Raw genomic sequence first — 72,089 nt, 5'->3', positions numbered from 1 at the left:
CACCCTGAAGTACCTGGATCTGCGCATAAAGTTCAGAGTGTAGTATGAGTACAACCGACCCCATGTACTCAATACGTAACAAACCTAACCTCGGGATGAAAGCAATGACGAGCTTAGAAGAAAGTCAGTGTCCAACACCAATAATCAAATGACAATTCATAACATAATGAAGACAGTAAAAGTAAATAACTCAAAAGATATCATGTTCAGCTCGTTCACAAATAAAGAAAATTAGACATGCTTTCCAAGTATAACATTCAAAGCTCAATCTTTTTCCGAAATCAATAAAACATGAGTTTGACAAGTAAACTTTAAATTTCCAAACTTTCAACAACAGACATGACATTTCATTTACCGGTTAGCATAAGGAAAATACATCACTATGCTTACATATTAAATATACATGTCAAGTCAATAACATCATAGTGGAATCTACAATTACACTCACTCTCAGTGCACCCACGGTGCCTGGCACAAGTGGCCCTCACCATCACACTCAACATTGTATGGGGGCACAAATGTCCCTCACCAAAGCACATATATAACTCTGTGCATGCGCTCACTATGATATCAGACTCTAGAGGGACATATCATTGCCCAAGAGCTAACCATCAATCAATGTAACCGCTGCAGCGTGCAACACGATCCAAACATCACTCTGTTGTGGCGTGCAACCTGATCCAATATAAGTTCACAATATGACTTTATGGCCCACATAAGCCATCAACCGCTCAAGTCCCAATGGCTCACATCTCATAGAACTCAGCCCAAACAATATCACATATAGAAGTCAACAATAACATGTGATTATTTATATAAATAGTGTACAGAGACTGAGATATATCATGCGAATGAAGAATTATGACTGAGAATATGGCTACAATTAAGGCAAACAGCTCAAAACAACGAGAATAGCCCTATCATGTCTCAAACAAATAAGTACATAGCCTAGACATGATTTATAACATGAATTATAGCTCAAATTATAATTCAAGTAGAAAGAACACGGATATAAAGAGGCACGAAAGCAAACTAGTCTACTAGCAGCCTAACGTCCTCCCGGATCATGAATACCCAAGTGTACGCACACACGTCTGTCGCCTAGTACGTGCGTCACCCCCAAAACATCTCTAGTGTCATATTTCACAGGGAATAATTATCCCCAAACCAAGTTTAGATATATTTGTTACTTCAAAACGCATGAATTAATACGATAAAAATCCCATTCCCACACGAATCGACCTCCGAATGACTCGAATCCCTTCAACTATGGTGAAATCCTCTCCAAAATGGCCTCTAGCTGAGCTCCACAACTCCAAATAATGAAAAATAACCAAACCCTTCGAAATATAAAGTATGCCAAGTGATTTTCGCATTTACGGACAATCTGCCGCATCTGCAGGTCCGTTTCTGCGGTCAAAGGCCCGCATCTACGGTCCTCACTTAAGTCCCGACCTCCCGCTTCGACGGTCTTCCCCCACGTACCTACACACCCACTTCTGTGGTCACCCATCGTAAGTGCGGTCTCGGTCCTGCGCCAAGCCTTCCGCATCTGTGGACACAACTCCTCCAGCCCACTCATGCATTTGCTCTGTTAGGGCCGCATCTACGACTAGACTTCTACAGGTGCGAAAGCATCAGACGCAACAAAACTTCAGCATACACAATAAAACAATATCCGAAATTAATCTGAAATAAGCCCGGGGTCCCCGGGAACCTATCCAACAACACCAACCAATCCTGAAAATAATAAGAACCTATTCAAGGCCTTAAATCAAATCAAACAACATCAAAACTACGAATCATACCTCAATTGAAGCCTAATAAAGTAATGAACTTTCAACTTCCAAACCTCATGATGAGCCATATCAAATCAACTCGGAATGACCTCAAATTTTACATAGAAGTACAAAATGACACAACGGACCTATACCAACTCCCGAAACCACAATCTGAACCTGATATCAACATAGTCAATTCTTGGTCAAACATATCAACCTTCCAAATCTTCAAACTTTCCAATTTTATCCAAAAAGCACCAAATCAACCTACGAACCTCCAAATTCAAATTCGGGCATATGCTTAAGTCCAAAATCACCATACGAACTAATTGGAACCATAAAACACCATTTCGGGGGTTGTCGACGTAAAAGTCAAACTTGGTCTACTCTTACAATTTAAGCATCCCACCTTGAGACTAAATGTACCTATTCAATCCAAAACTCCCCGAACTAAACCAACCGATCTCGCAAGTCACGTAATCACAAATGGACATGTGTAAAGCATCAAATAGGGGAAACGAGGCTAAAATACATGAAACGACCGGCTGAGTCGTTACAAGAATTTATAAAATTGAGATTTAGACCTCAAATTGAGGTCGAATTTCAAAATAATTTACATATTCAGGCTCGGGGGTGAATGGATAATTGGAATTTTGTCTTCATTTCAAATTTCGACCACATGGGCCCAGGTTGACTTTTTGTTAACTTTTTTTTTATTATATTAAAAATTGAACCTTTATCATACGGGGGTAGTTTGTAGAAATTGTTTTGACTTGTTTGAACAATAATTGACCAAATTCAGGTGGTTTGGAGGCTTGTTTCAAAGAGAAAACTATGTTGGATTGTTGATTGTGTTTTGGGAAAAAGTAAGTGTCATAGGTAACCTTTATTTGAGGGAATTAGGACTTTATTGGTCTATTTTCTGCGTGACTTAAGTATGGGGATGACATATATGTAAGCTGATGAGTGTATATACGTTGTAATGGATTCAAGCATGCGGGGTGTATTACTTAATTGCAAGTCTTTAATTATACCATGTCTTCATTTATTCTATGTTTTTACTTGTTAGGTGCTTTGCTTTCTATATGTCTTTACTTATTAAATAGATGCCTTCACTTATTACATATCTCTATTTGCTCCATGCTTCCATTTATGCATGCCTTTATTTATTGCATGCCTTTACTTGTTATCTGCTCTTACATATTATTAGATAGATGCTTTTACATGTATCATGCCTTTACTTGCATATTTGCCTTTACTTGCTCCCTATTTTACTCTACTATATTATATTGGATTGTCTTAGAGTGTAATTACCCGACTGATCATTTTGAGGATTTACACTTCGCTCGGTGGTTTGAGGGCATGAGTAGCTCTGTATGATGTATTATGACTTATGTGTATCATCGGTTTCGGTGTTAGGGTGATTCGAAATTAGTTTTGAAGGATACATTTCATGTTTAAAGTTTTAAGTTAGAAGAGTTGACCAAGTTTCACTTTTGAGTATTTGACCTCAGATCGAAGTTTTGATGGTTTCTTTGGGTTCAGATGGTGATTTTGGACTTGGGTGTATGTCCGAATTCGCATTTGGATATTTTTATAAGGTTTCAACATTATTTGACAAAAGTTGGCAATTTGAAGGTTTGTAATATTCATAAATTTGACTGGGAGTTCACTTTGATGATATTGTTGTTTCAGGAGTTGGAATAGGCTCGTTATGTCATTTGGAACTTGTATGAAAAATTTGGATTCATTCCGGGTTGGTTAGGCTTGAATCGGATGCTTGTTTCGAAGTTAAAAGTTTATGAACTTAAGAGATTAATCTTGATCGACGATTCTTCGTTTTGATGTTAATATGTGTGATTTGAGGCCTCGAGTAGGTCCATAATATATTTTGAGACTTGTTGGTGTGTCGTACGGGGTCCCAAGGGTCTAGGGTAAGTTTCGGACCATTTCTAGGCCATTTTTATTTGCTGGTTTTTGGCTACAGCAGTGTGCATCGCGATCGTGGACTTTGGGTCGCGTTCGCAATGAGTAAAATGGAAAAAGGGCACCTATGAGTCGCCTTCGCAGAGGGTTCTTTGCATTCGCGTAGAAGAAATGTTGTTGTCACTGAGCTGACTATGGAAGCTTATATCTTGCAATCTATAAGGAATTTGGACATGATCCAAATATAAAAGTTGTATCCCTTGGTGTTTAGTTTTCAGAAAATTAAACCATTTGTCATTTGATATTTTTTACAAAATGTTATAACCATTATACTAGAGGATATCTGGAAGAGTTTGGCAAGCTTGTTGGAATTTGATCATCATGATCGAGGGGGAATGTTCGCGATCGAGAAGGGTACAAATTGATCTGGAATATTTTTTGAATTGCGATCGTAATTTTCGGGACAGTGATCGCAAAGAGGGACCCATGGCAGTGCATTAAAACATCAAATTTTGGGATTTTGAGTTCATTTTAGCATATTTTGAGCTATGGAGCTCGGATTAAGGCGATTTTCACCACATGGATTTGGGTAAGTATTTATACTCGGTATTGATTTTATTCTGTGATTCCATCTTTATTTTTTGCATTTGATTGATGATTTCACAAAGAAATTGGGGGGTTTTATCTAAAATTTCATGAAGTGAAATTTTGAGTTTTGAACATCGATTCGGAGTCGGATTTGAGTGAAATTAGTATGGTTAGACTAGTAATTGAATGGGTTCTAAGGTTTTGTGAGTTTTGTCGGGTTCCGAGGTTCAGGAACAAGTTGGATGTTTTGGTTGACTTTGAGTAAAAGTGTAAAGATTCAATCTTTATCATTTGGGATTGTTTCCTTAGACATTATTTGATGTTTGAGTTGCTTTTGTCTAGTTTCGACCCGTTCAGAGGTGGATACGCGCGAGATAACATTTCTAGAGTGTCGTTTGGCTTGCTCGGTATTTGTCTTCGCTTGTTTGAGGTAAGTATCTTATTTAAACTTGGTTGAGGCACTAGTTGAGACAAGAGGGGTTGCTCTGATGGTAAGCAACCCCTACTTCCAACCAAGAGGTTGTGAGTTCGAGTCACCCCAAGAGCAAGGTGGGGGAGTTCTAGGAGGGAAGGATGCCGAGGGTCTATTGGAAACAGCCTCTCTAACTCATGGTAGGGGTAAGGTCTGCGTACACACTACCCTCCCCAGACCCCACTAGTGGGATTATACTGGGTTGTTGTTGTTGTTGTTGTTGGTTGAGGCACTAGTTGTCTGAATTATTTGTGATAGCTACGTGCTATGGGTGCGCGCATACGTGGGGTTGTAACCCATGTGCTGACACCGGAGGTATTTATCCATGCTCGGGTTGCGTTTAGGCTATGATAAGCGTAGAATTGACTAATAAGCTTTAAGCTATGTTATTTCTCATATTTAGGACATTGTGTGAACTATTTGAGCCGTGTTTGAGGCTACATAGAGGTTTAATCCTTGAATGAACTTGATAAATGCTATCTTGTGATGAAATTATCGATTTGAGCTATGATAGCACACTTTGCACATGCCTACAATTTAGCATGTTGTTTATACCAGTCCAGAAGCATGAGATTTGTTGATTTGTTATTCATTCATCATATATATGTATTCTTGTTAATTTGCTCATGTGTGATATGATTGGACTGGATGCCTGTGACCACGTCGGGCTAATTGTGTTGTTATGCATGTGACCATGCCAGGCGGATTATGATATTGTGCATGTGACCATGCCGGGCGGATTGTGTTGTTATGCCTGTGACCACACCAGGCGGATTGATATTATTAGCACGTGAGTTGTCCTCGCAGCACATGAGTTGTCCGTGCGGATCCAGATATTGATATTATAGCATGTGAGTTGTCCGTGTAACACGTGAGTTGTTCCTGTGGTTGATATTATTAGCACATGAGTTATCCCTGTAGCGTGTGGATATAGATCCATCCCCATAGGGTCACCCTCTTATGTTTCTCTCTTGATGGTGTACACGCGGATTGTGAGAAACAGACGGGTTTCTGGTTGATGTGAGCTCCAGGAGAGCTGGTTACAATTATTGTATTGGGTTGCGCGCCGCAACGGACTGATATTTGGTTATTGCATTTCATCTTTACTTGAAATTTCCTAGACCGTTTTCCTAATTTTACTTGCATATCTTCCTTATATGCTGGATTGTTGAGTGAGCAGAACAGTTAAGACAAAGAATTGTGAGTATCAAAGTGGTTTTACTTGAGATTTCCTATTTTGATCATGTATTTGTTCTATAGTTGTTGAAATTATGAACTGGACAGGTGTTAGTGAGTATTATCTATAGTTCTTGCTTCTTTTACCTCGCCAAGGTTAGTTAGGATACTTATTGAGTACATGGGGTCGGTTGTACTCATACTACACTTCTGCACCTTACGTGCAGATCTTGGAGTTGTTGCTGCTGTTTATGGCGGGAGCTGTCATTGAAGATGTACTCGCGTTCCGGTTATGGCTATCACTTGTCCTTGATAGCTTTAGATTTTAATATTGTTCATGTACAATCCAAACATATGTGGTAATTATTTTAGTTCAGGTTTTGTAACTCTAAATCTTAGAAGCTCAAGATTTGTACTACCAGTCCTTGGGTTGTTGTATAAAAGTTCAGTTATTTCATCATTATTTTCTCATTAAATCTCATTTGAAATTGGATTATTGTTAAATTGGCTTACCTAGCGGATTGGGTTAGATGCCATCACGACTAATTAGATTTTGGGTCGTGACATAGAGAATTTAGGAGTTTTAGTTCCCATTTTATATTACATTGTGAGATTCACCGTAGTTGGTATTATTATTATATATGTGGCCGGGTTGCACGCTGCAACAATATTATATATATGTGGATCTGATTGCACACTGCAATAATATTATATATATATATATATATATATATATATATGTGAGGGGGGGAGGTTGGGTTGTACGCTGTCATAGTATTATCATATATGTGGATTGGGTTACACGCAACAACAATATTGGTATTGATATGTAGATCGTATTGCGAGCCGCAACGAAGACCATGTATTGTGGTTATTCTTGATTGTTAGATTCTGCCACCGTGTTGTGTAGGGGGGAGGTTGGGTTGTACGCTGTCATAGTATTATCATATATGTGGATTGGGTTACACGCCGCAACAATATTGGTATTGATATGTAGATCGTATTGCGAGCCGCAACGAAGAACATGTATTGTGGTTATTCTTGATTGTTAGATTCCGCCACCGTGTTGTGTTGTAAGACTGTGAGGTGACGATATTCTGGGACCCTCTATCATTTACTTTCCCGTTCCATTTATTATGTAGTTAATCATTCTCTATCTAGTTATTCCTTCTCTGCTTATTACTCGTATATTTATAGTGAGTGTCTTGTCAAAGCACCGTCACTAATTCATCAAGGTTAGGCTCAACACTTAGTGAGTACATGGGGTCGGTTGTACTCATACTATACTTCTTCACTTTGTACAGATCCTGGTGTTGGTCCCAACAATATTCAGAGGTGATAGCTCGGACCCTTCCTCCCAGGAGACTTGAGATAATACTGCTTGGCAATGGCAGATCCTGAAGTCCCCTTCCTACCTTATCTACCTTTTATTGTTCCAGGCAGTATTGTATCTCCATTTTAGACTTGTATTTAGCATTATTAGTGGCTCATGTAGTTGTGACATCAGATTCTTGGGATAGTCTTAGACGGTGTTGGTTGTGCTTTTATTATTCGTTATGCTATTTTACCCTTTTATTAATATAAATATCTCTTTTATTGGTAAACTGTTTTAGTTATTGTGCTAATGTTGGCTTGCCTAACAAGTAGATGTTAGATGCCATCACGATCCCACCATTAAGATTTTGGGTCGTGGCATAGCTAGTATCCAGTATCAAACCGACAAAGTAAACAGTACAAACAACATAATCTTAGAATATTTAGGTACTAGAAATGAAATGTAGAAACTATTGCAAGAGACTTGTAAGTGATCAACACCAATCATGCGTTGAGGTATTCCTGCCTCAAGCTTTACATTACTCAGCATTTGGAGATCTAGCGCAGTTCTTTGCAGAATACTAATGACCATGTTAGTTGTAAGATGATAAGATTACTTTGTATTTTAAAGGAATCAACCTACCAAAAGGGTCCTAATAATCCCATTTAATTGAGAAATCGGCTATGTAACCAACTCACGAATTGCAACAATTACTCTTAGCCTGATGGGGATCTTATAATCTTTATTATTATCCATTCAGATTCACACTTATCTCTATCTTGAGATCATTTACCAATTAACTAATCTTTCTTTATCACTTACTAATTAACTGCCTTTCTTTTTTACTAATCAGATTGATCATTCTATTAGACCGACAACTTCATCGGATCAAGGATTCTTTCATGAACCAAATTCTTCTCAAGGTTGTGATGGTACCTAATCCCAAAACACTATAGCATAACCAACAAATCCGAATACCATAGAAACATAACTAGTCTAAACATGAATAATATCATAACATAAGTCTAAATCTGATAATACACAATTGCAGAATAACCAAATACAACCCAAGAAGTTGTTGTACAAATAATGAGCGAGTAAAGACAGAAAAATACAATGTATGAGGTAAAATTAGTTGATAACAGGTGGTCGAATGGTAATGCGACAAATGGAATCGAAGATAAGTAAAAGATGAGTCGTGAAACAATTAATACTAGATGCAACGTTTGACCGGTACCAGACAGATTCCGAAGGGAACATAGTCGACGATAGAAGTTCAAGGTTTGATATCGGATAACATTCAATGAGCAGCCGTTACAGAAAATATTTGCTAGCATTCAATGAACAGCCGTTACAGAGATTATTTATATTCAAAGCATGTCGTTATATTCTCATCAATGACACTTTTATTCTCATTTAAGAGAAGCTAGATCCTATGATCTTGTTTCCCAAGGTAGAGCTATAAATAGTGGGATTAACAGCCATTGTAGGGACATGAAACATTCTGCACACAAAAGCTATACTTTACTATTTTTCTCTCAATCTAACAATTTTTTAATCGCTTTATCATTACTTTCACTTATGCTCTCAGAAAGATCGAGTTCAGAACCAGGCTTGTTATCTTCTTTAATTTCAGTCGTTAAATCTTATTTTTTGTTCTATTTCTTTATTATTTTTGTATCAAATCGATTTGCTTGTCTATAAACTACATTATAAATTTAAATGTACCATTTTATGGGTAAACATAAAATAGTCTCAAAATACATAAATGTCTCAAATAAAGGACAAGAATATAAAAGAGAAAAGATGACTTCAAAAACTGTTGAATCCAAGCAAAGCGGCTCATCACGAAGTCTCCAAGTATCAGCCCGATGCTATCTCCTGCGTTCCACTAGTACCAGGAAAAAAGTCTGCAATAAATATGCAGAAGTAATTATATGAGTATAAGACTCTACGTCTACTCATGAAGTATCAAGTCTAACTCCAACAAAGTAGTGACGCTATTTTGACAAAAGATACTTTATGACATGTGCATTCAATATAAATAATAAGGTGTGCGGTCAAAGAAAAAGATAATAAGCATGCGTTCTAAAATAAAATGATAAAAAGTATATACAAATGCACCAAATTCACATATAAAGAAAGTATGAATCAAGTAGAATTTATATGAAATAATAAGAGCCTATATCAGGGATGTACAATAAAGACTTCACCTTTACATCAAATTGACATTTTTTTGAATGTCTAACAACATGCTAACAAGCCTCATGTATGTGCATAGATGACTTGACTTATATCACAGATGATAAAGATTAGTGATCCTGGCTAATTGGGAATTATACTTGATATTCTAAGTACGTAGCACGGGTACTTCCTTGTGGTTCTGCTAATTTCCTTCCGTTGAGGGTGATAAAGCAAGCATGAAGGATAACTTTTTCTTGCTCAAGACTCAATAAAATTTCTTTATCTTTGAGCAAAACTGTTATCCCATAATACCTTTTTAACGTTTAAAATCGGGAATTTTATTAAATAAATAGAATTAAATCTAGAACTCATTGAAATATACGTTATTCTTCACCAAATTATCGAGTATGAATACTACATAAAATAAAGTAATAATAATATTAGGTACAAATGTGAATATCCGCTAGAATTTTCTAAAGTCCGGTGTTACAAGTGCATGAACAATCTAATGGAATATACAAACCACTACCACTACTGTCCGAAATAAAATAGACAGAAATAATAAACATCATAAGAAGGAAACTGTGGATGCTTCAGATCGAAACATGGAGAGCAGCTCACCACTAAACCCTCGAGAGTGCGTCTACGTGCCCAAATAACCAACGGAAGTACGAGTCTCATTACCTGCACTAATAATACAGAAGTGTAGTTTGAGTATGTAAACCAATGCGTACCAAGTTAGTAAGTAGTCTAATCTCGAATTAGTGTTGAGGGGTCGACTTTAACACTTACTAGTGGTCAAACAATAAATTACACAAAGTAGATAGCTATGGAACACTAGAAGTATCAACGAGACAGATAAATATCAATAATAAAATTTCCAAACAAAACTTATTACGAGATGATCAAATACTATAACTTGTCTCGAAGGCACACACTAGTTAATGCCAATACCAAATTAAATCTCAAGTATACGTACGAGTCTGCCGAGGCGAACGACCCGATCGCATAAGAATAGTATCACATGATACCGCTGAGGCGAACGGCCCGATCCCATAAGAATAACTCACAATACTACCGAGGACAATGACCCGATCGCAAAAGAATAATTTACAATACTGTCGAGATGAACAGACCGATCCCATAAGAATAATTTAGAAGACTGCCGAGGCAAACGACCTGACCCCATAAGAGTAGAGAAACTCTCTCACTCGCAAAGATACATGTGAGTCGATAAGACAAAGAACTACCATTCATCAAATATTTCACAAAGTCAAAAGTAAAAGACTCGGTCCATAAATTTATTCTACTCTCAATCTCGGTCATAAATTTAAATAGTTAAATAAACAAGATTAATTCAAATAGTACATCTAAAGCATGATGTTGACCTAAGTCTACCTGGACATAAACATGAATCTAGCTACGTACGGACTCTCATCACCTCATGCGTACGTAGCACATAAAACAATTAAAATACACATGGGGATAACTCCCTCTTACAAGATTAGGCAAGAGACTTACCTCGCTTCCAAGCTTACTTCTCGGCTCTCAAACCTTACTAGTCGCCTCAAATCGATGTCGAGCAATTCGAAATTAGTCAAAGGCCGTATAAATGAATAAATATATTCTCAAAAGTTCATAATTTAACTATTAGAGTAATTTTTCAATGTCACTCCCCGACATCGGGGAGCGCGACCAGCGCTCAACTGAGATATCCCAGTTAAGCAAGCCTGTTAGATGCCTTCTACCCAGCCTTGCCCATTAACAACATAAGAATCGGTACAAGTGATAGACATGAGAAGAGTCAAGTGTTCCACATTCTTTTTCCATTACTAAAGGATATCCATTTATGATTTCCAAAATATTATAAGTTTATATATATGATGAAAAATATGTTTGCCCAAATACCAACACTTACTAGTTTAATTTCCAATATCAAACACCATCCAAGACCTGTCTACGGAGCCTCTAAGTACAACAGAAAAGTAGTATGAAAGTGTCGACAATAAGGCCCTGGCTATACCTCAGAACATAAAGTACAACGTCAAATAACATGAAGCCCGGAACAGAGTAGGGCTCACCAAAATCTGCTGAATAGAGAGTAACTGCTAATGAGGATCAAAACTGTCCGCTGACGAACCACCTGCATCCATTGAAGATGTAGCGCCTCCGGCAAAAGGGATGTTAGTACATATGAAATAGTGCTAGTATGTAAAGCTAAATGTTTTCTTTCAAAATAGAATGCCAATATAAGAAAGGGAAAACCATAGAAATAACAAGTCAAAACCAACAATGTCCAAATGCCAAGTTAAAATATAATAATTTTAAAATTACGAAAATAATATATATTTTTGGTTGGGAGATCATTAGTACCGATATACCACCATGATTTTAGTACGGAGTCCGATCACGCCTGATCGGCTAGGCCATATCCCCACAAACAATGTGGTTTGACATGTGATGCGGAAAAAAAGTGTTGCCAAGAGTAGTACCACTATGTGCGCAACATGGCGTCCGATCTCCACCCGATTGGCTAGGCCGCCTTCCCACATATGCCGTGTGGGTTGATTTTCCAATTCACAGCTAGTATCAATCTCATCCCAATTGAGGGGAATAATCACAATCACATCAATATTTCAATCTCATCCCAAATAAGGAAAATAATCACAATCTACCCCTACACCGGCACGTATAGTTTCGGGTGTGGGCCTTATGACCCACCTTTCCTCGGCTTGCTAATGATACTCCCAAAAACCTTTTATTTTTGCACACAAGTAACACAAAGTACAAATATATTTTATATTCACACACACACCTTTTACACACACCTTTTGTGTGTGTATGTGTGTGATGACCCAAAAGGTCATCTTATATTTTAGAACTCGAATTTGTGCTCTAAAGCCTTAAAAATCTCATTTTTAACCTCCTTAATTTGTGTGCGCAGTCCTGGTAGGTTTCTGGAAAGCTTTTATGTTGAAAACGAATGAAAATAAGAATTTTTGCCTTAAAAAATGATTTTAGTTAATTTCGGTCAATATATTTGATAAACGGGCCCGGATCCATGCTTTGATGGTCCCGGTAGGTCTGTATCGAATTATGGGACCTGGGAGTATGCCCGGAATCGAATTTGGAGGTCCCTAACTTGAGTTATGAATTTTTGATGAAAATTATTTATTTTTAAGAATTGATTGATATTTGGCATTGTTAGTATCGGGTCCGTATTTTAGTTCCGGAGCTTGGTACAGGTTTATTATGATATTTAAGACTTGTATGTAAAATTTGGTGAGAAACGGAGTTGATTTGACGTGATTCGGACGTCCAGTTGAGAAGATATGGATTTTAAAGTGTTCTTGAGAATTTCATTTGATTTGATGCTAAATTCGTAATTCTAGGTGTTATTTTGGCGATTTGATCACGCGAGCAAGTTCGTATGACATTTTTAGACTTGTGTTCATGTTTGGTTTGGAGCCCCGAGGGCTCGGGTGAGTTTCGGATAGGCCACGAGATGTTTTGGAGTTTGGAAAAATCTGGTTTCTGCAGATTCTGGTGTCTGGCATATCCTTATTCACATTCGCGAAGGTCCTCTCACGAACGCAAAGTGTAAACTGGTGAGACTAAGGCTTCTTCTTCACGAACGCGGAGGCCTAGTCGCGAACGCGGAGGCCTAGTCGCGAACGCGAAGTGATGGGGGATTTACCCTTTGCGAACGCGACCTGGCCATCGTGAACGCGAAGCACTTGGGGACCTGGGGGAGGGTTGGTCATGCTCTTCTATGCGAACGCGTCCATTGGGTCACGAATGCGAAGTCTAGGGGGGAGTTGCCTTACCCGAACATGTAGGAAGACTCGTGAACGCGAAGGCCTTAGGCCGCTGTGCATCGCGATTGCGACAGGCCTCTCGCGAACGCGATAAAGGCCTGTCCAGTGGCTTAAAACAGACTCCAAACATGGGTTTGAGCCATTTCTTTAACATTTGCAATAACCAAACGGGTAGAGACGATTTCCAAGAGTCATTTTCTTCCCCAAAATATTGGTAAGTGATTCTAAACCATTTTCTTTCAATTACCCATTACATTTCTTGAATTGTCAACCAAAAATCTAGAGTTTTCATGGTAGAATTATGTCTTTTCATTTTTCTCACTCTTTATGTTGTGTTCCCCCACTGTATGTTCCCCTCCCATTATTTTTGCATTATTGTTTTACTCATTGTTGTTGCCTCTAGCATGATTATACTGTTCAGGTTATATGTAGGTGTCTTGTCTTAGCCTTGTTACTACTTTGCCGAGGTTAGGTTCGACACTTACCAGTACATGGGGTCGGTTGTGGTGATGCTGCACTCTGCAATTTCTGTGTAAATTTTGATATCGGCTCAGGTTGATCGAGATTTGCTACTGGTCCGCTGTCCGGAGACTCAAGGTAAATCTGTGGTGTTCACAGACCTTGAAGTCCCCGTCTATCCTTTATGTCTTACTGTTTTCTTTTATTCAGACAATTGTATTTTCTTCAGACTATTACTTGTTGTAAATTCTAGAATGCTCTTGAATTGTGACTCCAGGTTCGGGTGGTAGTAGATAATACAGGTTCATGATATTCCGCACTTGTTATATTTCATTGTAGTTAATTAATGTTAATTACTGAATGGAAATAAGGAATTGATAAATGATTCTCTAACGTTGGCTTGCCTAGCAAGTGAAATGTTAGGCGCCATCACGGTCTTGTCGGTGGGAAATTTTGGGTCGTGACAGTTGGTATCAAAGCACTAGATTGCGTAGGTCTCACGATTCACGAGTAAGCTTAGTAGATTCTGGAGGATCGGTACGGAGTCGTATGTGCTTATCTTCTAGAGGCTATGAAGTTTAGGAACAAATTTCACTTCTTTTCTTCTCTGTCGTTTGATTTTGCTTTCTCAATGCTGATTGAACACTTTTACTCTTATTGTCTGGCAGATGGCGAGCACGAGTACCTCTCCCATAGACGAGCAGCAGTAGAGCCTCCAATGACAGATCCTATGCATGGCAGAGGTCGAGGCCGAGGCCGTGACAGAGGCCGAGGTAGGGGCAGGGCTCAGCCTAGGGCCCGGGCAGCAGCCCCATCAGTGGAGCTTCAGATAGAGCTTGACGAGGAGGGTCCAGCTCAGACTGTTCCTGCCGGACTAGCTCAGGTTCCGGAGAGGTTCATTGCTACCCCAGTACTTCAGGATACTTTGGTCCGTTTGGTGGACCTAATGGAGAGTGTGGATCAGACTGACGCGTTTCCCATGGCACCAGCACTATCTCAGGCTGGAGGAGCTCAGACTCCCACCACTCCCGCTCCGGAACAGATAGCTCCCTAGTATCAGGCTCCAGCAGCTCAGCCAGTCGGATTAGTTCAGCAGGTTATTACGACACAGGTCGGAGATGGGCCAGCTATGTCTTCTGAGGCTTTATGGAGATTGGACAGGTTTATCAAGCCTTTTCCTGTTCACTTCAGCGGTGCTCCTTCAGAGGATCCCCAGGAGTATCTTGACAGCTGTCACGAGGTTTTATGGAACATGAGTATAGTGGAGACCAATGGGGTCAATTTTGCTACATTTTAGATAACTAGTTCCGCCAAGAAATGGTGGAGAGATGACCTGTTGACCAGACCAGCTGGGTCGCCTACTCTTACTTAGGACCAGTTCTCTTAACTCTTCATAGAGAAGTTTCTGCCTATCACATTGAGAGAGGAGTGTCGCCGTTAGTTTGAGCGTCTCCAGTAGGGCATCATGACTATTACTAAGTATGAGGCCCGTTTTATGGATTTGGCCCGTCATGCTACCCTTCTGCTTCCCACCAAGAGAGAGAGGGTGAGGAGGTTTATTGATGGACTTGCTCAGCCTATCAGATTGCAGATGGCTAAGGAGATAGGAAATGAGATTTCTTTTCAGGCGGCTGCTAATGTCGCCAGACGAGTCGAACTGGTTTTTACTCAGGGAGGTTAGGGGTCTGACAAGAGACCTCGTCATTCTGGTGAGTTCAGTGGTGCCTCACCTAGAGGCAGGAGTACTTTTGGTAGAGGCCATCCTCCCAGGCCGTTTTATTTAGCGCTTCAGGCATCTCATGGTGCCTCAGGTGTTCATGGCTCTCAGATGCATTATTCCGACCAGCTAGCCTACAGTGCACCACTAACTCCTATTAGAACAATTCCACTCCAGAGTCATCAGGATGGTTATTCAGGTCGACAGGGTCAGTTTCAGGGTCAACAGTCACAACAGCTGAAGTTATGTTATACTTGTGGTGATTCAAGACACATTGCTAGATTTTGCCCTCAGGCAACGGGCAGCTCACATCATCAGAGTTCTCGTGCATGGTTCCGACACCTGTTGCTGCACCACCTGCTCAGCCAGCCAGAGGTAGGGGTCAAGCAGCCAGAGGTAGAGGCCAGACTGTTAGAGGTGGAGATCAGGCCGTTAGAGGTGGAGACCAGCTAGCTAGAGGTCATCCTAGGGACGTAGTTCAGGGTGGTGGGGCCCAGCCCCGGTGTTATGCTTTCCCAGCCAGGCATGAGGCTGAGTCATCTGACGCTGTTATCACAAGTACTGTTTCAGTTTGCAGTAGAGATGCTTCAGTTCTATTTGATCGGGAATCTACTTCCTCCTATATGTCATCCTATTTTGCTTCCTATTTGGTTGTGCCCCATGATTCTTTGAGTGCTCCTGTGTATGTGTCCACACTAGTGGGAGATGTTATTGTTGTAGATCATGTTTATCATTCGTATGTGGTCACCATTGGGAGTCTTGAGACTCGTGTAGATGTCCTACTTCTCGACATGGTTGATATTGATGTCATACTGGGTATGTATTGGCTGTCACCTTATCATGCTATATTATATTGTCACGCCAAGATAGTGACATTAGCCTTGCAGGGGTTACCTCGATTAGAGTGGAGAGGAAATCTTGGCCATTCTGCCAGTAGGGTTATCTCTTATGTGAAGGCTCGGCATATGGTCGAGAACGGGTGTCTAGCTTATTTGGCTTATGTCCGCGATTCTATTGCAGAGGTTCCTTCCATAGATTCGGTGCCTGTTATTTGTGAGTTTGCAAAGGTATTTCTTGCAGACCTGCCGGGGATGCCACCCGATAGGGATATTGATTTCTGCATTGATTTGACTCTGGGAACTCAGCTTATTTCCATTCTGCCATATCGCATGGTCCCACCAGAGTTGGAAGAATTGAAAGAGCAGTTGCAAGATTTGCTTGATAAGGGCTTCATTATGCCTAGTGTCTCACCCTGGGGTGCACCTGTGTTGTTTGTGAAGAATAAAAGATGGATCGATGAGCATGTGTATAGATTATCGGTAGTTGAACAAAGTCACCATCAAGAACAAGTATCTATTACCGAGGATTGATGATTTATTTGATCAGCTTCAGGATGCCAAGGTGTTTTCAAAGACTTATTTGAGATTTGGCAACCATCAGTTGAGGATTAGGGCATCCGATGTTCCTAAGACAGCTTTTGGGACTCGGTATGGGCATTATGAGTTTCTAGTGATGTCATTTGGGCTGACAAATGCCACAGTAGCATTCATGGATTTGATGAACCGGGTGTTCAAACCCTACCTGGATTCCTTTGTGGTTGTGTTTATGGATGATATCTTGATCTACTCCCACAGTCGAGAGGAGCATGAGCAGCACCTTTGGATCGTTCTTCAGATTCTGAAAGACAGTCAGTTATATGCTAAGTTCTCAAAATGCGAGCTTTGGTTGAGTTCAGTTGCTTTTTGGGGTCACGTTGTATCAGCAAAGGGTATTCAGGTGGCTCCTAAGAAGATTGAGGCAGTGCAGAATTGGCCTAGACCCATATGAGCTACAGAGATCCGTAGTTTCCTAGATTTGGCGGGCTATTACCGTCGATTTATGGAGGGGTTTTCATCCATAGCAGCCACGTTGACTAGATTAACCCAGAAGGGTGCCCCGTTTAGGTGGTCAGACGAGTGTGAAGCGAGCTTTCAAAAGCTCAAGACAGCTTTGACTACGGCACCGGTATTGGTGTTACCCACAGGTTCAGGATCTTATACAGTATATTGTGACGCATCTCGTATTGGTTTGGGTGCGGTATTGATGCAGGGTGGAAAGGTTATTACATATGCTTCATGGCAGCTGAAGGTTCACGAGAAGAATTACCCTGTTCATGATCTAGACCTGGCAGCCATTGTTCGCGCGCTGAAGATTTGGAGGCACTATCTTTACGGCGTGCCATGTTAGGTATTCACTGATCATCGGAGCTTGCAGTATTTGTTTGAGCAGAAGGAACTCAATTTGAGGCAGAGGAGGTTGCTGGAGCTATTGAAAGACTATGATATCACCATATTATATCATCCCGGGAAGGCCAATGTGGTGGCCGATGCTTTGAGTAGAAAGTCAGTCAGTATGGGTAGCCTTGCATATATTCCAGTTGGTGAGACACCACTTGCATTGGATGTTCAGGCATTGGCCAACCAGTTCGTGAGGTTAGATGTTTCTGAGCCCAGCCGTGTTTGAGCCTGTACAGTTGCTCGGTCTTCTTTGTTTGAGCGCAGTAGAGATGGGCAGGATGACCATCCTCATTTACATGCCCTTAGAGACACAGTGCAATACAGTAGTGCCAAGCAGGTTACAGTTGGAGATGACAGAGTTTTGAGGATGCAGGGTCATATTTGTGTGCCTAATGTGGATGGACTTTGTGAGTTGACCCTTGAGGAGTCCCACAGTTCCCGGTATTCTATTCATCCGGGCACCGCCAAGATGTATCATGACTTGAGGCAGCATTATTGGTGGAGGCGAATGAAGAAGGACATAGTTGCCTATGTAGCTCGGTGCCTAAATTGCGAGAAGGTGAAGTGTGAGGATCAGAGACCTAGTGGTTTACTCTAGAGGTTAGATATTCCTGAGTGGAAGTGGGAGCGTATCACTATGGATTTTGTTGTTGGACTCCGAGGGACTCAGAGGAATTTTGATGCAGTTTGGGTTATTGTGGATAGGCTGACCAAGTCAGCGCATTTTATTCCTGTGGCAATTACCTATTCCTCGGAGCAGTTAGCAGTGATTTATATTCAGGAGATCGTCCGTCTTCACGGTGTACCTGTGTCTATCATTTCTGATTGAGGTACGTAGTTCAACATGAGTTGGGTACGCAAGTTGAGTTGAGCACAACATTTCATCCTCAGATGGACGGGCTGTCCGAGCTTACTAATCAGATCTTGGAGGATATGCTCTGCGCCTGTGTTATTGACTTTGGAGGTTCTTGGGATCAGTTTTTGTCATTAGCGGAGTTTGCCTACAATAACAGCTACTAGTCGAGCATTCAGATGGCTCCTTATGAGGCATTATATGGTAGACGATATAGGTCGCCAGTTGGGTGGTTCGAGCCGGGGGAGGCTCGGTTATTGGGTACAAATTTAGTTCAGGAGGCCTTGGAAACGGTCAAGATTATACAGGATTGACTTCGTATAGCTCAGTCCAGGCAAAAGAGTTACGCTGACCGTAAAGTTTATGATATTGCATTTATAGTTGGAGAAAGAATATTGCTTCGGGTATCGCCCATGAAGGGTGTTAGGAGATTTGGGAAGAAGGGCAAGTTGAGACCTAGGTATATCGGGCCATTTGAGATCCTCGAGAGAGTGGGGGAGGTAGCTTATAGACTTGCGTTGCCTCCAGGGTTATCTTCAGTTCATCCGACATTCCATGTGTTTATGCACCGGAAATATCATGGTGACCCGTCCCACGTGTTAGATTTTAGCTATGTCCAGTTGGACAAGGATTTGACTTACGAGGAGGAGCCGGTGCCCATTCTAGACCGGCAGGTTCGTCATTTGAGGTCAAAGAGTTACCCTTCAGTTCGAGTGCAGTAGAGAGGTCAGCCTATTGAGGCAGCTACTTGGGAGTTCGAGTCTGATATGCGGAGTAGATATCCCCACCTTTTTACCAGCCCAGGTATTTTTCTATGTCCGTTCGAGGACAAACGGTTGTTTTAGAAGTGGAGAATGTGATGACCCAAAAGGTCATCTTATATTTTAGAACTCGAATTTGCGTGTTTAAGCCTTAAAAATCTCATTTTACCTGCCTCGATTTGCGTGCACAGTCAGGGCAGGTTTTCAGAAAGCTTTTATGTTGAAAATGAATAAAAATAAGAATTTTTGCCTTAAAAGTTGATTTTAGTTGACTTCGGTCAACAATTTTGGTAAACGAGCCCGGATCCATGCTTTGACGGTCCCGGTAGGTCCGTATCGAATAATGGGACCTGGGCGTATGCCCGGAATCGAATTTGGAGGTCCCTAGCTTGAGTTATGATTTTTTGATGAAAATTAAAAGTTTGAAAATTATTTATTTTTAAGAATTGATTGATATTTGGCATTGTTAGTATCGGGTCCGTATTTTAGTTTTGGAGCTCGGTACAGGTTATGATTTTTAAGACTTGTCTGTAAAATTTGATGAGAAACTGAGTTGATTTGACGTGATTCGGATGTCCATTTGAGAATATATGGATTTTAAAGTGTTCTAGATATTTCATTTGATTTGGTGCTAAATTCGTAGTTCCAGGTGCTATTTTGGTAATTTGATCGCGCGAGCAAGTTCGTATGATATTTTTAGACTTGTGTGCATGGTTGGTTTGGAGCCCCGAGGGCTCGGGTGAGTTTTTGATAGGCCACTGGATGTTTTGGACTTGGGAAAAATTTGGTTTCTGCAGATTCTGGTGTGTGGCATATCCTTCTTCTCGCAAATGCGAAGAGTAAACTGGTGAGGCTGAGACTTCTTCTTCTAGAACGCGAAGGCCTGGTCGCGAACACGAAGTGATGGGGGATTTACCCTTCGCGAACGCGAAGCACTTGGGGACCTGGGGGAGGGTTGGTCATGTTCTTCTATGCGAACACGTCCACTAGGTTGCGAACGCAAAGGCTAGGGGGGAGTTGCCTTACGCGAACGGGTAGGAAGACTCACGAACGGGAAGACCTTAGGCCGCTGTGCATCGCGATCACGACAGGCCTCTCGCGAACGCGATGAAGTCCCATCCAGTGGCTTAAAACAGACTCCAAACACGGGTTTGAGCCATTTCTTCAACATTTTCAATAACAAAATGGGTAGAGGCTATTTCCAAGAGTCATTTTCTTCCCCAAAGTGTTGGTAAGTGATTCTAAACCATTTTCTTTCAATTACCCATTACATTTCTTGAATTTTCAACCAAAAATCTAGAGTTTTCATGGTAGAATTAGGGGTTAGGGTAGAAACTAGGGATTTCGGGAATTTGGGGTTTTAGACCTCGATTTGAGGTTGGATTCCAAAACTAATTATATATTCGGGCTCGGGGGTGAATGGGTAAAATGATTTTGGTCCAAACCTCAAGTTTTGACCAAGCAGGTCCGGGGTCGATTTTTCGACTTTTTGGAGGAAATATTTGAAAATTTTAATTTATGAAATATAATTGATTCCTTTAGAAATATTTGATATTATTGAGTCATTTTTGAATAGATACGCGTGGTTTGGAGGTGAATTCCACAGGAAAAGCTGTGATTGAGAATTAAGTGGCCTTCGGAGCGAGGTAAGTGTTGTGTCTAACTTTGACTTGAGTTAATAGGTATTGTGTGAGTATTTTCTACGTGTTGTGTTGTTGAATACGACGTATAGTTAAGGTGACGAGCATCTATACGTTGTGGTCGAGTCATAGCGCGCGAGTGAAATTCCATTCTTGCAAATTTTTAGTCTTAAATCTTGTTATCCATGCTTATTGTTGTTGTTGAAACGTTGGGAAACTTGTATCCGGTTCCCCCAAGGTTGATAAAAATTGTGAATATTGATTCGAGGTTGAGATGTTAAATTGTGAAAGTAATCATTTATGAAATATTGATTTCCTTGTGAAACTCCTCTCTATCCGTTGTTATTAATTATTTTGTGAGGAAGAGTGTAAAGCACGAAGGGTGATGCCGTGCATAGTTTAATTATATTGTGAGGAAGAGTGTAAATCACGAAGGGTGATGTCGTGCATCATCTAATTATATTGCGAGGAACAGTGTAAAGCACGAAGGGTGGTGTCGTGCATAATTTAATTATATTGTGGGGAAGAGTGTAAAGCACGAAGGGTGATGCCGTATATAGTTTAATTATATTGTGAGGCAGAGTGTAAAGCACGAAGGGTGATCCCATGCATAATCTAATTATATTGTTAGGAAGAGTGTAAAGCACGAAGGGTGATGTCGTGCATAATTTATTTATATTGTGAGGAAGAGAGTAAAAGCATGAAGGGTGATGCCGTGCAGTCTTATTTGTTATTTGGTGAGATTGAGAGTAAAAGTACGAAGGGTGATGCCGTGCAGTTTTCCTTGTTGTCTTATTTGCTCAATTCTTTTAAGGATTTCCGGTTTAATTATGTCTTTTCATTTTTCTCACTCTTTATGTTGTGTTCCCCCAATTTATGTTCCCCTCCCATTATTTCTGCATTATTGTTTTACTCATTGTTGTTGCCTCTAGCATGATTATACTGTTAAGGTTATATGTAGGTGTCTTGTCTTAGCCTCGTCACTACTTTGCCGAGGTTAGGTTCGACACTTACCAGTATATGGGGTCGGTTGTACTGATGCTGCACTCTACAATTTCTGTGCAGATTTTGATACCGGCTCAGGTTGATCGAGATTTGCTACTGGTCCGCTGTCCGGAGACTCAAGGTAGATCTGTTGGCGTTCATAGTCCTTGAAGTCCCCGTATATCCTTTATGTCTTACTATTTTCTTTCATTCAGACAGTTGTATTTTCTTCAGACTATTACTTGTTGTAAATTCTAGAATGCTCTTGAATTGTGACCCCAGGTTCGGGTGGTAGTAGATAATACAGGTTCATGATATTCCGCACTTGTTATATTTCATTGTAGTTAATTAATGTTAAATATTGAATGGAAATAAGGAATTGGTAAATGATTCTCTAACGTTGGCTTGCCTAGCAAGTGAAATGTTAGGCGCCATCACGGTCCCGTTAGTGGGAAATTTTGGGTCGTGAACCATTCACAACATCATTATTTTCTTGGCTCTCTTGGCCATACTTATGATTCTTCATTCATGGCATGTTTGCCATATTTCGTATTCCACATTTTTATTTCTTTACTTTCATGGATCATCATCATAAATATCAACAAATAGAATATTTCAAAAATCACAACTTTAGGTTTATTAGCAATGAAGACTTTAAACGCAATGAATTCCTTTCCAAGAAATGGAGTGAAATGATTGACAATCGAAGCACAAGTTAAAATTATAAAGGTGTAACACATCATTTGTTCTTGAAATACTTTTTTCCATAAAGGGCAATACACAATTTCAATTCATGAAGACATAAGAGCTCAAAACATATTGGATATACTTACAAAGCATAGCATTAGTTAAAACAACCACATTTGGGCATGACTTGGGTATATAAGCTTTTAGGCAAATCTATTTTCAAAGTCAGTTTGGAATAGTTGAATCAAGGCTTATTTCATAACCTTTCTCCCATCATCTCATTTCCTTGGCACCTTTGGCCACAAGTATAACTTTCATTATTGGCACAGAGGCCACGCTTTACATATCCAACTAACTTCTTTCACTTTCAAGCATCTTTATAGATTGCCAACAATAAGGCATTTCAAATCAAGACTTCAGGTACACATATAAGCAATTGGAGTTTTAGACGCATGGAGTATTCTTTTCGAGTTAAGCATAATGGACTTTCGTTTGAAACATGACTCAAAGCCATAACATTTTAATACACATATCATTCTTGAGCACATTCCCAAAGGATAACATAATGTTATAAGAACATTCGGAACACATTTTGAATACATAATTCTTGACACTTTGCTTACTCGGGACAATCGAATTTATTGGGAACAACTCGGAACATGGAAATAAGGAACTTGAGCCAACCATACTTGAAACTTACGGGAACATCATGGAATTCAATTCTAAGAGAGTAGTTTAGCCAACATACCTTATTTGAGCTTTCCTTAAGTTACTACAACGTCGCAACACTTCTAGCAATAACAATCCATAGGAAGATAGCAAAAATCAGATAATAATTAGAAGGATTCTCATGGTGTAACTCTCTTAGGAATTTTGTCAAATACCTAGTATGAAAAATAGACTACAAAGCTCTACAATGGTAATCCTTTCATCCCTCAACCAATTTCAACAAGTAACTACCCAAACTGGTTCATTAACCCCGCTTAAGATGTGCTAGCTTGAATATGACCATAAAACTTCATATCCATTATATTTGATCACTGGATGATGATGCTTCTTTGACATGTTTGAGCCTTCAACCCCTACTGGTTTCTATAATTATGAACAACAAGGTTCAAGATTGGCTAAAATAATTCAAAATCCATCAAGGTACTGAGCACAGCATTTCAGGAGGTTATATCTTAAGAAACATGAAGGTTACTACCAATAGTGCTGACATAGTTAATCATTATGATGACATCATTGATTCGACACATGAGGCATAGAGTTCCCTAGAGGCATAAATGATCATCTTGCCATATTTTATCATTAGTGGAACATCTATATCAGATTTCTCTTTCATATGACCTCATAGGAATTGAGTTCCACAAAATATTCCTTGATATAGTTACAATCTTATTAGCACTTGCAACTTGTCTTCTTCTTTTTTTTTCCAAATTTCCCAACAAAAGACATTACTAGGTCAGTTTTCTTATGGGATCATCTGTTTCAAATGAATAACATCTACTAGCTTGCGCGCACACCCTGATAACATCAACCTGCATGGCATTGCCTCAATATGTGAAGTAATATCGTTCTCATACCTTTCTTATCCACCCTCATTTCTCCTTATAAGTCTTATAGGATTTTAATAAACCACTCTACTTCCCTCGTGAACATTCTCACAATACCTCTTTACTGCGAAATACTTCCCAAAACACATATCAACACCCTTCATATATATATTTACTTCAACAATATCATTGGCCCGAACATGGCCTTTTCTAAAACTTGAGATCCTCCTAAATTTTTCAACGACCCCTTCTTGTTCTCCTTATAAGTGTAGTACTTAGTCCACCTGATTCCATCCTCGATAAGTAACTCACCTTATTCCCAGTATTGTAGTCACCAATAGTGTTTCCTGGTATTGCAGCGTAAGAACTATCATGTTAAACATGTTTGGTTCGTAACAAGTGTTCATCATCTCTTAATCAGTTTCGAACATTTTCCCTTGGGCCTAGACAATATGTTGGTACTATATTTCCTTTGTGACTAGAGCATTCACTCCCATCCCATTTTTCCCGTAATTCATAATTGACAACCTTATTGTGCCACACACGTGTTTGCCTCCCATGAATTCGTAGTATCATTGTGCCTGGTTTGTTGAGTTTATCACACTACCACTTCATCACTAGTAGTCTCACTTTCCAATGTAATATGTAGACATGAACTCCCTCTATATCTTATAGTTGATATTTAGTGTTACTCAAGTTGACTGCATTACAGTTGATCTTGTATATCTTTTATTAACACTTGTGCTCTAGGAGAGTCCATCATTCTGATACGAGCTATTTTGCGATAACCATCTTGATCATTATTTTCCAATTCTTCTTGCCTCATTCTTCCTAGTTAGTGAATAACCATGCGTTCTTCCATATATTACGTGGTCTTTTCCCTTAGTTGGGAATTCATCATGCTCGCCTCTGGACACTTGTTGGGATATTCATGGGAAAATGTGTTCATTCGTGTATCACTTAACACTTCCTTTCTTGTAAGATTCGTAAGAGACTCTCCATCAAGTCCCGATGCACTCTTGGGTTATTATAACATCACATTTATCTCTCCCACTTGTTCTGTCATTCTTGAAGACTTGGAATTGTTTTACCTAAATAGCAAATCCGTGATTAACTCATTCTAAGAACTCGCAAGCCTTTCATATTTGACCTATAGTTCTTCCTTGGGTTCCATTGTCCCTGACTTTCTAACAAGTATAAAAACCTTTTTGCAAACCTTACTCTTAGTTTCTAGTATTGTTGACCATGTCATGTCCATTGTCACGTACGAAGAATCTACATTTCTTAACCTTCCACATTATTTTTGTACTAGTGGTTTATCATTTGCATATCCTCTCAGAGAATCATACTACACATGTCTTCAACTAAATATCCAAACATCATAGTTACACGTCCCAACTCTCATTTTAATGAACTTAAGTAGCCTCACCATGGCCCTTCCCTCCCCATTTGACCTATAGTTCTTCCTTGGGTTCCATTGTCCCTGACTTTCTAACAAGTATAAAAACCTTTTTGCAAACCTTACTCTTAGTTTCTAGTATTGTTGACCATGTAATGTCTATTGTCACGTATGAAGAATCTACATTTCTTAACCTTCCACATTATTTTCGTACTAGTGCTTTATCATTTGCATATCCTCTCAGAGAATCATACTACACATGTCTTCAACTAAATATCCAAACATCATAGTTACACGACCCAACTCTCGTTTTAATGAACTTAAGTAGCCTCACCATGGCCCTTCCCTCCCCACTTGGGGTAAATGTTTCACATTTTGACACAACTTTTGAATTTAGCAATTTGAGGAACACAAGTCCCACATCTCTAGTCCTCATGTATATGATTGACTATTAGGGAGATTTTAAGTCCCCATGGTATTAACCTCATATGTCCTCTACTCTTATTCAGCCACATAGGCTTGGGATCCAAATCCCTCGTGTCAATATCCTTTTTGGAGTGTAACACCACTTCACACATTCTTGGTATTTTTATAATATTCATAGTGCTAGAGTCTTCTCATTGTGGGTTCAATTGACTCTCCTTTCTTAACTTTTTGTCTCCCGTGAGAGACCTACACATTTATCATTACTCTCCAGGCCATGTCTTTCATATATCACGTGCCTATGTAACAAATTTACATCTTAGAATCATACACATGGTTCCCACACTATCCACATGTACTAGTTAAGCTTAGGTCTCATTTATCACGTCAATGCCTCTTTGGAGGTGGGTAATCACTTCTAGCACTCTTCTCATATAAATTATGCTCATGGTACTATATACTTGTCTAATATGGCCATACCATTCATTCAATATGATACATGTGCCATCTGTTTAATATTCAGGCCTTTGCCCATTCGTCATGTCACATGACAACATTACTTGGAATAAACCAAAAGAGCATTTAAACTTACCTTGAACCTCAACGCACAAGTCGGAGGAAGAACAGTTTCATAACAAGTTTCATCACACGATTCAGAATATCAAAGAAGGGTATTATTCCTAAATATCCAAGTAGGCTCCAACCTATAGATGTGGTCGACAACACACCGATAAGAAGGACTCTACTAGACACGGCTCCGAGACATCCTAGGACACTTTAAAACTATAAGCTCTGATACCAAGTTTGTCACGCCCCAAAATCGAGGACCGCGACCGGCGCTCAACCGAGTGAACCCGACCGAGCAAGCCTGTTAGATTTAATTCTACCCAAACACATGCACGAATGGAGATAATACATATTTTCATTAATTAGACAAAATGGTGTTCACGTCTACAATAGCAATTCATTTCCAATAGCTTCATCATTTTTAATGTCTCGAATGGACAAGTAATACAACTAAAACATAACATATTTTGTCTTTCCCAGCACCAATACACAACCCACACTATGTCTACGGAGCCTCTATGGATAAAGAAGAGTACAATGATAATGCCGGCAACAAGGCCCCGGCTATACCTCAAACGGAATACACAAGGTACAAAAGATACATGAACCCGAAATGAAGTGGGGCTCACCAAGTCAGCTGGGAAGAAGGTGTACTGCTATCACTGATCAAAATCTCCTTCTGTGGAACCACCTGCATCTATTTAAAGATGTAGCGCCCCCGGCAAAAGGGATGTTAGTACCGTCGAATAGCACTAGTATGTATAACTAAACAGTCTCTCAATAGAATGACAAATAATACAAACAAGATTATTATAATATCAATGAAAGCCTTAATTAACATCAAAGCTCAATTTAGTATCAAGACAGTGTTCAAATAAATTTCCATATCTCACATTGGGTGATTTTTAGTATCGATATACCATTGTTCACAATACCATTATTCACAAAACCAGTACCACCGTACTCTTAGCACGGGTCCGATCACGACCCGATCGGCTAGGCCATCTCATTAGAGACATCAACCACAATTTCTATCAATATCAATACAACCGTCTTTAGCACGGAGTCCAATCACGACCCGATCAGCTAGGCTATCCACTAGGGAGATCAACCACAATTACTATCAATACTAATACCACCGTAAATTTTGTACGGAGTCCGATCACAACCCGATCGGCTAGGCCGTGTTATTTGAAGACATCAACCAAAATCTCAATTTCAATTACAATTTCCAGCACAATCACCACAATGTGTGCGGCATGATGTCCGATCACGACCCGATCGGCTAGGCTGTCTTATTCAAGATATCAACCCTTTTATATCAATCAATATTATCCCAATTAAGAGGAATAATTTTATCACATCAATCTCATCCCAAATAAGGGGAATAATTCACAAAAATAACACAGGTACAAATGTATTTACCTCATCATCTTCCACATTGTATAAATCTCCACTAGTATTTTCAACCACTAATAACAACAATATTTCCTTGGCTATTTTGGCCATTCACAAGATTCTTTATTCAAGGCACGGTGGCCATATTTGTTATTCCACACTTTTATTTCTTCTCTTTCATGTATCATCATCATAAATATCAACATACATATAATATTCCGGAAATCTCAACTTTAAGGTCATTTGAAATGATCAATTTAAGCACTATAGATTTCTTTTCGAGAAGTGGAGTAAAATGATTGGCAATTGATGTGCAAGTTTAAATCATCAGCAAATAACACACCATTTATTCTTGACATATTTCCCCCCACAAGAGGCAATACACAATTTTCACTCACGAATATGTAAGAATGCAAAACACATTGGAAATACTCACAAAGCATAGTATTTGTTAAAACAGCCACTTATGGCATGACTTGAGTACGAAAGCTTTTAGGCAATTCTATTTTCGAAGTCATTTTAAAACATTTGAGTCGAGACTCATTTCATAACCTTTCTCACATCATTTCATTTCATTGGCACTAATGGCCATAATTATAAGATCATTCTTGGCACGTTGGCCATATTCAGTGTTTCATGCCCACCTTATCAATTTCAAATATCATTAACATCATCAACAACAAATACAACTCAAATCAAGGTGTGTAGTACATATGTGAGCAATTTAGAGTCTAAGGCACATAGAGATATTTCACAAAATTTGGCATATTAGCCTTCATTTGAACTTGACTTAAAGTCGAAACATTATTAATGCACAACCCATATTTTAACACATCCTTAATTGGTTACATAACATGAATAAAGCATTTGGGATGCTTGTTGAACATATATCTTTCAACCCAATCTTACTTGGAATAGCCAGTTTCCTAATGAATTACTCGGGACTTACATAATTTACATGAATATCGTGGGATTCAATTCTAAGAGAAGAGTTTAGCCAACATACCTTGTTGGAGTTCTTTAGTGATACTAAAAGCACAAACTACTCTTACAACTTTAATCTACATCAACATAATTCATTGGCACCAATATTAGTAACAAATTCCATAATTTAGGCCATTTAGGCATTTTATCAAACACTTAGTAGGCATGAATCTATACATCTCTTAACCATAGAATTAGTTCATCCAACTACTACCATTTACCAACAATTTATCCAACCATAATTTTTAAACAATCCATAACTCTAAACATCACATACATGACCATCCATCCACCCTTAACTAACAAAAATCCATCAAGTAATCACCTTTCAATCTCTACAATGGTTATGTATTTAACTTGGGAACTTATGGCTTTCAATCACCATACCATAAGTTCCAATACTTAATTCATACTCATATTCTCATAATATATCCATACATGTAAGTCTAAGGGTGTAGGATTACCTTTTGGAAGAAATCTTGCAAAAACCCTCCTTTGAGTTCTTGAAGAAATTTCTTGAAGATCTATGTATTTTATGGATGATTGAGTTAGTTTTAGGGCGGAATTGATGGAATGAAACACAAAATTAGTAGGGATTACTCACCTTGAAGATGGGGGGAGTTGGAGGTCTTGAGAGAGTGGAGGAAAATCCCAAAGTTTTGTCAAGAAAAATGGGGTAAAATGAACCCCGAATGAGTATATAGCGTTTCGGGCATCACAGGCAGCGTGGGGCACTACGTATGGCCCAATTTCTAGAACCTCAAAAATCACAGCACCAGGGCTAGCGCCCCACACTACCCTGGGCGCTGGCGATGGGAAATCGTTTCTATTTCGACTGAAAATGGGCATAACTCTCTCATACGATGTCCGAATTCGATGATTCATTTTGCTACGGCTCCATAATTTCACTACAGATCTAATGCTTCAATAAAAATTGAATTTGGAGATCGTTTTCTAAAAGTGATACGGCATATATGCGAAGTAACGGCGTTGGTGAAACACTACTGATGTCAAAATAATGCGGTTCCACCCCATAGGTCTCCTTTGATACTCACATATGTTATTCCCGAATACCGTAGTCGCACTTTAAAATATTAAATTATTAGGAAATTTTTAACGGGGCATTACAACTAAGCTGCCCAAAAATTAACAATCCCCACGCGAACCCGATGACTAACCTTCACAGACCTACGTGATCGCAGACACTGCTACGCGATCATTAATAACAACCACGCGGAACCCAACTGCCTCACTTCCTCTTCGCAAACGCAACTTAGCCCACGCGTTCATGATTCACTGCTTCTTCCACCTTACGCGATCGTAGACAAAAACTCGCGATCGCATAGAACAAAACCTCAGCTACCCAAAATAAGCCTACGCGATCGCGGACCTTCCCATGCGATCTCGTATAAGAAAACCAGACCCATACACCAGAAAACTTCCGCAATCTTCAAAGTCCCATTTCATTCCATTAACCATCCGTAATCCACCCGAGGCCCCCGGGACCCCAACCAAACATACCAACAAGTCCTAAAATATCATACAAACATAGTCGAGGCCTCAAATTGCATAAAAAAAAATATCAAAACACGAATCGCACCCCAATTCAAGCCTAATGGATTTATGAACTCCTAACTTCTATATTCGATGCCGAAACCTATCAAATTAAGTCCGATTGACCTAAAATTTTGCACAAAATTCATAAATGACACAACAGACCTATTCCAACTTCGGAACCAAAATTCGAGCTCGTTAACCACAAAGTCAAACTTCTCAATTTCCAAAACTTCTAATTTCCAACTTTCGCCATTTCAAGCCTATCTCAACTACAAACCTCCAAAATACTATCCAGACACACTCCTAAGTCCAAAAGCACCCAACGAAGCTATCAGAACTATCAAAATTCCATTCCGAAGCCATTTACACATAAGTCAACATCCGATTAACCTTTTCAACTTAAGCTTCCAACCTTGAGACTAAGTGTCTCAACTCATTCCGGAACATCTTCGGAACCGAACCAACTACCTCGGCAAGTCACATAACGATCGTTGACCACAAAATAAGCAGCAAATGAGGGAACGGGGCTACAACACTAAAAACAACCAGCCAGGTCATTACATATTGAGCTTTGATGATTTCTCAGCCATGAGAGTAGATATAGCAAAGTTAGACAATAAGGAAAATAAGATGATGATGCGACAAGCGCAGCAGATGCAATAGGTGCAACAAATGTCTACTTATTGTAAGATATGTGGAGAAAGCCACATGGGTAACCATTGTCCTTTGAATCCTGAATCCATTTATTATGTGGGGCAGCACAACACGGATCCGATGAACTAGAATACTCAGTATAGGAACACTTACAATCCAAATTGGAGAAACCATCGCAACTTTTCTTATGGCGGTAATCACAACTGTAAACCTCAAGGAAATTTCAACGTACTAGAAACTCCACCACAACATGCAGAGGATACTACTAATGAGTTGTTAAAATGATCTTGCTTGATAATCAAAAACTCCATCTTGATAAACAACAAATTTTAACAGAATGCAATAATTTGGAAAGGGAAGTTGGGAAGATCGCCTCCACTCAGAATGATAGACCTAATAGGGCACTCCCAAGTGATATTGAGATGAATTTGTTACACCCCATATTTCATACGTAAAAGTAGGTCGTAAGCAAACTGATGTAAGACAAAAAATGAGAATATCTATGAAGGAATATAAAGTAAGTTAATCATGTTACCTTGGAGGTTAAAAATATTTAAGATCATGAACAACAAGTACCCAGAGGGTTGGAAGGTTCAGAAGCTAAACGAATTGAAGAAAATAAATTTTGTCGAAAGTCGTCAAGTTGGGAATGTTATAACCCGTACTTGTGGGGTGATACTAGAGTGCTTAACATGATAAGAGGGTTATGTTTTGAGTCATTTTAGTCATAGGATAGTACGTGTTAAGTTTGAATTCAAGCGAGTTGTGGAACAAAAGTCGATCAAAGTCGTCACAGGTTACATTCATAAGTTTTATTGATATTTGGTTCTAATGTCACTGAGCTTTTCTTCCAATACACTTAGCGTTATGGGTTTATTCACCTATTAAATTAAAGATATATGAGTCTAGTTTCTAACTCATTAAACTGTTTGTCAATTCAACATCAGAGTAGATAGATATATTTATTTTTGCAAGACTTCGCAGACTGCATAGGTGACAAGTAAGTGTGTCACCTACATGCTTAAATGAAAGGAGCGAATATGTCCAAAAAAGAGGCTAGTTTGGGTCGGACAAAGAGCACTTTTAAGGGCTTATTTCCTGCATAAATTACACTTATTATAGAGAAAAAAATCAGAGATAAGCCCATGTAAACTTCTCCCAAAAATTCAACATAAAACCCTAAATAATTTTCTCTTCTTTTCAGGTTCTATTTGGAGGAAAACCTAAGGGTTGAAGAACCAAGATAGGAGATGATATATTCACCAAATAAGGTAAATATACTGTTATATTTCATCAATTTTTTCTGCTGGAAAACTATATAAATTCGTTCAATAATTGTAACAACTCACTAGACGGTGATCGGAAGCCGTGAGTTCGAGTTATTTAACTTGTAGTGGACTATTTTGTGGGCAGTTTCGTGTATTTGTTGGGTTGTGTGTTTTGATACTATTTTATGGGGTTTTGGAGTAGAAAATGTGTGGAGAAATACCACATAATTGCGGGTTGGTAGGCTGGTCATTCATCGTAACATTTTCGGGTTGTTTGACACTACTATGGTTGTCGTTTTGTGTATGAAGTGATTGGGGTATGTTGGGCTATTTTGTGGTATTTTGTTATGGACATAATGTTGGAAAATGATGTATATATGTTATTGTTGTGTTCTTGTGTTGATGGTATTCTCTCGAATTGGGAGGATGTAAAGATTATAGGGAAGATGCTGCCCATTTTATTATAAAATAAGCTTGTCGTTCGTTGTGCGATAGTTGTACCTTTCACAACTTAATGATTGTATTATTATCATTGTTGTAGGTAAAGGTTCGAAGATACGAGTTCAACATGGTTATTGAAAAGACTATGATAAGGTATGTTAAGGCTAAACCTTTTCTTCATTTTGGCATGATCTCGCAACTATATGCGTTTGATAACGAGACATAAAGAGAAGTTCATACTCCTGAATTTATATGCATTATCCTAGTCTCATAATTTATAGTATTCTCCCTTATCGAGACTTTATATTCAGTTAAGCCGTGTCTAATAGGGTATTGTTTATAGATGTGTTGTGCACCTCATTATATAAGCGGGGAACTACATGGCATTTAGGAGTTGGTTACCCTTCTTTCAAATCTAAGTCATACTGTAGAACTGAGTTGTAGGAAAGTTTAGTTAAACCTACATATTGGTTTTTGCATACAGAGATGTCGGTGACTAGGAAGACTACGGCTAGTCAGAGGAGAGATACCAGTACTTTCATGTTGGAATGCATCTTAAGGGGATCAATATAAGTCGGAGAGTTTAAGGACCTTTACCAAGATAATGATGAGTTAAAACATGTGTTAAGGAAGTATCGTGATGGTTGGAGACTGATAAGCACATTAGTCAACATTCGAGGATGAATGATCCAAAGGGGGGAATGATGTTACACTCCATATTTTCGTACGAAAAAGTACGTCGTAAGCAAACTGATGTAAGACCACAAACGAGATCATCTTTGAAAGTATATAAAGTAAGTTAATCATATTACCTTAGAGGTTACAAATATTTAAGATCATGAACAACAAGTACCAAGAGGGTTGGAAGGTGCAGAAGCTAAATGAATTGAAGAAAATATCGACAAGTTGGGAATGTTATAACCCGTGCCTTTGGGTGAGACTAGGGTGGTTAACATGAAAAGAGGGTTATGTTATAATTTATTTTACTCATATGATAGTCATGTGTTATGTTTGAAGTCAAGCGATTTGGGGAACAAAAGTCGATGAAAGTCGTCATAAGTTACGTTCATAAGTTTTATTGATATTTGGTTCTAATATCACTGAGGTTTTGTCCCAATATACTTAGAGTTACGGGGTGATCCACCCATCAAACTGAAGATCTATGAGTCTAATATCTAATGCATTAAACCATTTATCAATACGACATCGAAGTAGAGAGATATATGAAATTTTGTGAGACTGCATAGGTGACAAGTAGGTGTGTCACCTACTTGCTTAAACGAAATGACCAAATATGTCCAAAAAGGGACTAGTTCGGATCGTCCAAAGAGACCTTTTCAGGGATTATTTCCTGCATATATTACACTCATTATAGAGCAAAATAATAGAGATACGACCCTCCAAGCTTCTCCCAAAAAGTCAACAAAAAACCGTAAATGATTTTCTCTTCTTTTCATGTTCTAGTTGGAGAAAACACTTAGGGTTGAAGAACCAATATAGGAGATGAGATATACGAAAAATAAGGTCAGTATACTGCTCTTTTTCATAAATGTTTTTGTGCTGGAAAAATATAAAAATTCGTTCTATATTTATAAGAACTCACGGGACGGTGATCGGAAGCCGTGAGTTTGAGTTATTCAACTTGTAGTAGACTGTTTTGTGGGTTGTTTCGTGTATTTGTTGGGTTGTGTATTTTGATACTATTTTATGGAGTTTTAAAGTAGAAAGTGTGTGGAGAAATACCACATAATGGTGGGTTGGTAGGCTGGTCATTCGTCGTAACATTTTTGGGTTTTTTGACACTACTATGGTTGTCGTTTTGTGTATGAATTGATTGGGGTGTGTTGGGCTATTTTGTGGTATTTTGTGATGGAAAAATGGTTGGAAAATGATGTATATATGTTATTGTTGTGTTCTTGTGTTTTTGGTATTCTATCGAATTGGGAGGATGTAAAGATTATAGGGAAGATGCTATCCATTTTATTTGAAAATAAGCTTGTCATTCTTTGTGCAATAGTTGTAGCTTTCACAACTTAATGATAGTATTATTATCAGTGTTGTAGGTTAAGGTGCGAAGATACGAGTTCAACGTGGTTATTGAAAAGACTGTGATAAGGTATGTTAAGGCTAAACCTTTCCTTCATTTTGGTATGATCTCGCAACTATATGCGTTTGATAACGAGACATAAAGAGAAGTTCATGCTCCTGAATTTATATGCATTATCCTAGTCTCATAATTTATAGTATTCTCCCTTATCTGGACTTTATATTCAGTTAAGTCGTGTCTTATAGGGTCTTGTTTATAGATGTGTTGTGCACCTCATTATATAAGCGGGGAACTACATGGCATTTAGGAATTGGTTACCCTTCTTTAAAATCTAAGTCGTGTTGTAAAACAGAGTTATAGGAAATTTTAGTTAAACTTACATATTGGTGTTTGCATACAGAGATGCCGGTGACTAGGAAGACTACAACTAGTCAGAGGAGAGATACCAGTACTTTCATGTTGGAATGCATCTTAAGTGGATCAATATAAGTCGGAGAGTTAAAGGACCTTTACCAAGATAATGATGAGTTAAAACATGTGTTAAGGAAGTATCGTGATGGTTGGAGACTGATAAGCACATTAGTCAACATTCTAGGACGAATGATCCAAAGGGGGGAATGATGTTACACTCCATATTTTCGTACGAAAAAGTACGTCGTAAGCAAACTGATGTAAGACCACAAATGAGATCATCTTTGAAAGTATATAAAGTAAGTTAATCATGTTACCTTAGAGGTTACAACTATTTAAGATCATGAACAACAAGTACCAAGAGGGTTGGAAGGTGCTGAAGCTAAATGAATTGAAGAAAATATCGACAAGTTGGGAATGTTATAACCCGTGTCTTTGGGTAAGACTAGGGTGCTTAACATGAAAAGAGGGTTATGTTATAATTTATTTTACTCGTATGATAGTCATGTGTTATGTTTGACGTCAAGCGAGTTAGGGGACAAAAGTCGATGAAAGTCGTCACAAGTTACATTCATAAGTTTTACTGATATTTGGTTCTAATGTCACTGAGCTTTTCTCCCAATATACTTAGATTTACGGGGTGATCCACCCATCAAATTGAAGATCTATGAGTCTAATGTCTAATGCATTAAACCGTTTATCAATACGACATCGAAGTAGAGATATATATGAAGTTTTCTGAGACTGTATAGACTGCATAGGTGACAAGTAGGTGTGTCACCTACTTGCTTAAACGAAAGGACCAAATATGTCCAAAAAGGGGCTAGTTCGGATCGTCCAAAGAGACCCTTTCATGGATTATTTCCTGCATATATTACACTCATTATAGAGCAAAAGAATAGAGACCCTGCAAACTTCTCCCAAAAAGTCAACAAAAAACCCTAAATGATTTTCTCTTCTTTTCATGTTCTAGTTGGAGAAACAATTTAGGATTGAATAACCAATATAGGAGATGAGATATTCGCCAAATAAGGTAAGTATACTTCTCTTTTTCATAAAATTTTTTCTGCTGAAAAATTATAAAATTTCGTTCTATGTTTATAAGAACTCACGGGACGGTGATCGGAAGGCGTGGGTTCGAGTTATTCAACTTGTAGTGGACTGTTTTGTGGGCTGTTTTGTGTACTTGTTGGGTTGTGTATTTTTATAATATTTTATGGAGTTTTGGTGTAGAAAGGGTGTGGAGAAATAGCATATAATGGAGGGTTGGTAGGCTGGTCATTCATCATAACATTTTCGGGTTGTTTGACACTACTATGGTTGTCATTTTGTGTATGAAGTGATTGGGGTGTGTTGGGCTATTTTGTGGTATTTTGTGATGGACATGAGGTTGGAAAATGATGTATATATTTTATTGTTGTGTTCTTGTGTTGTTGGTATTCTCTCGAATTGGGAGGATGTAAAGATTATAGGGAAGATGCTGCCCATTTTATGATAAAATAATCTTGTCGTTCGTTGTGCGATAGTTGTACCTTTCACAACTTAATGATAGTATTATTATCATTTTTGTAGATTAAGGTGCAAATATATGAGCTCAACGCGGTTATTAGAAAGATTATGATAAGGTATGTTAAGGCTAAACCTTTCCATCATGTTGGCAAGATCTTGTAACTACGTGCGTTTGATAATGAGACATAAAGCGAAATTTGTACTACTAAATTTATGTACATTATCCTAGTCTTATAAGTTATAGTATTTTCACCACCATCAAGCTATAATCGGTGGGTAGGGCCCTATTGGGCAACCTCTGATCAGATGGTAAGTTATATACCGAGCCTATTGTGGCTGAGCGCCTCTGAGATAGCCCACAATGGCCAAGATACCGAGCCTAATATGGTAGAGCGCCTACGAGCTAGCCTACTACGACTGAGAAGTTACACTCACCGTGCGTTATAGGGACGGACATCTATTTTACTTACTATATTGAGAGAGTTGAGTCAGTATCAGCAGGTAAATATATCTTCAGATCATCTTTAACTCCTAGTTACTTTCACTTACTATATTATCAGTTCAGTTTCAGCTTTAAGTTATTCTATTGCCTTACATACTCGGTACATTATTTTGTACTATCGTCCCTTTTCTAGGGACACTGTATTTCATGCATGCAAGTTCGGATAGACAAACGGGTAGACCCCCTCAGTAGGTGTTTTTCGAGTTCAGCTTGATCGATAAGCTCCACGTCTTTTGGAGTTGTTGAGTCTAGGGTTTTGAGTACATATTGTGTGTGTGTGTGTGTATATATATATATATATATATATATATACACTATATGGGTAGGTCAGGACTCTGTTCCGACCACAGTACACTCATTAGTAGAGTCTTGTAAACATATCCTGTCAATCAGTGCAGTATGTTGGGCTTGTAGGCCTTGTATGTATATATTTTTTGGTTTGTCAACTATAGTAGTTAAGACGGCCTTGCCGTCCCACCTTTATATTAATGTTCAGTTAGAGCTAGTCTCCGTTTAGTTTTATATTTTATTTCACATATTGTCTTGCAATGTGGCCCTATGGCCAAAGTATCACATTGTATGTTCAGAGTCCCTGAGTCTCAGGTTGGTAAGCTCGGTTAAGTGAGGCACCGGATGCCAGTCTCACCTCCCTAGGTTTGGGGCGTGATAAAATCCCATTGAACAAATGTAAGCAATTAATGTAAGAAGTGGGAAAGCATTGGAAGAGGTTCTACCTAAAAAGTATGTGTCTAAAGAATTTTTTGAAAGATTGGTACCTCAACCAGAGGTAGAAGCTGAAAAGAAAGATGATAAACATAGGCAGGAGATAGAGGTAAGGCCACCACCGCCTTTTCCTCAAAGGCTGCAAATGTTGAAAGATGAGTCCAAGTACAAAACGCTCTTAGATATCTTGATCCAGGTGCGAGTGAATCTACCTTTGATAGAAGTGTTGCAAGATGTTCCTAAATATGCCAAGTACTTGAGAGACATCGTGGCCAATAAAAGAAGGTTGACACAGTTTGAAATAGTTGCACTTACTGAGGAGTGCAATGCTAGAGTACAAAGTAAGCTCCCGCCTAAGTTGATGGATCCTTGTTATTTTACAATCCCCTTGGCGATTGGAAAACACGAGGTTGGTAGAGCCTTGTGCGATGTAGGAGCAAGAATTAATTTGATGCCACTATCAGTGTTCAAGCAGCTCGATCTTGGAGCCCCCATACCTACTACTATAACTCTACAGCTACCGAATCAGTCATTAGTGGTGCTTAAAGGAATTATTGAAGATGTGCTTGTGCGAGTGGGGAAGTTTATCTTTCCCCCCGATTTCATTATTCTTGACTACATGGTCGATGAGGCGGTTCCAATTATTTTGGGGCGACCATTCCTGGCTACTTGTGGAGCACTTATTGATGTGAGGGAGGGTGAACTAAAGATGAGAGTGCATGACGAAGAAATCACATGCAATGTGTACAAGGCTTTTAACCTTCCTAAGCATTATGAGGATTTGTGCATGATCTCTGTGGTAGAATCAAAGTTGATAGAGCAAGGTTCTTATTTGGAGCCTACTGGTATGGAAAAGAAAATCGAGTTAGAAGAAGTGGTGTTGCCAGCTAAATGTGTAATGGTAAAAGAGAAAAGGGTCAGAGAGGAAAGAGGAGATCCTCCTAGAGCGCGCAAGAAGGCAAAACTCCATGGAAAGAGGAGGAAGCGAAAGCGCCCAGCTTGAGCAGAGTAGCAGAGTTGTACCACAACTATAAATAGGATGCTTGTTGGGAGGCAACACAACATGTATTTTATTTATTCTTATTTTTATTTTTTTAGTTTTACGTTTTGTTTGTTTTTATTTTGCAGATTAGGGGAAGTCTGAGTACCCAAAGTTGAAGCTGAGGAGCATGTTTGAGCTTAAGTGCGAGGTCGTCTCGACCCTTAATATTGAGGGTCATATTCTAGTTAGGCCTTAGAGGGTCTCAAGGAGTATTTATCATCCTTATTTTAATATTATTCTCTGTGATCATGCATCGAGGACTATGCATGTCATAAGTGTGGGGTGGGGGAAATTACTTTCTGAGTGTAATTGTATAAAAATCTTTTCTCATTTTTTTTTGTATATAACTCATAGTTAGATGTAGTCTAGTTTAGAGTAGTAAACTTAAAAAAAAGAAAACAAAATTAGAAAAAGCTCGGACTTTTCCCGACGATGGATCTCTTGGACTGAGTGTTATAGATACATGTTGACATGTTTGGTGCTTGCACATTAGGTTATGGCATGCGCTCTATCTTCCAGTTATATTTGATTTGAAATGTGATTCCTAAGTAATATAAATAGCCTACTCTGTGACACTTGTTCTCAGTTGTTTGACTTGTAAGTCACCTAGTGCAATATTACTTGAAATTTCTCAACTATATGTGCTTGCTCGACTTGAGAGTTGCACAGAACCGTCTTGATCGAGTCATGTTCTATTTTTGTGTAAGAATTCGTGATATTTTGTGCTATCCTGTGTCGTCTAGAACTTTCCATGTGTATTATTTGAAGCGAAATCATTAGGTTGAGCTTGTCTAGGAGATGACGTAGGTAGTTCTTTTATTGATCATAGATGTGCTTGTCACTTATAAATAAATATTTCCCGTTGATAGCCCCTTTGAGCCTATAGACCTTTTCCTTGCACCCACATTACAAGTTGTATCCCGATTTTGTCAATAACTTGAGCTTGTTGAACCTTTACCTCAGAAAGCACGTTGTCGCTAAAAGAAATAATGTCAGAGATTTGGGAAGTAGCTTTGGAGTGGAACAATGGAAGGGCCCATAAGGTGCACTAAAGTTGTGAAAACTATCGCTAGCCGATGAACCTTAATGTATGGAGTGTGTGTAGAAAAAAAAGAGAAAGAGAAAAGAAAATTGAAAACAAAAAAAATACAAATAATGTTATAGTCAACAAGAATAAGAAAAAAAAACACCTCCTAATCTTACTAATTCGTGCTAGTGGGAACGTAGAAGTTCTTAATGAAGAAAGAGCTACATTATGTATGTTTAGTGGCGAGTGAATTGTTTGAGAATAATACGTGCTCGGTTCTTGAGTGTAGTATATTAAAAAGTACATTGGAGGGTTAGTTACTATTCCTAAATGTATCCTACGTGTCTCTTAGCCTACATTACAACCCATAAATTTCTAATTGATCCTAGATTTGGCTTATATTAGTAGAGATGTACACTACGGGCAAGCTTATGGTACGACATCGGGATAGACACAAATTTCTTTGTAGGAGTGAGCGAATTTTGTTCAATTGTGTCATGTCCTTAATTTATGTTCAAAGTTATATTTGAATCTGTGGACCATTTTTATGTTCACTCTTTTGTATGTTGGTGAGGGCACATGATGTCATGACAGATTGGTAATGTAGTTAACTTTTCTTGTTGGGTGAGTGCGCGAGTTGAGGGTGCTTAGCAATAACGAGTCGGCTCTTGAGGTAGGGTGATTATGGATAGGTTGTTTTATTTAGTTGAATTGAATGTTTATAATTGGGCATGTTTAAAACAGGAAGAATGTGAATTTCGTATATTCATTCTTGGTTGCTCGTATCGACCATAGTCAAAGGTAGAGTATATGGTTGAAAAATTGAATTGCTCTTCCCTAGTTGAGATGTACGTTGTTGGGTGTAGTTATAGTTCCATTGCTCGAGGGCGAGCAAGAGTCTAAGTGTGGGGTGTTGATATTCAGCTTAAAGTATGTATATTTATATGCATATTGCCTCGCATTTTACTCATGTTTCGTAGATTTCAGCTGTGTAATATAATAATTTGTGCTAATTTGTGGTATTTTTATATGTTGGAGTCATCTGGAGGCAATGTGGGATGAAAGTGCACGATTTGAAGCAAAAAAAGAACAAGTCAAAAAAATGGGTCAGTCTTACGCCCTGGGTAGCGCCCCACGCTACTAGTGGCGCAGTTTACAAATGCACAAAATTCCTAACGCCAGGGCTAGCGCCCCACGCTACCCTTGGCGTTGGGTGACGGGAAATGATCCTTATTCGCCCAGGACAAGGTTATTTCAACCCAAGATGCCCCAAACGCATATAAAAGCAAGTCTAACCCTATTTTGGAGGGGGACACCACCTTGAGAGGAAAACACAAGTACGGCCTCGGTCACACGAAATTCATCGATTCTTCCATCCTTCATCTAGTATCCAAAGCTTCTATGTATAAAAACAATACATTGATTACTGTCATGAACATGAGTGGCTAAGAACCTCATTTTTCTGGGGTTATGGGTCGTTATTGACTATAGTAATTTGATGATTGATTGTGTTGCTTGATTCTATCATATTGATTTGTTTGTTCAATCTTGCACTTACTTATTCTATTGCGTAGCTAAAATAGAGTAGTATCTATAAATTTATAGTTGAACTCGAAAGTGGGAACTATAAATTGCATATAAGATTGAGTAGAGTAAGTTCTTTCAATCCGGGCATCGGAGTATAGATTCGCGATTAGGATAGACATATTTTAGTTACCTTACTTGGTTAATTTTGGAGGAAATATACATGCGTTCTTGTCAATTTTGATTCTATAGACATATAGTCTTAGGTTGGCTTGATTAGGCGAGCGAAGCGTCGAAAGAACTTCGTGAGCATAATAAACTCTGCTAGTGAACAGATTAGATAAGTCAACTGATTACATGAATCGGAAAAATACAATATGAGAGACGTTAATCCCATAACCCTGGAATATCCCCATCTCATTGAATTCTTTCTGAGTGTTTGTTTGCTCTACTTGCGATCTTATTTTCTTGCTTGCTTATTAGTTCGTAGTAATTTGGTTACAAAAATCACAATCATTTTCTTCACACTCACTTGAGCAATAAATTTATAAATAATTTATATTGGACAATAGGTAATCATAAATCCTAATGGGAACGACACTTTCTCATCACTATGCAGCCTCTCCCTACAACGGTCAATGAAATTATGTGGGTCCTCTAACTACACATTGCTACAAAATGGAAGATGAAGCCTAGTCTATCTGCCCAGCCGCTTCTGCTCCTCAACGGAAGCGGCTGGTGTGGTCTTTACTCTAACCACTGTAATCGGATGAACCCTACTCGCAGGCAATGCACCTGGGGTTTGATAAGCAGTGGAGGTCTGTGCTCCCCATCTTGCCTCAGATGTGGCCAGATCTATTGGAAATAGTCCATCCTGAGTCATAGAATTCATGAAGCACAGCATACGGCCCATGACCTCCTGAAAGCTAGCTGCAATCATAAAATTTGTTGGGGCCGGCTCAGCTGCAGGTGACTCTAGGATGCCCTCGTCCACTAGTAGGAGCTATGGCCATCCCTCGGCCTCTACCTCTACCTCTGACAGCTTGGGGAGTAGCCCCTTTACCACCGCGTACTGCCGTCGCGCGCGTTCTCACCATCTGTGAGAGAATAAGAGAAATATACTTCGCACAACATCAACTACATGATAGGAAATGAAGAAAGAGAAGTTTCCTAATATGATATACCTCCCCGAAGATAAGTACGGACGTCTCTATACCGATTCGCAAGACTCTACTACGTCTGCTCATAACCCATGAGACCTATGTGAACCTAGTTCTCTGATACCAAGTTGTCACGACCCAAATCCCATAATAGGTTGTGATGGCGCCCAACTATGCTGTTAGACAAGAAAACACGTGAACCTCCAACTTAATTATCCCTTTTTAACTTATAAAATCATGAACTTTATTAAATAAATAGAATATACAAACCACTACAGCTATTGTCCGAAGTAAAATATATAGAAATAATAAACATAATAAGAAGAAGACTCCAAGTGTTGCAGATTGAAGCATGGAGAGCAGCTCACCACTAAGTCCCTGAGAGCGCGTCTACGCGCCCGAATGATCACCGGAAGTACCTGTCTCAATACCTGCACAATTACTACAGATGTGTAGTATGAGTACGTAAATCAACGTGTACCCAGTAAATATATATTCTAACCTTGAAGAAGTAGTGACGAGGAGTCGACTTTGACACTTACTAGTGGTCAAATAATAAAGTACATAAAGTAGACAGGTGTGGAATACAACAAATAGCAACAAGACAGATAAATTTAAACAATAAAATTTCCAAAATATAATTATTACGAGAACACCAAATATTATAACCTACCTCGAAGGCACAAATAAATAGTGTTACATGATACAGCCGAGGTGAACAATTCGATCCTATAAGAATAACTCACAATACTGCCGAGGTGAAAGACCCGATCCCATAAGAATAATTCATGATACTGCCAAGGCGAATTTTCCGATTCCATAAGAATAATTTACATGACTACCGAGGCTAACAGTCCGATCCCAAAAGAATAGAGAAACACTCTCACTCGCGAAGATACAGGCAAGTCGAGAAAATACAGAACTACCGTTCATCAAATATTGCACAAAGTCCAAAGTAAGAGACAAAGTCCATAATTTAAATATGAATCTTGCTACGTACGGACTTTTGTCATCTCGTGCATATGTAGCATCCACAACAAGTAGGAAACAACAATTAAAATACCTACGGGGATAATTCCCTCTTACAAGATTAGGCAAGAGACTTACCTCGCTTCCAAGCTCACTACTCGGCTCCCAAACCTCACTATTCGCCTCAAGTCGATGCTGAGTTATCTGAAACTAGTCAAAGGTCATACAAACCAATCAGTATATGGTGTTCATAATTTAACTATTCAAGCAATTTTCCAACTTAAATCGGAAAGTCAACAAAGTCAACCCCGGGCTCACGTGCTCGAATTCCAAAATATTTCAAAAATAAATGTTACCCATGGAATTACGACCTCAAATATATAACTTGTACTCAATTTCATAATCAATTTAGTGTTCAAATCTCATTTTTACTAAATCCTAGGTTCTTCAATAAAAATCCCAAAATTCCACAATTTCGATCTTAAAATTTACCCATAATCCATGTATTTAACTCATAATTGGTAGAAATCATGTACCTTGTGATGCTTGATGAAAATCCCCTTTAAAAGAGCTCCAAAAATCGTCCAACCCAAGTGAAAAGTGAGAGAAATGAGCCTATGTTACAAAATAAAATACATTCTGCCCAGGCCTTTCCTCTATGCGACTGCGAAGGCCAAACTCCCAACTGCCCAAACAATCCTCTTCGAGTTTGCGAAACCTAGATCGCTTTGCGATGCCTCCTGACCCCTGCCCTTCACCTTCGCGGTCCCTAAGCCACGTTCATGAAGGATTAACGCTTAATAGGTCGCGTTCATGCTTGGATCTCCACATTTGCGTAAGAGAGTCAGTCCCTCCATCGCGTTCGTGAAGCCTTCTTTGCATTCGCGAAGAACAATCAGCTGCTTCCTCCAAAATCCTTCCTAGCGATCGCGGGACATATTTCACGATCGTGAAGCACACCAACACCAACAAAATCTGCCAAATTAAAAAAGGTTCTGGGTGATCCGAAACTCACCCGAGCCACCTAGGACCCTGTCCAAATATACCAACAATTCCATAAATATACTATTGGCCTACTCGAAGTCTCGGAACACGTAAAATAACATCGAAACCAAGATTGCACCTCAAAACCAAATTAATCAACTTTTGAAATTCAACATCCTCCAACTAACTCCGAACGCGATGAATCATACATAGACAACTCGAAATGACGCCAAATTTTATGCACAAGTCACAAATCACTATACGAATCTATTCCAAGGCTCGGAATCCCAAACAGACATCGATAACAATAAATTCTACTTCAAATCAAACTTAGAAAACTCTAAAACCCTCAAGATGGCAACTTTCAACAATAAGCGCCAAAATGCTCCCGATCAACATGAAACTCAATCCGAACATACGCCTAAATCCCGATTTTGAGGTCGTTTACTTAAAGTATTGACTCAAGTCAAACATGGCCACCTTAGGCCAATATTATGGAATTAAGTGTTTCGAATTCAATTTGAACCCTTTCAAAACCAAACCAATCGTCCCCACAAGTCAAAAAATAGGAAAATCACATACATAAAGTCTTAAATAGGGGAACGAGGATCTAGAAAGCAAACAACCGGTTAAAATATTACAATTATTGGTCTCCCTAAGTACATACAAGTACACGTGGCCGTGAAATAATAAAGTGACTCAAAAGTTGGATGTCGAACCCATAAAAATTTAGAATAATTATTAACTAAGCTAACTAAAATCAATTAACTATCCAAGATAGTCAAAAGTGATCGTTATTCTACTAAGAATACTATTGCGAGAAATTAAACAAGTAATTAACTAACTAACAAGAGCGCAAGAATGTTTAATTGGATTTTAATCAGAGGATGTGTTGATTCTAGGGTTGTGGTCGGTATATCAATCCTATTGAGTTCGTAAATAAACTTGTTAATCTAAATTATCTATGATTATTAGTTGATCGGATTATTTATACGAATAGCATGTTCCCATAGTACTATCTATCTATCCACAATATATCAACCCTATATTCCTATGGTATTGAATCTATCATGAATAAATTAATTATAACATATAACTAAGCGCGAATGTTAGGTATATTCCTAACATAACCACAAAATTCTTCCCGAGCCACGAGTTGAGATACATGATCTCTCTAATTTTACTCTAGTATAAACATAGCTTTCCTACGTTGAGATAGGACAAAATTCGTGCTTGGTCGCTACGTGGGGAACCTAGCGTCAGGCTAAGCGCCCGAAATTTTGAGGTGCTGCCATTGGCACTGTGCGAGACGTCTGGCTCCAAGCTAGGCGCCAAAATCATACTCCCTCGAAATTCTTTCGTTTTTGCTTTAAATTGCGTTAATTATTTTCAATTCACTTCCGATTGACTCTTACATATATAAATACTATAATTACGCTTAAGTTAGAAATATTCACACTAAATTTAACAAATATCGAGGCATAATGCAAGGCAAATTACATGCAAAAATATGAATTTAACAACGACTGACAAAGTACAACATAAACGATAAAGCTTTTCTGAAGGAGAAGAAAAGAAGAAGAGAAGCAGAAGAATGAGAAAAAGCTAAATTAATCTGAAGTGCAGCTACATTGGGCGCTAGTTCCCTTTTTTTTTTTTTAAAGTGGGTGTAAGTTAAATAGTGTGGACAAATAGAATGCCCTGTGAATATTTTAATAATTTTGCTTGAAGTTTAGGGAGACAGAATACTTTCTTCCAATATTGAATATGGTAATATTGGATACACTACTAGAAAAGGGCGAATTACCTAGGGATTTTCCAAGGAATAAGATAAAGAAGTCTGCAGGTAGTTTGATGTTCTGCGGAATTTCCTACCAAAATAAATCCATTGGAAAACCCTCTGTAGGTAATTATTACCTGGGAATTAACATATCCCTAGGTACATTACCTAGGCATTTTGTATCCCCATGTAACTTACTTGCGGATTTATCAGGGAAAAATCTCAAAATAATCGCAATAATATTTTGGTAAAAATTCGTAACAAAAGGAATTTTCTTGGGAATGTTTTAGGAAGAAATCCGCGGGTAGTTCCCCATGAAAAGCCTTATAAAAGTCCGTAGGAAATTTTGAGGTGAAATCCACAGGAGCACATTTTCGCAAGAAAATTCCCATAAAAATGTTGCATGTAAAATGTAACTACCCGGCCGATCGTTTTGAATATTATAATCCCGTTCTCCCATTTACTGCTCAAAATTGTGTCTTGCAATTGATTTATGACTTATCGGGTTAGTTGGTTCGGGTCCGGAAGGAACTTGGAATGAAAATTTAAGTTAGAAGAATGGACCGGATATGGACCTATGTGTAAACGACTTCGGATTTGAATTTTGATGCTTACAATAGCTCTGTATGGTAATTTTGGGCTTAGGAGCGTGTCCGAAATATTATTTGGAGGTCCATAGTGGAATTAGGGTTGAAATGCCGAAAGTTAAATTTTTGGGAAGTTTGACCGGGGGGTTGACTTTTTGATATCGAGGTCGAAATCCAATTCTGAGAATTGGAATACCTCCGTTATGTCATTTATAACTTGTGTGCAAATTTTGAGGTCAATCGGACCTGATTTGATAGGTTCCGAAGTCGTTTGTAGGAATTAGAAATTTTAAAAGTTCATTAGGCTTGAATCTATGTGTGATTCGTGTTTTAGTGTTGTTGGATGTGATTTGAAGACTTGCCTAAGTTCGTATGATGTTTTAGGACTTGTTGGTACATTTGGTTGAGGTCCCGGAGGCCTCGGGTGAGTTTCGGATGGTTAATGGATCAAATTCGGACTTAGAAGAAATAGCTGAAGTTTCTGCTCTCTGCTACAATCGCACCTGCGAAAATTCCATCGCAGGTGCAAGCTCGCAGAAGCGAGCCTGGCAAGCACAGATGCGTAAATGGATTGTGGGGCAGTTGTCGCACGTGCGAGGGAAATTCCGCACCTGCGTGAGCGCAGATACGGAGGGACGCGCGCAGAAGTGGCTTATGCAGGAGCGCAAATAGGTGCGCAATGCCCGCAAAGGCGCAGATGCGGGACTCATTCCGCACATGCGGTTGGCGCAGAAGCGGCCAAGTTTCCGCAGGTGCGAAAACCTCTGGGAAGTACAAAAATAGAGGGGTTCTGAGGTTTTTCCATTTTTGGGCATTTCAAGCTCAGGTTGGGCGATTTCGAGCAAGATTTTCACGGGAAAACTTGAGGTAAGTCCCTTGTGATCATTTCTACTCCATAATATTGAATTATCATCGAATAATCCGACTAGATTACATGTTTTTGAGGTGTAAATCGGGGGTTTTGAACTTAGGGATTTGAAATAAGATTTGATGATTTCGAGGTCGAGTTGATGTCGGATTTTGGTAAAATTAGTATGGTTAGACTCATGGTGGAATGAGCTTTAAGATTTTGTAACTTTCGGAGGGTTCCGAAATGTGGCCCCTACGGGAAATGTTTGAGCTAATTTTCGAATTTTTATTGAAAATCATTATTTTCTTATGGAATTAATTCCAATGAATTTTATTGACTGAAACGAATTATTTATGACCAGATTCGAGGCGTTTGGAGACCAATTCACGAGGAAAGGACATTGCAAAATAAGAATTTCACGGTTTAAATCTGGTCCTGATGGTATGAAACCCCGGATTTTTGTATCATGCGATTATTTTGGAGGTGACGCACATGCTTGGTGACTGGCGTGTGGGCGTGCACCGAGGGGATTGTGACTTGGTCCGTCCCGGAAAACTGTAAAGTTGAATAATTTGTTGTTAGCTATATGCTCTCTATGTGTTGATAAAATTTGACTGTAAATCATGTTAGAAATCATGCTTAGGCTATGTGATAGTACTGTTGGGACCCACAGAGGTCGCATACTTGTTGAATTGCCTGTTAAATGCTATATGTACTCAGTCTCAGTTTTTACTTGCACATTTTATCTTAGTCTCTGTTATAATTATTGATACATCTTATCATCGTTGTTTGGGCGGATTTCATGATTATTGAGAGCCCGAGAGACTGGAGAGATTTATGACTGAGTGAGGCCGAGGGCCTGATTGTGAGATACTGATACTATAGCATATGAGTTATCCATGCAACACGTGAGTTGGCCGTGCAGATCCTTATATTATACTATAGCACGTGAGTCGGTCGTGCATCACGTGAGTTGGCCGTGTAGATCCTTATATTATACTATAGCACGTGAGTTGGCCGTGCGGATCCAGATATTTATATTATGGCACATGAGTTGTTTGTGCAGCAAGTGAGTTGTCCGTGTAGATTATAGCGCTTGGGCTTTAGGAGCCCTTCCGGAGTCTGTACACCCCCATTGAGCGCGGTTACCCATTAAGAGAGTGATGAGGGCTGGGAGCCCAGTGAGTGATTATTGTCCTAAGAGGTTGTACTTGATTTCCATTTGTTGTTGTGCTTAATTGCTATCTGTCATTGTTGTGAAATCTCTGAAAGATTGTTGATATATGGATTACATGAATAGGAACTGTATAAAAATTGACTTGACATTAAACGGCCAGATTTGATAGCATGTCTATTCTGTGCTGGAATTACTGAAAATGAACCATAACTATGTAGCCCGTTACTACCTTCAGTTTCTTTTTTATTATTGTTACTTGTTGAGTTGGTTGTACTCATACTACACCCTGCACTTCATGTGCAGATCCAGGTGTTACCGGACGTAGCGAGTGTTGATTCTTTCGCGCGGTTGATTTTCACGAGATTTTAAGGTAGCTGTCGTGTTCCACAGACCTTGTCTCTCCTTCTCTATCTCTTTGGTTACCATATTTAGTCTCAGACTATTATAGACTATATTTTCCAGGTTTGTATTCATAGTAGATGCTCATGTACTCAGTGACACCAGGTTTTGGGGAGTGTTTGTATTGTATTTAAATATTAAGTTTTCAACCTTAAAGAAAGGTTTTGGTTTATTGAGATTTTCGGCTTGCCTAGTATCGAGATAGGCGCCATCATGACAGGTTGGGATTTTTGGTCATGACAAGTTGGTATCGGAGCCTAGGTTACATAGGTATCACGAGTCATAAGCAGGTTTATTAGAGTCTTGCGGATAGGTACGAAGACGTCTGTACTTATCTTCGAGAGGCTGCAGAACCCTTAGGAAAATTCCACTTTCTTGTATTCTGTCGTGCGAATTTGTTGATTCTGGAAACGAAATTTATGCGATTCTATTCTCTCCCAGATGGTGAGGACACGTACTACCAGATCAGACGGTCAGCCACCAGTGCCACCAGTTAGGGCCGCGAGAGGCCGGGGTCGTGGTAGAGGTCGGGGCCGAGGTAGAGGTCCAGGTGTAGATCGTACCACAGTTGGAACAACACCTGTAGTAACACTAGTTATTCCAGCTTAGGAGCAAATTCCAAATATAGTTTAGCCGACAGGATCAGCTCAGGCACCAGCTGTGCCCATTGAGATTGCAGGAATTCAGGAGACTTTGGCCCAGATATTGGCAGCCTGCACTGGTCTTGCTCCGGTGGTTTCGGCTCAGGCCACACCTGCCACTTTTCAGGCTGGGGGAGATACTCATACCCCCATTACCCGTACTCCAGACCAGGTAGTACAGGGACTTCAGATATCGGGGGCACTACCAGCCCAACCGGTTGCAACTGCTCAGGCCCCGGTAGTTCATGTTATGGCAGATGATGAGCAGAGGAGACTTCAGATATTTGAGAGGCTTTGACCTCCACCATTTAGCGGTACTGAGTCAGATGATGCTCAGGATTTCTGGATAGGTGTCAACGGATGCATCAGACAGCGGGTATTCTGGAGACCAGTGGGGTCTCATTCACTACTTTTTAGTTTTCTGTATCTGAACTCAGATGGTGGGAGACTTACGAGAGACTTAGGCCTGTTAGCACCGCACCCCTTACTTGGCATCAGTTCTTCGTGGTATTTTTGGAGAAGTTCGTACCTCAGTCCCGTAAGGAAGAGCTGCGCAGACAGTTTGAGCAGCTTTGCTAGGGTGAAATGTCGATGACACGGTACGAGATGAGATTTTCTGAGTTGGCTCGTAACGCAGTATGGTTGGTTCCCACTGATAGGGATAGGATTAGGAGGTTCATTGATGGCCTCACATATCAGCTGCGATTACTTATGACTAGGGAGAGAGTATCTGGTGCTACTTTTGATGAGGTAGTGGACATTGCTCGGCAGATAGAGATGATTCATAGCCAAGAACGTGGAGAGAGAAAGAGGCTAAGAGGCCTCGTAGTCCGGGTGATTACAACGGTGTTCCTTCAGGGGGTCAGTTTCACGTCGTTCTTACAGATACGCTTAGACGGGTCGTCCAGCACATCGTTGTGCATCAGCTAGCCATGGTTCTTACCCGGTCGGTCGTATTGAATATTATAACCATGTTCCCCTATTTACTGCTAAAATTATGTCTTGCAATTAATTTATGACTTATTGGGTTAGTTGGTTCTTGTCCGGAAGGAATTCGGAATGAAATAAGACACTTAGTCTCATAATTGAAAATTTAAGTTAGAAGAATGGATCGGGTATGGACCTATGTGTAAACGACCTCGGATTTGAATTTTAATGATTCCAATAGCTCCGTATGGTTATTTTGGGCTTAGGAGCGTGTCCGGAATATTATTTGGAGGTCCATAGTGGAATTAGGCTTGAAATGCCGAAAGTTGAATTTTTGTGAAGTTTGACCGAGGGGTTGACTTTTTGATATCGGGGTCGAAATCCTATTCTGAAAATTGAAATACCTCCGTTATGTCATTTATGACTTGTGTGCAAAATTTGATGTCAATCGGACGTGATTTGATAGGTTCCGAAGTCGTTTATAGAAATTGGAAATTTTAAAAGTTCATTAGGCTTGAATCTATGTGTGATTCGTGTTTTAGTGTTGTTGGATGTGATATGAAGGCTCGACTAAGTTGGTATAATGTTTTAGGACTTGTTGGTACATTGGTTGGGGTCCCGGGGGCCTCGGGTGAGTTTCGGATGGTTAACGGATCAAATTCAGACATAGAACAAATAGCTAATGTTTCTGCTCTCTGCTGCAATCGCACCTGCGGAAATTCCATCGCAGGTGCGAGCTCGCAGAAGCGAGCCTGGAAAGCGCAGATGCGCAAATGGACTGTGGGGCAGTGGTCGCAGGTGCGAGGGAAATTCCACACCTGCGTGAGCGCAGATATGGAGGGACGCGCGCAGAAGCGGCTTGCGCAGGAGCGCAAATAGGTGCACAAATGCAGGCAAAGGCGCAGATGCGGGACTTTTTTCGCACATGCGGGTGGCACAGAAGCGGCCAAGTTGCCGCAGGTGCGAACACCTCTGGGCAGTACAAAAACAGAGGAGTTCCGAGCTTTTGCCATTTTTGGGCATTTCAAGCTCGGGTTGGGCAATTTTGAGCAAGGTTTTCACTAAAAAACTTGAGGTAAGTCCCTTGTGATTATTTCTACTCCATAATATTGAATTATCATCGAATAATCCGACTAGATTACATGTTTTTGAGGTGTAAATCGGGGTGTTTTGAACTTAGGGATTTGAAATAAGATTTGATGATTTGGAGGTCGAGTCGATGTCGGATTTTGGTAAAATTAGTAAGGTTAGACTCGTGGTGGAATGAGGTAATTTTGAGAGCTAATTTTTGGATTTTTATGGAAAATAATTATTTTCTTATGGAATTAATTCCAATAAATTTTATTGACTGAAATGAATTATTTATGACCAGATTAGAGGCGTTTGGAGATCAATTTATGAGGAAAAGACATTGCAGAATAAGAATTTTACCGCTTGAAGTAAGTAACCCCGGATTTTGGTATGAAACCCCGGATTTTGGAGATGACGCACATGTTAGGTGACGAGCGTGTGGGCGTGAACCGAGGGGATTGTGACTTGATCCGTCCCGGGAAAATATAAAGTTGAATAATTTGTTGTTAGCTATATGCTCTATGTGTGTTGATAAAATTTGACTGTAAATCATGTTAGAAATCATGCTTAGGCTATGTGATAGAATTGTTAGGACCCACAGAGGTCGCGTACTTGTTGAATTGCCTGCTAAATGCTATATGTACTCAGTCTAAATTTTTACTTGCACATTTTATCCCAGTCTCTGTTATTATTATTGATACATCATATCATTATTGTTTGGGTTTATTTCATGATTATTGGGAGCCTGAGAGACTGGAGAAATTTATGACTGAGTGAGGCCGAGGGCCTGATTGTGAGATACTGATACTATAGCACATGAGTTGTCCGTGCAGCACGTGAGTTTGCTGTGCAGATCCTTATATTATACTATAGAACGTGAGTTGGCCGTGTGGATCCTTATATTATAATATAGCACGTGAGTTGGCCGTGCGGATCCAGATATTTATATCATGGCACGTGAGTTGTCCGTGAAGCACGTGAGTTATCTGTGCAGATTATAGCGCTTGGGCTGTAGGAGCCCTTCCGTAGTCTGTACACCCCTAGTGAGCGCGGTTACCCATTGAGAGAGTGATGAGGGCTGGGAGCCCAGGAAGTGATGAGGGCTGGGAGCCCAGTGAGTGATTATTGTCCTAAGATTTGTACTTGATTTCCATTTGTTGTTGCGCTTAATTGTTATCTGTCATTGTTGTGAAATCTCTGAAAGATTGTTGATATACGGATTACATGAACATGAACTGTATCAAAATTGATTTGATATTAAACTGCCAGATGTGATAGCATGTCTATTCTTTGCTGAAATTACTGGAAATGAACCATAACTGTGTAACTCGTTACTATCTTCAGTTTCTTTTTTATTATTGTTACTTGCTGAGTTGGTTGTACTCATACTACACCCTGCACTTCGTCTGCAGATCCAGATATTTTCGGACATAGCGGGTGTTGATCCTTTCGCGCAGTTAATTTTCAGGAGATTTTAAGGTAGCTGTCGGGTTCCATAGACCTTGTCTCTCTTTCTCTAACTCTTTGTTTACCATATTTAGTCTCAGACTATTATAGACTATATTTTTCAGGTTTGTATTCATAGTAGATGCTCATGTACTCAGTGACACCAGGTTTTGGGGAGTGTTTGTATTGTATTTAAATATTAAGTTTTCAACCTTAAAGAGAGGTTTTGGTTTATTGAGATTTTCGGCTTGCCTAGTATCAAGATAGGCGTCATCACGACAGGTTGGGTTTTGGGTCGTGACATAAAATCCCAGCAAAGTTCCCAATTAATAATTTGCAGGTAAATCACCATGGAAAAATTTTCAATGGAACAAAAGAACTATTTGAAATCCCCAAGAAAATCCATAAGTACTGTTTTCGTAGACAATTCCGTATGTAATTTTGGTAAGGAAATCCCCATGTAAATTATTTTACAAGTAAATTACCCTATAAATTGACACGTTTCAAAATATTTTTCCATGCAAATTCGCAAGTCATCTATGCATTTTCAAAATGTTATTTTTATTTTATTATAGCTTATATTCTTACGATTCAACTATATTATCATAATCATTCAACATATGTCTAATAATTATAACAAAGAAAAAAGATAATTCATAACGTTAATATTAATATCATATAATCCTTAATCAAAAAGAAAAACATCTCAAATGTGAAACTGAATAGTCTAATGAACATCTCAATCATGATTATAGTCACTTTCATTCGTGTTACTGAGGTTAGAACCACTTTCATTCACATTATCAAAGTCATCGTCACTTTCCTTCTCGGATCCTTGATTGTCTTCTTGAGATGATATCTCATTTGAAGATGATGCATTGAAATTAACATACTTCTTCAATAAGTCTAATTCTTTCCTCATCTTTTTATTTTAGCGACGCTCTTCTTGCAATTGAACATATAAGTCAGCATTGGAAGCATGCACCTGAGATTTAATTATCTCATCAATTTCTTTTGGTAAAGTTGATGTTGAATGCTTAAGTGCTTTTACATATCGACCCAAGGAGTCAAGGCCTGCAACCCTTCCTTTTTTCTTTCCACCAACAAATTGCACCCAAATATCCATTTCAGTTAATTGGCTTGCTGAATTACTGTCTCTTACCTCAGTTGATGCACTTTGAGAAGCTAACAGTTCTTGTTTCTTTTTTTCAAAATTATTCTGCACCAAAATAAGTTATTTGAGATATTATATAATGCCAATTAAACATCATTCTCAGGAGAAAAAAAATAATAAGGACAAGAATTAACTATCATTCTCAGGAGAAAAAATATATAACATAGAGCCCAAAAATGATGAACCAACTGCTCAAATATAAGGAGTCAAGAACATAAGCTGAATCTTGGCAAAGAATGTGACTTTATGAAGCTTGTAACAAATCCACAATCTCACTTGAAGAAGAACTTTAACATCTAATACGAAGGATGATCAAATAACTGAATATTGCAACAATGAAATAGAATAATAACAGACAAAGAGAATGACCAACACTTGCCAGTTATTCTACTTTGAAGAACATAAGCTGAATCTCATTGTACTCTACTTTGATGGCCAGTTATTCATAAAGTATCAGTCAAAATTATAAGTATATACCTATGTCACGACCCAAACTGATGGGCCGGCGACGGGCACCCGGTGCCTTACCCAACCGAGCACCAACGTAACGTATCTTTCTTATCATACTATCATGGGTAAATGAGCCAGAAGGGCCGTCATGATATAACCCGAATAAAACATAAGGGGATACTCAATATAGGATGACCCAACATGGAATACAAACTTATACATGTGACATATTGGCCTATAAGGCGACATGATTATTTGTACACTCAAAATATAGGCCGATAAGGCAATACAAGTATCCATATACATGACATCTGTCTACAAGCCTCTTAGAGTACATAAACGTAATAAAGGTCCGGACAAGGCCCCGTCATACCAATCAATACATGTCCAAATCATACTGACCAAATAGGCAACTCCGGAGTAAATGGAGTGCACCAACACCTTCGGCTGAGCTGATAGCCTACTAGCAGGACTCTCAACATGTCTATCGGGACCTGCGGGCATGAAACACAGTGTCTCCAAGCAAAAGGGACATCAATAAAAATAAAGTACCGAGTATGTAAGGCATGAAATCAGTATATAAAAGACATGAAAGAAACATGGAGTAAAGAACTCAACCTGCAAGTCAAAATAGCTATATGAATCATGAAACATTTATAATGTCATGCATATGCGTATAACTGTCACATCATGCATAAGTATATGCGTACCTAACATCATCAAGCCTTTGAAGGCATTCCATCATATCATCTCGGCCTTTGTGGGAGAAATCATCAACGTATACCAGCTGATCAGGTGGTGGTGCATATATAATGCCATAACATTTTCCCATATCCCATATACATATAATATATGCGTATATAATGCCATCTGGTCATGGGTCAATGTACATGTATAAATGAATGGAATGCATAATGAAGTAAGTCAATAAGATCTCTCAGATAAACTTTATCAACTTACGTATTTTTCTAAGATCCATGAACAGATAATATAATAATAGAACACATGGGGAATCAAGAACATAGGTACTCCTAGTACTTCTATGAATAAAGCCATTTATAAAAGTTGTGCGTTTGCTCGTTTCGTTTGTATCATATAGATCATGCCAAAAGTAAAGAAGGGATAGCCTTAACATACCTCAAGTCGTCAATGCAGCTCAACAACAAGCTTATGACAACTAGCGCGCCATCCCTATAACAAAGAAATACATGTACAATTTAGATGGCGCAAGTATATCACGTATCTCAAACGATAACTCGATTCTAAATAAAACGTGCAGAATTTTCCCTGATTTTACTGCTCCCTCAAGCCTACTATAGGCAAGATACAAACACCATATAATCAACAACTCAAAAATAACCCAACTACAATTCGGGACATTCAATACAACAAAAACCCCAAATATACCATAACACACCCAATCAACAAGTTATCAATTAGCCTGAAATTATAACGACGAGCGACCAGCCCACTACCCTACCACATGTGGTATTTCTCCATACCATTTATCCTTCCAAACTTCATAAATCAGCAACACAAGAGGCCAACACGAGTGGACTACCAAACAGTGCGCTAAAAGTGAAATAAATCGAACTCACTGCTTCCGATCACCGTCTCGTGAGTTCTAACTATTAGGAAATAAATTTATCAACCTTCCTTGATATTTCAAAGCTTGAATACAGAAAGTAGGAATTTTCTTAACTATGAAGTACCTTCCAAAACTCAACAACAAAGAAAAAGAGAGGCGGTATAATGATACTTACATCGTAGAGATAGTTTTAATGTTATCGCTTCTTGATTTTGTACCCGGGATGTTAATCTTGCTTGAAATTTCTTGGAACAGACTTGTAGATCTTGAGAGTGTTTTGGGGTAAGTTTTATCTGAATATTGATGAGATATATACGAGAAAATATAACTTATAATCCCACCGCCTCAATTCTCCAAGTAGGTGGGTAAGCTGCATGTTTGGCAGCTTGAGCGGTGCAACTTCGGACGCATGTATCTCTCTACTCCGATATCGTATTGAAAAACGGTTTACAGCGTTGGAAACTAGAAACATGTAGATGTAATTATATATAAATATCTCCCTGTAACTCTCAATATATTGGGAGAAAATAGCCTCACAATCTGGCCTATAAACCTGTCAGTTTCTCCGAAGTGTGGAGATTTGACTTAGCGACCCTATTTTAAAAATTCATATTTCTCTACCCTGATGTTGTATGGATAAATGGTTTGGATCGTTGGAAACTAGATTCTAAGACCTTCATTTTGGTATGAGATATGTTCCAAAATAACATCATAAACTTATAAATTTAATTTCTCAAAACGGCTCGTTACAAGGCAAATCTTAACTCGATTTTTCCGTAAGTTAAATCCGATTTCTCCCAAACTTCATATTTTATATCCAAAAATTATATATAGTCATATTATAACTTTACACACATTAAAATCATGATTAACAAGTTTCATATTTATTATACGTCACTTTGGGATGCACAGAATGTAATAATTATCTCATTTATTTTTTTTCCAAGTCTCATTCATCTTAAATTACTTAAGACTTCGATAAACCTTCCTTATTCTTGCAGAAGAATTTCATATTTTTTGAGCTTACATTAGATAATATTATAATGACAGTAATGTTTGAAGTACGGAGTGTAACCTCCTTCCCTCCTTAGAAATATTCGTCCCCGAATGTTAACTCTTAAAGGCTTGCGAAAACAGGGCGTAACATCATTCTCCCCTTTGAAACATTCATCCTCGAATGTTGACTGATGCGCTTATCGTTATCATAACCTATGGCTCTTACGAATAATAAATATTTCCCCTTGCCATCTAGGCAACTGTTCTGTAAATAAATCCAAAGGACAGGGCATTCCCTCCTTTAGGCATCTTTCCCACACTACGACTTGTGATCGGAATTCTTCCAATCTCGTAATTGTTGCTACCTTCTGTGATGCAACCAGTACAACTCTGGCCTTGTATGTGAACCTATGTGCACCTGTGATGCACTTTGTGAATATATACAGAACTATGATAAGTTGTCCCTCTAGGCACCTATAGGTGTACTGACGTTCTTCGCTCAGTACTTAGTCAAACTTATAACTATTGCTATATCTTGTTTCATAGCCTCAATAATCTATGCTTATGGCTTTATTTCATCTAGGTAGTTCAGACTATAACATAACACTTACTTCGATTTATTATTACCGAGGTCTGCTACAGTCACGCCCAAAAACCGAGGAGCGTGACCGGAGTTCAACCGAGTGAACCCGACCGAGCAAGCTTGTTAGATTCCTTCTACCCAAACTCATTCATGAATAAAGAGAATATATATTTTCCTTAATTAAATAATAAAGTGGTCATGTCTGCAATTACCAATTTCTAACCATAAGTTTCACCATTTTTAAAGTCTCAAATGGACAAGTAATACAACCACAACATAGCATAGTTTGTTTTTTCCAGCACCAATACACAACCCACACTATGCCTACGGAGCCTCTATAGATAAAGAAGAGTACAATGATAATACCGGCAACAAGGCCCCGCCTATACCTCAAACAAAATACACAAAGTATAAAAGATTCATGACCCCGGAATGAAGTGGGGCTCACCAAGTCAGTTGGGAAGAAGGTGTGCTGCTATCACTGCTCAATATCTCCTACTGTGGAACCACCTCACTTGAGCTTCCTCACACTTTAAATATTCCGGAATTCTTAGCAACTTCAATCTCTAGGATGAATACCTAGAGCTTACCTTCTTAATCTTCCAAAACTTGAGCAAAAATTGAAGAACAACTATTGAAGAACACCTTCTCACTCTAGGGTACCCTCTCTCACTCTAAAATGTCAGATTATATCTCAAAAAATGGACCAAAACGTGTATTTAACGAAGTAGGGTCGAGTTTTAAAAACCCAAAAATGAAGCTCCATAACAGGTTTTGCGGTCACATACGCGACCGCATAATGGTTATGCGGACCGCATATCGGTCGCATAATTTGTGTCCAAAATGACCAAAAATCTGCTTGAGTCCGCGGTCACTATGTGGTCTGCATAACTTTTCTGCGGTCGCATAGTACACTGCATAACAGTTATGCAGTCGCATAGTCGACCGCATAATTGCGTCCAACTGACCCAATTAACTGCCTCACTCTGCGGCCATTATGCGGTCCGCAGAAATGTACTTTTCCGCCAATAATGTTCCTTTACTTTTTGGTGCATTGTTTACGTAAAACCAATTCAGCACCACGAAATATTATTTTCTTTTGAAAAAATTTTACGGGGCTTTACACTTAAGTACTTCAAAAATTTTCGGGGTGTTACATTATCCCCCCGCTTAAGATCATTCATCCTCGAATGAGGGTAAAAATCTGTCATTAGCATCTTATGCAACTTAGTTTGTTTTATACCACAAGCTAGCAGCCCCAAATTTGACTAACTCTCTAAATTTCAAAACATTTCGCCAGAGTTTCCTTTGTCATTAGGCCTATACAAATGTCAGAGACCCCAGAAACACATCCTAACAACATACACATATTCCAACGACATAACATAATACAAAACAACACCAATTGTGGCATCATAAGCAATATATTTCCAGAAAGGAACACCCTTAACGGCAATTGTTCAAATGATACAAAATTCATAAAAAGTAAGTCTTATAATTTTTTTTCCTAGATTACAACTTTATAAATACATGGTCATTCAAACAAATAAGGATACTTTTTCTTTATTTCTTCCTCAGCCTCCCAAGTAGCCTCTTCAACCTGTCGGTTTCGCCACAACACTTTCACGGAGGCAATTTCTTTATTTCTCAATTTTCGGACTTGCCGATCAATAATAGAAATCGGAATCTCTGTGTAAGTCAATTTCTCATTTACTTCAATAGTCTCAACCGGAACAATGTGTGTCGGATCTCCAACTACTTTCTTCAACATAGACACATGAAACACCGGGTGTACTAATGACATTTTAGGTGGTAGTTCAAGCTTGTATGCCACCTTACCGATCCTCTGAATGATTTTGTACGATCCGACATACCTCGAACTCAATTTTCCTTTCTTACCAAATCACATTACACCCTTCATGGGGGAAACTTTCAAGAATACCCAATCATCTTCTTGGAACTCTAAATCTCTACGACGAACATCCGAATAGGATTTCTGATGACTCTGAGCAGTCTTCAACCGTTCCTTAATGATTTTAACTTTTTCCATAGCCTGATGCATAAGGTTTGGCCCCATCAAATTTGCTTCCCCAATTTCGAACCACCCAATGAGAGATCTACATCTCCTACCATATAAAGCCTCGAACAGTGCCATTTGAATGTTAGCATGATAGCTATTATTATATGAAAATTCTATGAGTGGTAAATGATCATCCCAACTGCATTTGAAGTCTATAACATAAGCGCACAACATATCCTCAAGTGTCTGAATAGTCTGCTCTGCCTGCCCGTCAGTCTGCGGGTGAAAGGCTGTACTAAGATTCACCTAAGTACCCAAACCTTGCTGAATTTTCTTCCAAATTTTAGTAGTGAATTGTGCCCCCCGATCAAAAATGATGGAAACTGGGGTGCCATGTAACCTGACTATTTCTTTGATATACAACTGAGCATATTGCTACACTGTATCGGTAGACTTAACCGGCAAAGAGTGTGCTGATTTCGTGAGTCGATCCACAATTACCCAAATTCAGTCAAACTTATGCGGAGTGCGCGGTAATCCTATCACAAAGTCCATATTAATCATTTCCCATTTCACATTGGAATTTCTATGTTATGTGCCAACCCACCGGGCCTTTGGTGTTCGGCCTTCACTTGCTGACAGTTCGAACATCTTGCTATAACGTCCGCCACATTCCTCTTCATATCATTCCACCAATAGACTTTCTTAAGATCATGATACATTTTTGTAGAACCTCGGTACACGGAATACCTAGAAGTGTGAGCTTCAGTCATAATTCTTTCCCGGAGACCATCCACATTTGGAACACAGAGTCGCCCTTGGTACCTTAGTGTACCATCATCCATGCCAAGAGAAAAGGCCATGGTCTTATGTTTATGAATACCCTCTTTCAGCTGCACCAATAATGGATCGTTGTATTGCTTCTCTTTGACTTCCACAACAAGCGATGATTCAGCCCTATTTTGCACAATTACCCTTCCTTCACTAGAGTCCACAAGACGAACTCCCAAACTAGCCAATCGGTGAACTTCCTTGGCTAATGGCCTCTAATATGCCTCCAAGTGAGCCAAACTACCCATAGATTTCCGGCTAAGAGCACCAGCCACAACATTGGCCTTTCCTGGATGATATAGAATATCAATGTCATAGTCCTTGATTAACTCAAGCCATCTTCTCTACCTCAGATTCAATTCCTTCTGCTTGAAAATATATTGAAGGCTCTTATGATCCGTGAATATATCAACATGGACCCCATATAAATAATGACGCCAAATTTTCAATGCAAATATCACTGCCGCAAGTTCTAAATCATGCGTTGGATAGTTCTTCTCATGATTATTTAGTTGCCTAAAAGCATAAGCTATCACCCTCCCATGTTGCATTAATACACACCCAAGCCCGATTTTTGAAGCATCACAATATACCACAAATCCATTTATACCCTCTGGTAGAGTCAACATCGGCAGCGTAGTCAATCTTGCTTTCAATACCTGGAAACTCTTTTCACAAGCATCTGACCATTGGAACTTAATTGCCTTCTGTGTCAATTTAGTCAATGGAGAGGCAAGAGTAGAAAACCCCTCTACAAACTTTCTGTAATATCCAGCTAAGCCTAAGAAACTGCGAATCTCTGTTGGAGTTGTAGGCCTCGACCAATTCTTCACAGCCACAATTTTCTGAGGATCAACATTAATCCCCTCACTAGAGACAATATGACCCAAGAATGTGACAGACTCGAGCCGAAATTCACATTTCAAAAATTTCGCATACAACTGGTGTTGATACAGAGTCTGCAACACTACCTTGAGGTGACCGGCATGGTCCTCTCGATTGCGTGAATATACAAGAATATCGTCAATAAACACTATCACAAAAGAATCGATGAATGGCTTGAAAATGCGATTCATAAGATCCATGAAGGCTGCTGGGGCATTTGTTAGCCCAAAAGACATCACCAGAAATTCAACATGCCCATACCGGGTTCTAAAAGTTGTTTTCGGAATATCCGGCTCACTGATCTTCAATTGGTGATACCCGGATCTTAAATCAATCTTGAAGAAGTACCTAGCACCTTGCAATTGATCAAACAAATCATCTATCCTTGGCAGTGGGTACTTATTCTTGATTGTGACCTTATTAAGTTGCCGATAGTCAATACACATTCTCAGTGACCCATCTTTCTTTATTACAAAAAGGACTGGTGCGCCCCAAGGTGACACACTTGGCTGGATAAAACCCTTTTCTAATAAATCTCTCAATTGTTCCTTTAGCTCATTCAATTCTACTAGTGTCATTCTGTAGGGTGGAATAGATATAGGATGTGTGTCTGGCATCACATCAATCCCAAATTCAATCTCCCTATCTGGTAGAATCCCAGGGAGTTCATCTAGAAATACTCCCGAAAATTCATTCATAACAGGCACGGACTCAAGTGAATGTGCCTTAGCATCGGTGTCTGTAACTCGAACCAAATGGTAAATACATCCCTTGTGGATCATCTTTGTAGCCTTAAGGTAGGAAATAAACCTACCCTTTGGCACCACATCATCATCCTTCCACTCAATAATTGGCTCATTTGGAAATTCAAACCTAACAGTTCTGGTTCGGCAATCAATCTTGGCAAATCATGAATAAATCCAATCCATCCCCATTATCACATCAAAATCGACCATTCTCAATTCAATAAGGTTGGCCACGGTGTCCCGACCACGCAACGTGACAACACAATCTCTATAAATCCGCACGGCTAAAATAGACTCACCCATCAGAGTAGATATAGAGAACGACTCATAAAGGTGTTCTGGTTCTATCCCAAATTCTATAGCAACATAAGGTGTGACATATAACAAAGTAGAACCGGGATAAATAAGAGCATATACATCATTAGATTAGACAGTCAATATACCTGTAACAACATCTGGAGAAGCCTATGATTCCCGACGTCTCCGCATAGCATAAAATATGTTGAGTCCTCCCAAATTTTGTACACCACCCCTAGCTGCACCACCCCCTGCAGGTGCTGGGGGTCCCTCGAACTGGAGGTGTTGTGGATGTAGTATCTGCAAAATTAGCTGGTTGTGCCGTACCTCTACCCATATTTTGGCGGGACGAGTGGCAATCTCTCTGAATGTGACCCCTCAAACCACACCCATAGCATACTGGTAGGTCCATGAAACAGGACCCAAAATGCATCCTCCCACACTTAGGGCATGGAAGCCTCCGCTACTGAAACCTTCTGTCGGGCCGACCTTGCTAGTGGAGTCCCATGTTGCCCTGACTGGGTCCAGATGATTTTGCACCCATCAAATATTGAGCGAATGATTGGGATGGTCCTGATGACGCTCCCTTGAATGCCGACCTACCACCACTACCACTAGAAGAACCACCAAAGTTGCTTGTGAATCGGGCCAATGCTCCATTCTATTCTTCAATCTGCGGGTCTCTATGACTTGAGCAAATGCCACTATCTTACCATAGTTCATATCGGAATTCAAGGCATCTGTAGAGGCCTCATTGATAACCAAGGGGATAAGGCCCTGTACAAACTGGCGTACTCTAGCTTCCATTGTAGGAAACATATGAATAGCATACTTGGACAGGCGTGCAAACTCCATATGGTACTCCCACACATTCATACTGCCCTGCTTCAGGCTTTCAAACTCAGCGGCACGAGCTGCCTTATTTTCAGTAGGAAAGAAATGATCCATAAAGGCATATGTGAACTCACCCCACCTTGCCGGAGGGCTTCCCTCCTCACGGGATTCCTCCCACAACTCAAACCAAGAATAGGCCACCCTTTCAGGAGGTAGGAGGCCAACTCTACTCCCTCCGTCTCTGTAGCATGCATAACCAGAAGAGTTTTGTGCATCTCATCAATGAAGTCATGGGGGTCCTCCTCGGGATCAGTACTCGTAAACACTGGAGGATCTAACTGAAGAAACTTGTTCACCCTGGAACTAGCAGATTCCCCTGGATGACTGGAAGAAGTAGGCCCAACACTCGATCTCTAGGCCAAAATCGTTGGAGGTGGAACTGGAATATTAGTTGGAGGAACCATTGCACCTTTTGTAGGTGTAGGGACAGGTGCGGTCTGATCAGTTATAGTAGAGTCAGGCAGTGTAGTAACTAGAGGAATATTCTCACTCTTCGGGTGCTCACCCGCATCATTAATTATAGGGTCAACTGTCACTCCTGGGGTGACATTGGCTCTTTGGCCAGTTCTTGCCTTCTTCTTAGGTGCCTTGTAATGCAAATTAGAGCAACGCGGGAGTTAAAAGAGGAACAATATTACAACTAACTTTATCGCACGATCAAGAACATGAAAGAAGGGTATTATTCCTAAATGCCCATGTAGAATCCTAATTATAGATGTGGTCGACAACACATTGATAATAAGGACTCGACTAAACACGGCTCCGAGACACCCTAGGATACTTTAAACCCTTAGGCTCTGATACCAAGTTTGTCATGCCCCAAAACCGAGGAGCACGACCGGCGCTCAACCGAGTGAACCCAACCGAGCAAGCCTTTTAGATTCCTTCTACCCAAACTCATTCATGAATAAAAAGAATATATGTTTTTCTTAATAAAACAATAAAGTGGTCATGTCTGCAATTACCAATTTCTTACCATAAGTTTCACCATTTTTAAAGTCTCAAATGGACAAGTAATACAACCACAATATAGCATAGTTTGTCTTTCCCAGCACCAATACACAACCCACACTATGACCGCGGAATGAAGTGGGGCTCACCAAGTCAGCTTTGAAGAAGGTGTGCTGCTATCACTGATCAATATCTTCTACTGTGGAACCACCTCACTTAGCTTCCTTACACTTTAAATGTTCCGAAATTCTTAGCAACTTCAATCTCTAGGATGAAGACCTAGTGAGCTTGCTTTCTTAATCTTCCAAAACTTGAGCAAGAATTGAAGAACAATTATTGAAGAACACCTTCTCACTCTAGGGTACTCTCTCTCACTCTAAAATGTCAGATTATATCTCAAAAATGGCCCAAAACGTGTATTTAACGAAGTAGGGTCAGGTTTTCAAAATCCAAAAATGAACCTCCGAAACAGGTTCTGCGGTCGCATATGCGACCGCATAATGGTTATGCGGACCGCATATCGGTCACATAATTAGTGTCCAAAATGAACAAAAATCTGCCTGAGTCTGCGGTCGCATAGTTCACCGCATAACAGTTATGCGATCGCATAGTCGACCGCATAATTGTTTCCAACTGACCCAATTAACTGCCTCACTCTGCGGCCATTATGTATAAATCTAAGTCCTTTAATGCTTCCTCATTACTGTTCATCTTAAGAATGACAACCTAATCTCATCTCATACTTTATAACTTTTATCCATCTATTGTTGATTTACCTTAATTTTGATCTATAATCTACCACTGATAACTTGAAACCTCTTACGTAATACATTTTCACTAAGGCTCATGTCTCATCGGGAATATCTGCAGTTATTTGCCTAATCCACCTAGGGATGATACTAAACTTCAATAACCATATTTCATAGCATCCCAACGTGATTCATCTAATGGGGGTATTCTAATGCCTTGCAATTCATGAAATGACTTCTCTTTAAATCATTACTCAATCGAAGGCCTAAATTTCATTCCCTTATCATTTATCACAATTACACCTTTATTCTACTACCAGGGTAGCATTCCCTCTTTTCTAAATGCTCCTACTCTTAAACTCCTCCGAGTTCATTCAAGCTGTATTGAGCTTTTTATAACTTACAAAAACCATCAGCCTTACCTATTTTTGTTACCTTACCACTCATATTTTCTTATCCTTACTCCTATTTACCTAAAACATTGTCGCTCTACCATACTTTAGCTTGTGATCTACACATATATATTTATACTACTCACAACCTTCATTTAACTTACTAGCACCATAGATTTCCTTTTGTGCCTTCTCTATTGTCTTTAAATGTAAGCAATTACTTTTCCTGGTCATCTTGCCACTTGTTGCATGGATACTTGGCTTATTTTAGTGCCCACGAATACTAGAATTCCCTGTAACACTCTCTTTTATTTACTTAACACTTATTCGGTACCTTTAACTACACTAACCCCTTTATGAATATTCTCAAGGATTACAACGTCATATCTCTAAGACTGAATTCACTATGTTGGGGTTCACTACATTTATCTTGCATAATCTGTTGATTTGTCTATATCCTCTTGTCTAGCCATAACTAGGCTCTTCCTGAATCAACTACTAACTGCTCGTTGGTCCATTCTAATATCCATATTCTGCGTAATCTCTCTTGGGTTATTTCTTTTGTCTTAACTTACCCCTCGCACTGGTTCCTTATGTATCAAGTGTTCATTTGCACTTATTTATCAATAACATCTAGTGTTGGAACCATTACTGCCTCTCTTCGGCGTCGTGCTTGCATATTGTTCTGGCGACGTATCATATCTGTAGTATCTGAATAAATGCAATCTCATTCCTTTTGCCTTTCTATCACATTCTTCCTTTACTATTCCATAGTTACCTGAACCACATAACTCCGACTTAATACCATATCACACCATCTTCCCCCTTTAGGGGAGTACTACTATTTAATGCTATGAAGATTTACCTATAAATGATTTACCTATTCATCTTTGGCATCTTTTCACATCTTCACGGACTCTTACTTGTCTTGCGGAAACCCTTCTGTACTAGGGATAACTGAATTTCTTACGCACGAAGGTGACACCTAGTGTAATTGGCACACTTGGTCCCTTAAGCTTAACTCTTCTCACAGTGCTTGCTTTAGGAAAGCGTTTTCCTGAATGACCTTTAAAGGTTATTCTTTTGTTGTCCATTCTATTATTGCCGGAACACTATTTCTGAAATTATCACGATGTCGACTATTATCTTATCCTCCGGTCCCTAATTCATGTTCGGTTTTATCTTGTTTACTATACCATACTAATTTATATTACTACATGGGGCTTAACTTAGCCTTCTGGTAATCACGTTGGAGTCACCAACTCATTTCTCGAAATGAGGATAATACCTTTGGCCTACACTCTTTTATTATCTTAAGGCATGTCATCTCTTGTCTTTTCTTTCACTTGACTATAAACTCTATCCTCGTGTCATATTTTTATTTATCTTAATCACCCATTTATCACATGTCACAAATAATGCTTCATTTACTATCTTATTATTCTCCTACTAATATTTTTGTCTATTACTTTATTCTGAAATTTTCAACCAAACATTCTTTCACTTTTAGCTCCCCTTGCTTCATCTCACTAGCTCTTCGGGTTGCCTAACATTCTCTTTTTTCCCTAGGGGCGGGAGTCATACTAAAGTAAATATTTATCCCTTCTAGGATTCCACTACCTATCTTCTGAAATTTTTGAACATTTTAGTATTCATATCTAGTTATTCTATTCTAGAGTGCAACATTTGGGTGTCTTACAAGGAGAACTATTACCACGTTTGCAATATCCTTCGAAAATGTCAGCTAACGCTAACAATCCATCCACCATTTTGGGTTACTCTAACCTGAGCTGGATCCTGATATCTTGTCCTTCTCTTACACTATATCTGTTAGCTCCCATAGGGCATAACTAAGATAAATGTGACCAATTGTATATACCTCTGTTACTGTTAAAGGTAACTCAAAATGCTTATATTTCTCAACCTGAATTTCTTCACCTTGCTTCTTTTACTTGTTGAAACTTATATCTACCATCTGATTCTCCTATTTCTTTTTACCTTATGGATGAATAGGTAGTCATGCCTTAGGGATACTTATCAAGAAGCTTACACGTCTTAGTATACACATGATCTGCTGAAAACCTCACATTTACTCATCATAACATGATGCAAAATCGAGTTCCTCTGACTCAACTCTTCCACAACCACATTCAATCTCTTACCAACTATATTTATGGATGTAGGTATCATTGTATTATGAATAAAATAGAATTTAGGAGTTTGAATTCTTACAATTGAGCTCTACCATACGATCTAGATTAAGAAGAAAGAGTGATAGTCCTAAATGCCCTATAGCCTCCTACATATAAGTGTGGTGCACAACACACCCATAAGAAATACTCTACTAGAAACGGCTTGTAGACTCCCTAAGACAGAACTACTCTGATACCACTTTTGTCACGACCCAAACTGATGGGCCTCGATGGGCACCCGGTGTATTACCCAGTCGAGCACCAACGTAACATATCTTTCTAATCATACATCATGGGTAAATGGGCCAAAAGGGCCATTATGATATAACCAGAATAAAATATAAGGGGATACTCAACATAGGACGACCCAACATGGAATACAAAGTTATACATGTGACATACGGGCCTATAAGGCGACATGATCATTTGTACACTTAAAACATCGTCCGACAAGGCCATACAAGTATCCATATACATGATATCTGTCTACAAGCCTCTACGCGTACATAAACATCATAAAGGTTGGAACAGGGCCCCGCCATACCAATCAATATGTGTCCAAATCATACTGACCAAATAGGTAACTCCGGACCAAGTGGAGTGCACCAACACCTTCCTCTAAGCTGATAGCCTACTAGGAGGACTCTCAACCTGTCTATCAGGATCTGCGGGCATGAAATACAGCATCCCCAGGCAAAAGGGACGTCAGTACAAATAAAGTACCGAGTATGTAAGGCAAGAAAATAGTATATAAAAGACATGAAAGAAACATGGAGTAAAGAACTCAACCTGTAAGTCTTAATAGCTCTGTGAATTATGAAACATTTATAATGTCATGCATATGCGTATAAATGTTAGATCATGCATAGGTATATGCGTAACTAACATCATCAAGACTTTGAAGGCATCCCATCATATCATCTCGGGCACTGTGGGCGAAATCATCAATGTATACCAGCTGATCAGGTGGTGGTGCATGTATAATTCCATAACCTTTTCCCATATTCCATATACATATAATATATGCGTATACAACGTCATCTGGTCATTGGTCAATGTACATGTATAAATGAATGCAATGCATAATGAAGTAAGTCAATAAGATCTCTCGGATAAAGTTTATCAACGTACGTATTTTTCTAAGACCCATGAACAGATAATATAATAATAGAACACATGGGGAATCAAGAACATAGACACTCCTAGTACTTCTATGAATAGAGCCATTTATGAAAGTTGTGCGTTTACTCTTTTCGTTTGTATCATATGGATCATGCCAAAAGTAAAGAAGGGATAGCCTTAACATACCTCAAGTCGTCAATGCAACTCAACAATAAGCTTATGGCAACTAGTGCGCTATCCCTATAACAAAGAAATACATGTACAACTTAGATGGCGCTAGTATATCACGTATCTCATATGATAACTCGATTCTAAATAAAACGGGCAGCATTTTCCCTGATTTTACTGCTACCTCAAGCCTACTATAGGCGAGATACAAATACCGTACAATCAGCAACTCAAAATCAACTCAACTACAATTTGGGATCTTCAATAAAACAAAAACCTCAAATATACCATAACACACCCAATCAATAAGTTATCAATTAGCCTGAAATTACAACGACGAGCAACCAACCCACTACCCTATCACATGTGGCATTTCTCCATGCCCTTATCCTTCCAAACTCCCTAAATCAGCAGTACAAGAGGCCAACACGAGTTGCACATCAACTTTTTCCATGGGACATTATGATGCACTCCTCTCAAATTTATCAATTAATTGTGACTCAACCCAAACTAGTTAGGATGTTGACCATATTTAAATAATACTTTATAAAATTTTATTGAAAAAAGAAATTATTTATAATAAATGTGTTATTAAAATGAGATTGAATAATTAGCTATTACGTGAAGGTTTTATCTTTTTGGGCATGCATGAACATTGGGCCTCCCATTTTACTTATAGGTTGTTATACCCCGTACTTCGGACATCACTGTCATTATAAGATTATTTTTAACATCACTGTCATTATAAGATTGATATGTTCAATCTTTAACATATTTGAAAAAGTAAACAGAAAGTCAACCAGGGCCAACATTGTCGAAATATAAAATTAGGAAAAAACCCCAATTACCCATTCACCCCGAGTCCAAATATGTTATTTTTTTCGAGATCCGGCCTCAATTTATGGTTTAAATCTCAAATTTATAAAATTCTAAATTTCTACCAAAAATCCTTATTTCTACTCTATGAAATCTTAGATTTGGTAGTGAAAATTTATGAAAAAGTAAAAAATTAAATAAAAATAATTTAAAATTATTAACCTATAAAGTTGGGAAGAATATGCTCTACAAAATAACCTCTATATGCAGTATAAGTCTAAAAATGGACTAAAATGAGCTAAGTCCAGAAATTCTAACTTTATACCCAGTTGCAGATATCGCAATTACGAATCCTTGTTCACAATTGCAATGTTCGCAAATGCGAGTAGTATCTGAAACCCTCAAATGTCGCAAATGTGACTCAATCTTCGCATTTGTGAAGGACTAGCCCCTCGCAAAAGTGAACCAAGCTTCACAAATGCGAAATTGTTCCTCCACTCACCACTGTGGCAATTGATACTCATGATACTCAAACCTCGCAATTACGAAGCTTGACCAACTCAAAAGTGCGACCCAAACTTTACAAATGCGAAGTTGCCCAGTCTCTTCCCAACATCGCAAATGCGAGCTAGCGCTCGCAAATGTGAGGCTCGCTTTTGCGAATAGATTCTCTCAAATACGTGGTCTACAACACCATAACTTTCCAGCTTTGCCAAAGCAGTCCGAAACTCATCTGAAACCTACCCGAGCCCCTCGGGCTCAAATTCAAACAGTCACACAAGTATAATAATATCATACAAACTTTCTATTAAGCTCAAATCATCAAAATAACATCAAAATTCAAGAATCAAATACCAAAACTCAAGAAATTCAAAGTTCTTACTTCAAATTCTCAATTTTCACATCAAGCGCCGAAACGACCTCGGGTCACCTGGGACCCCAATCAAACATGTGTACAAGTCTACAAATCATCAAGCGAAGCTACCAGAATTGTCAAAACATCTATCCGATATCGTTTACCAAAATGCTGATTATGGTCAACTCTAGCCATTTTCAACTTCCAAAATCAAGGTTTTTTAAAAATTCACATTTAGACTTTCCGGAAATAACACAGACCACGCACCTAAGTCATGAAGCATCAAATAGTTCTATGAAAGATCTCAAATCATAAGAAGGGAAGCTACTACACAAAACGAGCAATCGGGTCGTACGAGTAGTAGTGGTGTGAAATGAGCTAAATAATGTGCTGAAATTTGTGGCCATATGTCCAGTTTCAGCTTACCAGTTTGTTTTCTTTTTGAGAGAGTTGTACATAATTCCATTGGTAGTAAAAAATATTATTTACCAAAACACAATTTGATTGATTTGTCCAATACTATTAACACATAATACTATTAATACTAACACTATAAAACAAGTTCTTTTTATAGATAAGATTTTATCAAATTGTCATGATCCAAAATCGACCATGATGGAACATAACCTAACCCACTAGGTAAGCCAAATAACAGTCAATACAACTATAATGAAGTAATAAGGGATCAATAAATGAAATAACTGAAACTCTATACAAAATCC

At 39.0% G+C, this 72,089-nt stretch overlaps 1 protein-coding gene and 1 long non-coding RNA gene across 2 annotated transcripts; one reads left to right on the top strand and one right to left on the bottom strand.

The window, feature by feature from the left end:
* Positions 1-14,848: 14,848 nt before the first annotated feature.
* Positions 14,849-39,076, top strand: LOC104103391 (uncharacterized). The gene is made up of 3 exons (XM_070184971.1): positions 14,849-14,959; positions 36,912-36,964; positions 38,059-39,076. The coding sequence occupies exons 1-3, from the start codon at positions 14,849-14,851 to the stop codon at positions 39,074-39,076; spliced, it is 1,182 nt and encodes a 393-aa protein (XP_070041072.1).
* A 15,231-nt stretch (positions 39,077-54,307) lies between these two features.
* LOC108946335 (uncharacterized) lies at positions 54,308-54,912 on the bottom strand. Its single transcript, XR_001970651.3, has 2 exons — positions 54,820-54,912; positions 54,308-54,642 (listed from the first exon to the last, which is right to left on the bottom strand). It is a non-coding gene; the product is annotated as an uncharacterized lncRNA (long non-coding RNA).
* Positions 54,913-72,089: the final 17,177 nt, after the last annotated feature.

The sequence above is a fragment of the Nicotiana tomentosiformis genome, chromosome 9 (assembly GCF_000390325.3).
Source record: "Nicotiana tomentosiformis chromosome 9, ASM39032v3, whole genome shotgun sequence".
Classification (NCBI taxonomy): Eukaryota; Viridiplantae; Streptophyta; class Magnoliopsida; order Solanales; family Solanaceae; genus Nicotiana; species Nicotiana tomentosiformis.
Note: the sequence above shows the minus strand (reverse complement) of the source record. Positions and strands in the feature narration are given on the sequence as shown.

Coding starts and splice junctions, on each gene's coding strand:
- LOC104103391 (XM_070184971.1), top strand. CDS start 14,849: ATGTCTTCTGAGGCTTTATGGAGATTGGACAGGTTTATCAAGCCTTTT. Junction 14,960..36,911: donor ATCTTGACAGCTGTCACGAG/GTTTTATGGAAC, acceptor TCATTTTTGTAG/ATTAAGGTGCAAATATATGA. Junction 36,965..38,058: donor ATTAGAAAGATTATGATAAG/GTATGTTAAGGC, acceptor TAATGTAAGAAG/TGGGAAAGCATTGGAAGAGG.